At 33.1% G+C, this 72,089-nt stretch overlaps 2 protein-coding genes across 2 annotated transcripts; one reads left to right on the forward strand and one right to left on the reverse strand.

Annotated features, from left to right (window-relative positions):
• Window positions 1–20,338: 20,338 nt before the first annotated feature.
• LOC149415475 (uncharacterized) lies at window positions 20,339–22,292 on the forward strand. The gene is made up of 2 exons (XM_089642823.1): window positions 20,339–22,184; window positions 22,282–22,292. The coding sequence occupies exons 1-2, from the start codon at window positions 20,339–20,341 to the stop codon at window positions 22,290–22,292; spliced, it is 1,857 nt and encodes a 618-aa protein (XP_089498949.1).
• A 24,519-nt stretch (window positions 22,293–46,811) lies between these two features.
• On the reverse strand, window positions 46,812–47,604 carry LOC149415476 (uncharacterized). The gene is made up of 2 exons (XM_089642221.1): window positions 47,587–47,604; window positions 46,812–47,398 (listed from the first exon to the last, which is right to left on the reverse strand). The coding sequence occupies exons 1-2, from the start codon at window positions 47,602–47,604 to the stop codon at window positions 46,847–46,849; spliced, it is 570 nt and encodes a 189-aa protein (XP_089498347.1). The 3' UTR covers window positions 46,812–46,846.
• Between the last annotated feature and the right edge of the window lie 24,485 nt (window positions 47,605–72,089).

The following is a 72,089-nucleotide window of genomic DNA, read 5'->3' on the forward strand; positions in this document are numbered from 1 at the left end:
AAATTTATCAGGAAACCTATAAATTCATTCGTTGCAATCCCCTTCTTATCAGGATATAGAGTAATTTGAAGAGATTTTATTAATAAATTACCAAGTTTACTCGTTGTACTATCAAATCATAATACTGTTTCTCCGCAAGGGAAGGCAGATAGGATAGATTGCCACACAAGTCTGTCTCGGTACACACACACCTTACTTCATTTACGTTTACACTCTTCTTTTATTCTGACTCATAATAATATAAGAAAAAATTATTATTTAGCTAAATCTAGTTCTGAATGTCAGGAAAACTTGCTCGTACCAATCTTGACACCAAATACAGCTAACGCTTCAAGTATGAATAATACCAGGGTGATACTGAAATAATCATCATCGTCAACAATAAAGGTTCTATTTTGTGACTTGGAGAATAACTCTGGGAATATTTTGAACCTATTTGATTAAAAAAAAATTCTTCTGGTGCTCTCTCTTATCGAATGATGGCTATCATTAAGGCTACGTGCAACTTTCAAGCAGCTCTGAACATTCATTCTGATGAAATCATTGTCGGTTTCCGTAACAAAATAACCTGAACGCAGAAATAACCTTGACCGAGAGTCGGTCTCTCAATGAGCTAACCAAGTTCACGTAACATTTCCAACTAGGTACTGTTACGTTAAATTTATTCATTACATAAAAAACGGCCGCCTCCGCACGGCTGGGTTTACAGTTAGCTATTCGAAAATTGCTCCTAGCCACTAAATAGGTTAATAGGGGAAAAATGCGACAAGTGTTTTGTGTATTCACAACGGTAAACCATATTAGTGTTAATTTATCGACTTTTAATACGTTTAATTTCGTGCCTTATCGTCAGTGGGTCAACCGAGGAACTGAATGTGCAAATCTTTACGATGTTGAATTTTAATTTCACTCTTAACCGTGATTTTTTGCTTGGAATTAGCATTTACATTAGACTATTTGCCATTAATAAAAAATATTGATTTGATTTTGTAGGGCGTGTTACTTCTATCTTCTTAAACTACCGTATTTTTTACTGTTATGATATGATTTGATTTGATTTGCAAAATTTTTTAGAAAGTTTCTTTTTTGTGGCCAAAAAAATTTAAATAAAATATTATAAGAGCAGTATAATTTAACGTGGTTCGCTTAAAATGTTCTAATATAAAGTATATTTGCGGTACGTTCCGTTCGTCTTGGCGAAAGACCATAATTCAGCAACGAAATTTTACCTAAAGTGGCTTTTATCATGTGTGGTAATCAGATCTGAAAATCCAAGTACATACTTCTCAAACTTTCTCTGCCTCTTCCTCTTTCCCACCTCCTTACCCTCCCACTCTCATCAGCCTTACAACATACCCCATTTGGGAGTGCCATATTCCCACTGTCTTCGGTCAGCTAAACTCCTGTGTTGTATTCAAAAATGATATTTTTTTAAGTTTACAAATTTTCAAGTCTGTGTAAAGAAAAAAACGCGACTTTGAAGACAACTGAAGAAGACACGGTTTATAAATATCAATTATATCTCAACTAGGTAGCTCCATACTAATAAAATTTTACAGTAATTTACAAAAAACTCTGACTAATCAATGAATGAGTAATTTTTCTTCTGCTTCTTCACATTATAATTTTAACTATTTAAAACAGTAATTAAATTACAAAATAATATAATTTTTATGGAGTGTTTGCATTTATTTTAGTAAAATATTAATAGTACGTAGTGTATATCAAAAATGTTGCAAATTAATGATCTTCATGCGCTAGCGTCATTTTTAATTTAATCTACCGGAGAACTAAATGTGGGTCAAAGCCCTCTCAGAGTGACCTCGATAACTCGATCCCTTTTAAGGAATGCTGCTTTTGTCATAAACAAAAAAAAATACTCGACCAACGTGCGATGCACAGTGCATCCTCAATACAAAGCGTATCTTCGGGCATGGCTTTGGGCGAACAGTGACTCAGGGAAAAAATATTCATTTGACACATATTCAATGTTTTCTTTGAACTGTAAACATTGGAATAAAATATACTAGAGAATAGAACTACGACAAGAAAAACTTGACAGTTAAGAAAAAATCTCATTACAACATTCAGCATTACCATAGAAATCCAAATTAATAGACGAGCCAATCAGGGAAAAGGGAACAAACCATCTTGTACGGAGCACGAGAGGCTGCGTGACCGTCCCGATTTCAGTAATTTGTCGATAAATTAATCAGACAGTATACAGGCAACTTGCATTATAATATCAACATTCGGTCCTCGAAAATAAAATTTGATTACGAATCACTAGTCCTTTTTACAATAGCGCGCAAATTGCTGGCTGCGTAAAAAACTGAATTGCATATTCCAAATCGGGGAAACAAAATTTCTGGCTTGTATCCAAAATTTTATATTTTGTTACACACTAGTTAGACACTTTTACAAATGTGTTCCGATTTAGCCACATCGCTCAATTTTAACGTCGCTATGCCAGACGATTCGTTTGAGAACGAACATTCAGATCCTGCGCAGAAAAATCCCACAATGGATAGCTTAGCAAACCTTTGTCTTACTTTAACAAACTTTACTTTTCTGCGCAGGTTTGGTTATTTCAATGTGCGCTCTCCGGTGGTCAATGTACGACTGATGTCAAAGTTTATTCAAACCATTCTCGAACCCTCCTGGTTAATATTACCCTAATTGCCGTTAAATATATTTAAAAAAACAAACACGACTAATGGTCTGATGTTTTATTGGTGTTATAATACATTAAGACAACTTCGTAGATTCTAAAAACGAAATGGGTTTATTCCCGCCTCTGACAAACAACATTACAATTATATACGAAACGGGTTTATTTCCGCCTCTGACAAACAACACCACAATTATATACGAAACGGGTTTATTCCCGCCTCTGACAAACAATATCACAATTATATACGAAACGGGTTTATTTCCGCCTCTGACAAACAACACCACAATTATATACGAAACGGGTTTATTCCCGCCTCTGACAAACAACACCACAATTATATACGAAACGGGTTTATTCCCGCCTCTGACAAACAACACGACAATTATATTATTTATTTATATTGTGAGTGCCATCTCTTGTTGCTACTTTCATTTTTACCTGATTCTTGATTACTAGGATATCTCAATTTCCTGTTGCGACCACCGTATTGTCTAGAAATAAATATTATTATCATTGATGTTACATAGTAAAATCTTAACTGATGGTTAAGAAATGATAAGTATCATAAAACATAATTCCGCGAAGTAGATTTAATCAACCGGTAAATAACAGTTGTTAATATTCTTCGCAATAATATGTTAGGCATGTGTATTAGACGTAATACTTATTGTTTTTAAAGGTATTTCGATAAAATTATATAATTCATATATATTGACAAAATTGTTATTATTCTACCAGTTGGTAGATCAAGCTGGATTGTAAGAGCCACACGGAGGAAATTGATATGAAATAATGTAAATTTATTAAAAATCTGGTAACTTTTTTCGTTTTCCTGTTAAAAATGGGACTGCGGGCCTCTAACGAATGAATTTAAAGAGTTCCTAACAAAGTATCAGTCAAAAGCATTTTTTACGAGGACGGCGGAACACGTGTTTATACAAATAATGATATTGATTTTGCCATTAACGGGAAACTTTTCGAAAGCGTAGTAAACACTTTGATTTATTTGCGAAAAAAAATTGGAAACACCAACGCGCAGTCAGACAAGGAACTTCGCTGGTGTAAACAATATTGTTTATAATTTATTTTCTGTCCAATCACCTCGGAGCAATTTCATTATTTTCCTTTGATAAGTGGGTCACCTTACACACAAAATATAATACGTATATTGATAGCGTTACGGTATATTCAACGGAACTGACACCGTACATGTATTGAAGATGTCAATAATTTGATATCCTGCGACGTATATGTACGATGGTAGTTATAGATAGGACTTTTGGAATGCCATTCATTCGTTGAATTCCATAAAGGCACAGGCTAAGAACTACGATTAATAAGAATGGCATAGACATTGATGTTTCTAGTAGCCTCGCAAATTCATTATCAATGAGCCAAAGTGCTATTGTTTCTCAATATAAACAGGAATTTAGAAACTTGGTTTGGAAAATAATATTACATCTCAAGAACTAATAAATCACATTGAGATGGACAGGATTGCTTCCATGATGAAAAAAACTCTTCTGTCATCTTGATTTAAGCCTCGTTTTAGGTTTTTCTTTTATATATTAAAAAATATTATAATTCATAACAATTTATTTGTAATAACAGCTGAACATGTTTATAAATAAACTGTTTTTATAAATTGAAAAATATTTTATTGAATGTATAAAATCAAACCTAAAATTGAAACAAATTAAACTTGATAACAATTAATAACTCTTAACTCTTAATTTAGGAATCAGAATGATTCGTTCTTATGTTGTCTTTATTCTTTTTAAGATATTAAACCAAGGAAGAACACGGTGGCCTTTGAAATGTGGAAATATATTCAATTTATTGGAATAACTTTCAAAGATATACCCATTAATATAATATTTAATCACTGAAGAAGAAAATAATACTGCACATGAAATATAACAAAACACGGAAAATAAAAAGGTTACGATCGTAATTGGGGATTAATCGCCAAATTAGGTTTTGAACCCAGGATCTCTGTCTTCCTGGGATAACGTTTTTAACCAATAAGTTATTAAGATATGATTTTAATGAAAAATGACGGATAATAAGCACTTGAGACCACGCTACTATTGGAAATACCAATCTATTGGAAATCCCAATCTATTGGAAAAACCAATCTATTGGAAATACCAATCTATTGGAAATGACGGAAAATAATGAGCTATTCCGACAAATATATTGAAATCAAGCTATTGGAAATAACAAGCTATCGGAAATCCCGGAAAATATGAACTATTCAAACTAAGCTATTTAGACCAAGCTATTGGAAATTATGGTAAACTATTGAGACCAAGCTATAGAAAATATTAAGCTATTGGAAATGATGGAAAATAATAAGCTGCGAGAGATCATTATTACGTAAAATAATCTGTTAGGTGGCTCAGTGGTTAAAAGCTTTGTTCCGGTAAGACAGAAATCCTGGATTCGATCCCCGGTTGCGATCGTTATCTTTTTTTTCTGTGTCCTGTTTCATTTTTCGTTTATTAATAGTTTAGTAATATCTTCTTCTTAAATGATAGACATTTACGTTTATCCAAAAAAATTCCAACCACGATGAAACTTTTTGACTTTTTTTCTTTAGCTTCTTCGATATTTTAGGCGCAATATAATCACTACAAGTAAAATAATGATAAATAAAAAGACACATCACGAATTTTGCATGACACATTGTAACTTTTTTATCGGTTATATTTATTTACCGATTGGAATATTTAAAGCTGAAAATTCTGCTACAAAAAGTTATATTATCCACACTATAGTCAATTTTACAGTTTGAAAAACAGCCAAAAAAACATCAGTTCTTTGCCAGTATCTCAAAAGGTACTTTTTTGGAGGTGGCCATTTTTCGCGCACATCCATTTGAATTTCACTTTTGTTTTCAATAACGAATTAATTCAAATCTTTAATGCGGAAATTAACCCACTTCCTGAGATCCGATTGGGCTGAAACTCGGCAGATACACTCGTTGTCAATGACAATGCATTTTATCAATTTTTGGTATCAATCATACACACGCGGACATATCCTAGTACATATTTCTCTGAAATCAGACGATATTACAGCAGTCGATTTACGAAACAAATGTCGATCCTACACGATCGGCATCTGACAAGGTCGGTAGCTTGGTTGACCTCGGTCCCTAGAAAGGAAGGTTCAATCAAACCAAACCTTTTTTTAAATTTCAAAAGTCATTTTAAAATGGACGTATAGTAGCAAAAACCTTTTGGGTTGAATTTTTATTCTAGTCGTCACATAGTTGGAGCGTAGGCACTTACGTAAGGAAATTTACGTAATTTTATATTTAAACCTAGCTTTCTTTAAATCTAGGTACTTATAAGTACATCAGAACTAGTATATTATAGCCAAAATATTTGATTGATCCCTTAATATGTTATTTTTTTATTATCTAATTACCCACACAACATGGGGTGTCTTAGTGGGTTCTCATTACTTACTTTAAAAAAATATATATTTTATGTTTGCATTATTTTAAACACAAGTAAAGGGTAGAGCTGGATTAAAAGTTATCGGAACTAAAAATTAATTGAACCTCTCTCAAGCAGAATTGTATTTATCAGTTCACAATAAATTAATAATATGCAATGAGTTTAAAAAAAATCATCTGTTGTCTTTGTAACCATAGAGAAGAGTAGGAATTCAAAATAATTCAAACAAACAAAGAAAAAAATATTGTTCTAAAGGAGGTTAAATATTGTGGGCAGGTACAGATAAATCATTTTAAATAGATTCTTGCTTGTGTAGTGGTGTAGTAGTCAGATCAATAAATAATTTAATTTAATAATAATTTTGTCTTGTTAGGAAGCTGAATAATTTACAAAAAACACACACAAAACAACATCGTAGAAATAAATCACCGGTCTAAATTGCATTAAATTAAATATACACTGAGAAAAATGAGTACAGCTTTTTATCAAGATCCTGTTAAAAATGTCATAACATGACCATTTCCCAGTAAAATATTAGTCTTTTAAAATATAGCTGAACACGTGTTCACGCAGGTGGCCTTGTCCGAATAAATATATTGGACGAGATGCGAAAATGTTTTTATTTTTAAAAACACGTATCCCGACTTCCTCATAATATATTCGTGCTTTACAGATAGTTCCACTGCAGTACTGATAGTTAGATAGGCCTCCAGTCCCGTTTTTTACAGGAAAACGAATAATTTGACCAGTTTTTTAATAAATTAATATTATTTTATTTCAGCATTACTGAATCAGTATGTTTTCTCCTTGTGCGCCACCCAGTATTTGTGTGCATTTGCGGGGTTAGAGGGGACTGCGGGTGTGGTCCATACTAGTTGTAAAATCTTTTTTGAAACATTCGAAGCCATCGTTGTGCACAAAAACATTCAAAAGTGTCTTCTAACTTTAAAATGATTTGCATGCACTCATATAACAATTTCAAACAAGTCTCATGCAACTTGATTAGTTTTAGTTTATTTCGATGTTGATAATAGCGGTATTATAAATAGCATTGCAAATGAAAAAATGCAACTACGCTACTCAACAATGGATGAATCAGCAACCCACTTAGGGTACCTTCTGCTGTTGTCTCAAAATAAATACCGTAAGTTGATCTTTGATCTGAGTTAACCTAGTTGGATAGCACTGCGCAGGCGCATGTCAATAGCCAGAGGAAACCCAGCCAACGGTACATTTGTTTACAGCGAGACCACTGAACATATAAAACTATAGAAGTGTACTATGAGCGTGTCCGTGTGCCCGAAGAACATCGAACGCTTCCTTACTTCTGCTTAATTTGATCAAACATAAAAAAGATATATTTTGGACATAAAATAAATTTAATCGACCTGTCTGGGACCTAGGAGGTGAAAGTTTGTGAGTGATACCATATCTAATTACTATTACATGCTTATTATAATATCATCCAATTAATTTACTTAATTTATGTATGTACGTGTGATTATTTACTTATTATTATATTATACTTCATTTTCTTATATTTATTTACTCATTATTACTTACTTGTTAGTTTAATACCTATTTTTCTTTGTAATACTTATTTAGTTAGTAGAATGTTATTGGTGTCAACTTACTGTATTGCCCATCTGTAATTTTAGTTTTATAACTTTAGTTTTTATTTTTGTAATAATCGTTGGTTTTTTCCTCAATATTTAAAAAAAATCATGAAGAAAAGTCACACCAAATTCATGTTACAAATAACCTGACAACATTATGAAACTCCTACTCTACCTTCATTACACGCGGGAAATTATGCTTGTGCAATGATGGAGGACATAGCTAGCAGAATAAATGAATTCACGATGCCTAGATGGGAACCCAACGCATTTGTCAACTCAGTTACAAACTGGCTAAATTCATTTTCTTTCAATTGATTTCATGAAAACCTTGACAACCCATCGAGAAAATACCAAACTATTATTTAAATCAAATTGTGTGGTATAATTCTTCTAAATATGCCAGAGAGAGTTTTATTTTACATTTGGTTGAAAATTTTAAATACCTTCCACAAAAGACGCAGATTTTGAGAATATTTAGCAATAAATAGTTTTTGTTACTAAAGAAACTGAGATTGAAGATATTTTTGAAAAAATCATAATCCAGCCTGATGAAATGTGTAAAAAAATTGAAGACAGAACCTTTATCGATAATTTTTGCGATTAATTGCCCGATTAAAGATTTCCCATTTCTTTTACTAGCATTTTGGCAGCTGTTAAGCCCCCGCACTTCAAATTTCTACCGATTTATAACATAACTTCGCTTCAATATTTTAAGCTCTAAAAAAGGAATGTTTGAAGATAATATTTATACATTTTTAGAGCCAAAACGGTTATTATATGAAATTCCATCGATAGAAAAAAATTGCAAACTTATGCTCGGAAAATTATTAAAAAATAAGTATTTTTCTGTCATTTAATATGTTATAGGTTTGATTTTTTTTCAAATTTCTACCGATTTATAACATAACTTCTCTTCAACATTTTAAGCTCCAAAAAAGATATGTTTGAAGATAATTTTTATACATTTTTAGAGCCAAAACGGTTATTATATGAATTTCCATCGATAGAAAAAAATTGCAAACTTATGCTGGGAAAATTATTAAAAAATAAGTTTTTTTCTGTTATTTAATATGTTATAGGTTTGAAAAGAATCACAGTATAATATATTTAACTATCCCGCAAGTGGGGGAGTAGGTAGTACCCAAAATTACTATCCTCCATATATCACCTTAAGTACTTGTCATTTCATCTTAATATTTTACGGGTTCTTGCGCAAATACATAGGTTACCAAATAGTTGATTTAATAATTGGGATTTCTGTAGTTTAAGAGCTCATAAGACATATGGGGTCGTCGGAAGACCCACTTGGTAACAGATGTTTTGTTTGGCATCTTGACCTGTCAAGAGATATAACTCAGGCATTTGTCGAGAAATTTTTGCTCTATTTTAAACGAATCATGTTTTATTGAAAGTTTTCACAATCTTCGCTTAATTATTATCATTTTTTATTATTTGCGCGCTCCTCTAACATTTGTCTTTATATATCTCCCTTTCAAACATTTTCTTTTGAACGCTTACTATGTGGCCTTAAAGTGGCCTTAAACGAGCTTGTTATTTACTGTATGTAAAATGTACATTGCATATTTTGTACAAGCCAGTGCCCCATTAAAAAAGGTGTAAATTAACTCTGCAAACTTTTTATAATTGACAGTTAGTTAGTCATTAGCCAGCCAGCCAGTTAATAATATAGAGGTTTAGGTGTTACATATATGTATAGTCAAATGTAAGATCGTCATTAAATGGCCAATAAGCGCCATTTAGCTTTGTTGACATTTGAAAGGTTCACGTTAATGTAATTATAGGATCTTTTAAGCTTTTTTATCAAGTTTTGATCAGCTGAAAAGCATTTCAACATAACAGATGTACTTTTTGAATTATAGAAAAGCGTTCAAGAGTTGAAACAGGTAAAAACGGGCGCAATGGTTGCGCGGTCCTTTTAAAATACTTGACCGAACTGAATAATCCTTTTTTCAATCTTAATATTTAGCTAATATCTAGTAAGGATATGTGATATTATATTTATTTGTGTTTTAATTATGACAAATAGATCATTTAATAATTCAACATTGCACAAAATTATAATATTATATTCCATGTAAATATAAATGTAAATGTTCGTTTTTTCAAAATCTTAAATCTCCGAGAGTTCTTCATCAATTGCTTTGAAATTTTGATGCAACGTTGCATCCAAATACGCGTGTGCTTTTATATACCTGTATTATATAGATATCACCTATAACAGGTAAAAATTTGCTTCTTTAAAAAACAGCGCACTCTGTTGGACAAACATGCTTTTAAAAAAAAACAGCGCACTCTGTTGGACAAACATGCTTTTAAAAAAAAAACAGCGCACTCTGTTGGACAAACATGCTTTTTAAAAAAAACAGCGCACTCTGTTGGACAAACATGCTTTTAAAAAAAAACAGCGCACTCTGTTGGACAAACATGCTTTAAAAAAAAAACAGCGGCATCTGTATAGACAGACTGATTCACAGCAACTCGTGGCGGGGTACAGCTAGTTTTTAATAATTATCATTAACTTACAAATACTTCCCAAAGTTGCCTCTAAAATCATCCAAAATTATTATTTCAATATGCAAATAAATAAAATAGCATTTACATGTAGTAGATAATTGCTAAACCTTTTGATTAAAATAACAACTATTAAGTTAGATTGTGTAATTTGGCCTCTAATCAAAATGTAATTATTGTATGAAAAAGGCCGCGCAGCCGTTCCTGTAAAAGAAAAACAAAATGGCGCTGATTCGAAATTTGATGATATTGTCACATTTGAATTAAGATGACATCTATTGTATTAGCGGAGTATGATAAACTTTTTTCCTTTATTGAAATCCATGCTTTATAATTCACTCGCGTAAGATTTACCAGAATGCTTCCGTCACCGTGTCTTGATGTACGTGTGTCTGCCGATGTGTACTCGTATGTGTGCCTGTCGATGCGGTCACGGTCGAGAAGGTTATTGACCCTAATCTAGCGGCATTCATCCGTATTCAGGGCTGGCAACCATTAAAATAAATAATGAGTACCAAAGTACAGTCTTTCAATAAATTCTATTTTTTTTTCATTATAATGGCACTACCGAGAAACACCGATTTTAGAACAAATTATAGCAGATTCAAATGTAAAGTTATGTTTGGCTTACGAATTTGAAATAATTACATACAATTATGGACAGGAAATATAACGTAAATTCATTTTTCCAAACGTTTTCAAATTTATTAAAAGAGTGCGCGTTTTTTCAAATTTTTGATTTTACTTGAAATAAATGTAATCTATAGTATAATGTATGCACATAATACAAAAAAAATATATCTCGCTTAAATTAAGTTATAATAGTAATATTTAAATTTCCTTAGAATGTGAATAATCTCCTTTCAAGAAGATCCATTATTATCTGGACATCGTTTGATTTGGATAATAATAATGCTTTTATTAGTAAATAAAGTTTTGTTTAACCATCTAGCTATTTAAACAATATCAGCGCCCCCATTTCTGTCTACAATTTGTTGACCGACTTACGAAATATAAATTTAGAATAAATTTTACCGGGATGATTACATTTTATATAATTCGAAATTTAAGAATTTATAGAGAGGGAGCATAGATAGCTGTTAATGTTGCCAACATGACACATTATATAATATACGATAATGTGGCTAACTAATGAAATAATGTATATTAGGTAGGTACCTACTGTCTACATTATCTTTGAAATAAATATGTGAGGTAACAGTATTTTGTGTGACGTGCAGGAATTTTATTTTCATTTGAATGGGAGACGGGAGACAAAATTTTCCCGGAGCCAGTGGGGCTATATCATCCTCAATTGGGGCATGGTGTGTGGCTCAAGGGAGCGGGGAAGCAAATTAGATTGGAGAGAGTATTGTAGGAATTACTTATATGGCAATTAAAATCTGGTCATCAAACATGGCTGAAGTCATTTCAAGTATCACACTAAATATCAGGCCCCGGTGGAAATTATTTCCCTCATAGCTTCCTGTGTTGAGTTAAAAAAATTATTAAATAGCCACCTCTTGATTCAGAATGCTGCTTTTTCACTAGGGCGGTACTAAGAGTACATACCACTAGTGCCCCAAATACACTTAATATTATATAACATTACTTTTAAATGAAGTAACACATATCCATACATTAAAATTTAATACAAATGTACTCATGTGACCGCATGTATTATAAAAGTTTGCGTCAATTGTTTATTTGAAAACACTAAGTTTTATTTTACATATTTCAAATTATGCTTATTTTGATGCAGTTTGTATCAACCTTGATTACGCTAGTCAAATAAAATGTTAGGTACATTTTTAAAACCTATTAACTTCGGTAACTCCTATGTAATGAGACCCTACAATAATAATAATATTCATTAAAAAATTGTATCTTTAACTTCTCTTGGGAGGGAAGTATTGATATGCTCTTCTGGTGTAATTATTTTAAAACATATTTCTATATGACGTTTCCTCTTTTCTCAAATATAATAGATATACTTCTATAAGCAGTCTTGCTGTAAATATACCTTGTCGAAATCTGTTGTGAAGTCAACTGTAAATTATGTACACCCTTTTTTAAAGTTGTTTTCTTCCCTCATTTCAGGAGGCATTGAAGATGAAGGCGCTTCTGGCAGGTGGCGCTCTGTGCTTACTGGCTTTCGGATTGGTTCTGGTCTCGGCTGCGACCATCCCAGAACTCAACCCGTCTCCAGCTCCGACTACCCTGACATCTACAGTTAAACCTGTAGAATTAAACAATGACAGGTACTTTGATTATAAAAATAATCATCTGCCTAGCTATGATCAAAGTATTAAGAGGTTTACTAAACGTGAGTTTAGAGGTAGCTTTCGTACTAGGTATCATAATGTTTTTTCGCCTTATATGTTTAAGAATAGGATAAAATCTATTAAAACTATTGATAAAAATGACGCTAATGTAGACGGTAGGTACTTTGATGATAACAATACTAAACGTTCTAAATTACAGATTTTATTGAGCTCAAATAAATTACAATTTAAAAGAGACTATCCTACACTGTTACGCACATTAATTTTTATTAGGGAAAGAATAAATGACGTTAGAAAATTAAATCAAGGAATTCAGAGTCCCTCGTCGGATCGTTACGTAAATTATGATTACAGTTCAAGAAATACTGAACCGTTAAGCGCTAATCGTGCATCTGGGAGTGAACACGTATTTATATTATCGATTGCAGAATTGACTGCACATGCAAATAATACATCAATGGCCAGTGAACTGATGGGCATTGGAAAGAAAGCGGTTAAATGTAAAGTGAAAAAAAATCAAGTGGAACCGAAAAAACACTCTTTACTGCGACTATTTCTTCTTCCTGGTCGGTATAATAAAGGCGCAACAAGGAAATATGACAACAAATCACAGACATTAAATCACACTTTCAGGCATAAATCAAAAATAAAAATTGATCGTCACAATGAACCGGGAACAATTGCAAATGAAAAATCTAACGGCAAACATACAAGAAATTTTATTATCACACGCTCAAAAAGATCCCCTAAAAATTCGCTCGGTTCTGAGGTAGGCCAAAATACGCCATCGGTTTCCCACTATGCGTTAAGCACTAATCCAAATAACCCAAACATTCGTAAAATTATAACAAAATGGTCAGACAAAACAAATTACGATCAACTCAAAGCGCAATATGAACTAGATAGGAAAAATGAAACTTATGAAGACAGTGGTCAGATAATACTAAATAACTTTAAATCATCTAACAAAAACGATACTAAATACGAACGAATCACTGTTAATCCTCTTATTGGTATCTCAAGTTTCAAGAAAGAACACGTTAATGGTTTGCTAAAGAAAAATAAAACAAAAATATTTAACTCCTCCAAAATTCCCACAGTCTTTATAAATCTTAAGCCAAATTCATACAGTCCCTACATTCATGAAAATTTTGTAGAAATTAATCCAAACTCTTTAGCTGATGGTGGATTTAAAAGACCACTTAATAAATTTGACAAAACTTATCTTGAAAACACTTACCCATCACCATCACCAGATACTTCAGCGAACGAGCCTGAACAGCAGTTTTTTGTCCCAATTCAATCTTACCCAAATTCACACAACGTTGACGATCCTGATCCCGATCCTGATGAAGATGAAACCCCTGTGAATGAAGAACCTATAACTGATTACGACACTCCAACTTATGGAAAACCAGCCACAGCTAATGATGGTAATCCAACGTATGGAGAGCCTATTGCTGAAGAAGAAGCTCCAGTGTATGGAAAACCTATTGCTGATTATGACACTCCAACTTATGGAAAACCAGCAATATCTAATGGTGGTACTCCATCGTATGGTAAGCCAGTTGCTGAAGATGAATTTTCGGCGTATTTAGAACCAGATATTGGAAACCCCGAATATGAAAACGAAAAGCCTTTAACATTTAATTTCGAAGAAAATTGTCCGACGATTTACATAACTGTCAACAATACAGTGCAACCGGAGTCAAAGACAGCGAGGGACTGTGCGGATATTTATCTAAAAATTAACACCAAAATACAAACAAAAAATGAAGTGAACGGCGTCAAAAAACCCCAGTCAGACAATCAAGGGAAGTTTGGAGATCCAATTAATCCGGAAAATGTAATTCCACTTGCAGCTGCCGTTCCACTTGCTGGTGCAATTCCATTAGCTGATGCGGTTCCACTAGCTGCAGCGGCTCCACTAGCTAATGCAGCTTTTATTCCTCCCATCCCTGTTCCAGCGGCCTTACCTGCAGTTTCTGTCTATAGTGGTGGTGCTGGGGGTGATATAGGCGGAGGCGCTCTAGGCGGGGGCAGTCTCGGCGCAGGTGGTGTAGGTGGGGCCGGGATTGTGCCGGTGGGCGGAGTCTTTGGTGGGGGCAGCGGCTTAGGCGGAGCAGACGGTCCTGGAGGTGTAGAAGGTGGGAGCGGAGTAGGCCCAGCAGCAGCAGGTGATTCTGGCACTCATGGAGGTTCAGGAATTTCCGGGTGGATGAATTCCATTGCTGGGTACATCGGCATGATGGCAGCATTCAAATATATTCACTACGGCATATTCTTACTTTTATTGGGACCGATCGCAATATTTGTTACAGTTGTCCCGATGATGCTCGCAGCGCCCTGGCTCCTATCGGGGCTTTTTAAAAAAGACCCTGAAAAGGTAGTCTTTAAATATGTGGAACGAAAACCACTTTGGGACTGGGATAATTATTATAAAACCTGGCACAGACATAGTCCATACGATGATGGGCAGTGGAAACGGGAAGATGTGAACATTGAGGGTCGAAACAATAAACAGAATCATGCGAATACGTTAAAATATAAGATTGAGTTGGTTTTTCGATACCTTGCAAACCGAGGATTACGTTGGCTAATTGGATATCACACGAGCTTAACATCTCCACCTATATTAAATTTAACACAATATAATCCTAACAACGGTGATAATTGGAGAAAGGGTGTCAAGATTAGATAGAAAACACAAGATAATTGGTGATACACCTATGTAATTGTGATGTTGGATTGTAATAGATATTTTTAATGCAACCCAACAATGGTAATACTATCATCTGAATCACAAAATTATGTTATTAAGCGCTTTGCAAGTCTGATTCCCCTACCTAACTATTAATCGATGGATTGAAATCTTTTAGACACTCTCTGCGTGTTAGAAGGTTGTTTGTTCTACGATTATTTTAATGGAAGGTGATCCAGGGAAAAATCATCGATTGTATCTGACGGGGTTCATATTTATATTTCTGTATCGGTCGCAGCGCAAAAATATTTTACCAGAAACGTTTTTGTAATGTTTTACAGACGCTGCTAGTAAGAATGTGGATTGGTAAGTTTGACAGGCTACATAATGCAACATGCCTTAAATAGTTTGTTCAGTATCTTTTTTTAATGCCACAGCTTTTATCGTATAATGCTTTTTAATACCATCTCAATTGCATATTTATTTTTTAACTAACCCTTTTGGTCTCCAATTGTAAAATTACATAATTAAAATCGAGTAGGCACAATACATTTTTTAATTTATTTTCGGACTAAAACTGATATCACGAGGATCGTATAATCTTGCATATTCGTTTTCAAAATATGCTAAACAAATATGTTCTCAAAATATAATTTTCATTTTACAATAAAATGATCATTTTAACATTTTAGTTTTCTCAGTAGAAAAGTCTATTCAAATGATTTTTTAAAGCAATAATTGAAAATGACAAACATTTAAGAAGTCTATTGCTTAACAAAATGAATAATGGCTGACAAAACAATGATTAAAAATAATTAGTACTTATACAAAAAAAACTAAAAATATTCAAAAACTATCTGAAGGAACTCATTAATGTGAGAATATGATATATGCAGAGATGTGCAAAATGGGTACCCAAAACCATTTGAAATGCAAAATGGAAATGGGTCAAAACTTTTCCATTTGAAAATGCAAAATGATTTTTAGAAAAGCATTTCAAATGCAAAATGCAAAATACCTATTTTCAAAATGTATTGAAAATGCAAAATGGTTTCTCAGGTCAAACAATCAAAATAATTATAGAATTTTTAAACAATTTTGTCATTTAATAATGGACATCAATGTAGAACAAACATATTACATGATGGTAAATCCAAAAACACCACGACTACAGATTATGAAACCACAAAAAAATTGCGTGGGACTAATGTTGCCAACGTAAAAACATAGAAACTGCTATCTAACATATTACAGCGTCATGGCCCCATGTTCAGTATTTGAATCAGTATTTTTTGTAATGGTATCACTCAATTGCAAGGGCTCCTACCAGGGAGCAACTTGACAAATGTAAATTATCTCTCATAGCGAGGTTGAGGACCGACTGATATTTGGGGCTTATGAAAAAAAAAATGAGTGGAGATAATAGTAAGAATGTTGCAAAAAAGCATTTAAAATGGAAAATGCATTGAGAAAAGCATTTAAAATGCAAAATGCTAAATGGTTTTTAAAAAAGCATTTAAAATGCGAAATGGAAAATACCCATTTTGCATTTTGCATTTCCATTTGAAATGGATTTATTTGAAATAAAGTACATCTCTGGATATATGTTAGGACATCCTAGGAAGCCATGTAATAAATATGGGCATGTCTGTATACCAGAAGAGTATGTTAATCTCTCAGTCAGTTGGATATTAAAATTTGTTCACACAGGTGATCAGAAACTACGCTATGGCTATTGTATCTGTAATACAGTTAGTTTGTTTAATGCACCATAATTATATAGGTTATCTAATCCTCAGGATATCAATACCATCGTGTTAAAAGTATTTATAGACATAATTAATTTCTTTTATTTAAACGTTTTTAATTTAATTTACGGCCCTTGAAGCTACCGACCAAATTCGTTAAAAATTATTGCTCAATTCAATGGAAGATTTAAACTAGCCAAATTAGAAATCTATACACATAAATCGATAGGGAATGTACATAACATAGCATATTAGTGTAACAGATCTGAATTATCGATTTGTGAATACTATTACATCTTTATTTTTGATCCTTTACTGAATGTTAGATTTAATAATATTTTCGTAAGAATTTGGTCACTACTGTTGAGGGCCGGTAAACTATTTCGTGGGTTAGGTTAGTCAAGAAAGTACAAGTACTTCACGAATTAATCAGAAAGCTTGCATTTTGTGCCTCCCTCGCCTTTCAAATATTATATTTAAGGCATTCATCTATCTTCTATCTTTATAAATAAAAATGTACATGTTCGTTTGAGCAAAATCTTAAATCTCTGAAAATTCTACACAGATTAAATTGTTGAATTCGAATACGCGTGTGTTTTTACATACCTATATTATATAGGTGACATCTGTGACAGGTAAAAGTGTGTTTTTTTTTGCTGGACAAACGTGTTTTTTAAAAAACAGCGCCATCTGTTGGACGTAAAAACAATACGCGCTATTGTTTCTCTCTTTCTGCACAGACAGACTAAGCCACAGCAACGCATGGCGGGTAAAGCTAGTTAATTTAAAAATTAAATAAATTACATTACACAGTTTTATTATAAAGTGCCTTGAGGCAATATAAAAAATGTTAATCTATGCGCTTTCAGAGAAAAAATATTATTTTCTAATTTAGTGTTATTAGTTGCCTTTTTGAAAATAATAGATGTTATTAAGAACTCTTGCATCATATTATATATCTTACCAGATCCTGTGATTTTACATTTTAATTAAGTTATTTTATTGTACATACTTATAATTATTTTACTTATTTATTTGATGCAGCCTTATGCAATATGATTTCAATAAAAGTTTGTTTTTTATATGTGTTTTTATTATTTGTTAATATTTCTCTTGGCTATTCAACCCACTGAAGAGATACACCGATAGGAGTGGGCCTAAAGTAAGCTCAAATTTACCTCTCATCTTGAAAAAATAACCGGTATTATTTTAATTTTATTTGTTTTTACGCCCAGTCTGGCTTTTACATGCATTTTAAAAAAGAGAATATATGTAGTACAGAAAATTATACAAAAAAATTAAAGCTGATGAAAATTAAATAATATTAGTAAAATATGTAACAATAACATAAAAAATAAATAGAAACTTGAACAATACTACATATAAGACAAATCACTAAAACTACATTACCAACGCTACTCTAATTTGTAGGATTCAACAAAGTGCCGGTATAGATAAATGGAGTCAATAAATATATCAATAGTACCCCATATTTGTTGCTCAGATCATGCATCCTATTGGCCATTGAGTGTGTCTGATAGTTGGTTGTGTATGTATTGCAGAAGAATGTTATATTTTGTCTTGTATTCCTAGTCGGCACATGGAATTTAATAGTGGCAACGATGGCAGGACTGTCAATTAAATTGTTAATGACTCTGTAACACAATTAGGTCTGACATAATTATCATGTTAGATATAATTGATTCATCAAACTGACATAATTAATGTAATCAATTGGAATTCTGAGCTTAAAATTTACGTACCTTAGAAATTTGTGCTGAACTCTTTCTACATTGTATTGCATTGTACATTGTTATTGACCTAGCTTGAGCTGAGGCTTGAGAGTAGAAAGGTCTTATGTAAATTGGCGTTAACCGTTTTCTTTCAAATCGTTATCGGTTACACTTTAAGGGGCAATCTTTTCAGTAATTTAATTCAACAAACCTTTATAAGTGACCAAAAATATATATTTTTCCAATAAAAAAAAGATATACTTACTAAGCACTACCTACATTTGAGAAAATATTAAAATTAATTAATAATACATACTTCAATCTCTTTATTGTATTGTATCATATTCCTCCTTAATATTACTTACAATATTTATTTTAAGAGTTCTCTATAAATTATCTGGTACCACGTTACTCTAGTACTACCAAATACGTAATTTTAGCACAAACAACATCTTGGACACGAAAGCTGCCAACAAATGACTTATTTAGTATCCGCATTTCGCTCTAGATGGCGCTAGAGCAGTCATGTTTGTATTATTACTATTGAAAACAATAGTGCAACATTATTTAATGTGTTATAAATTGAGCATTTCGGTACATGACAGCTGTTTCGCCTTTGCCGCACTGGCTTGTCTGGTTTTTAATAAATCCGTTTTATTATCTCCCATTAGTTATTAGGATAGGTACCTAGCAGAAAAGTACACAAAAAATGTACAACAAAAATATGTTTTGGATGAATCACTATGCAATACTTTCAGAAGATTATTCAGAATTCATTATTATACTTCTTAGATAGTTTCCGCAGAGAAAAGAGAAGGCAAAGGATCAATATTAATTCATGTAATAATCACTTCAAAGGTTGTTTCTACGTAGGTTCATACCGTAGGAGATGTATGTATAAGGAGCAAATGCTCTTCAGGATAAAATGAACTATTATAAAGAATGTGTCAAAATAGGTTTATGCATCAGGGAGGGGGAGAGGAACAAACCTTCTTAATAAATAGCCAAAATAATGCTTAAATATTCTCAGTACCTTACCATTAATTGTATTATTACAGGTGAGATTTCTTATGGCTGGATTCATGTTGCTTATGATGAGCTAGCCTTTTCGAAACAACTCCTTGAGTCTCATTATATTCATTGAATACAAGTTGCCTGACGGCGATTTTTACAAAAAAACTAGAGTTTTAATACATTTTTTTCGCTGTTGTAGTGTAAATAAAAGAAATCTGTAGTAGGGGAGGATAGGGAAAAAGCAACTTTTAATAGAAAGGTTGCATTTTGATGATGGGAGCTAGCAATTCTTTTAATTTTAAGAAACTTGGGTATATCCTGGTAAAATAACGTATACAGATTACTGTGTGGGAATATTATAAATTTAATTCCGTTTATTTCACTGGATCCATTTGAGAGAGCACCCGAACCAAGTTACCCAACCTTATCTAAATGTCATTAATCTTATGGTTTTAAAATGTAAGAATCTATATGCGTTATTTAATAATTAAATAATTTGATTTGTTTCAGGTCAACTGCAGAAAATTTGGTCAGCAATAGCACGACCAGCAATGGGAATATGGAAATGCGGAGTGAAAAGGCGACGAACAATTCTCCAGCAATCGGAGAATCTATCAAAATGGTGGCGAACCAATTATTACAAGGAAGCAAAACACCCCCACCCACCACCGGTATGGGTGGGATTGTGGCTGATGTTCGAACTCCTCCAAGGATGAAAACCCAACAAACTAACAAGAATAAAGTGGCTAAACCCATAAGTGACCCAATTGAGAAAATAGAAAATTCCCATGCCGGAGTCGCTATACCGATGAACCCCGATGATGTGGAAAAAACAGCTACGGTGTCTGATAAACCCGCCAAAGGCAAGGACGAAGAAACCTCCACGTCAAATGGAGGTTTATCTACCTGGATTCTACTAAGTGGAAACCCAACAACACCTGGCTCAAAAGTAATAGCCAAAAAAACAGAAGCTTCATCGACTACCAGCAAACCAAACATCGAAGTAACCACAGAAAAGGAAAACAAAAAACCACAAGTTAATAAGAATAAAACAAAAACACCGACAAAACCTACTAGGTCTCCTTCAGTCATCACTATGAAACCGGCGTTTGTAAGAAAACCAGTGGCCATTGGGAGTTCTAATAAATCAGATCTAATTGCGAGCGGATCAGCGGTAAATGAAAACACCATGAATAGAATTAAAGCTTCAGTTTTGGCTAGTGTGCAGAAGAATAAGAATGATGAAATGATGAAGAACGCAGCATCTGCAAGTAAAACCAGCACTACGTCTACTAGTACTACAAGTAATACTACCGCAAAACCGACTCCAAAACCAACTCCAAAACCAACTCCAAAATCAACTCCAAGACCAACATCAACTACTACTATCAAAATCCAAAAAATGGAAGTCACTACTGAAAAACGTACATCACCTACAAAACCATCTACAACTATAGCCCCAGCGATTATCGTGAAAAGCGAAATTAAAAGACTAACAAAACGACCGGAAGTAAAGATTCAAGCGGAAATAATTAGCAAAAATACTGACACATTCGATTTGAATGTGGATAATAACGATCTTGGAATTGAATCTAAGCACGCTGAAATTGAACTAGAAGTAAGCACCCCTCCTCCAACAACCAAAAAGCCCAAACGAACATCCAATAAGCGAAAGAAGAACAAAAACAGAAATCGCCAGCCAACTTCCACAACATCTAAACCCGAAGAAAATTTACCAGAATCAAAAGTTCAAGCTATCAAAACAAAAGCACCGACAAAAACACCCACAAAGGATAAACCCATAACGACCCAAATTTACAACTATCTCTCTAGAGAAGTGATGCCTACTGTCGGAGTTGGACTAATGAGCCTGGCTGGAATTGTCGGAATAGCGAGTTACTTGTTCTATCCATTCGGTGGTGTGGTTCGTAGGGCTTACGATGTCAACGACAGGAAAGATGACTTATACAATCAAAATGGCGAACTGTATGCTGATGATGGTGGTCAAAGAGAAGAAGAAATCTTGCATTCTCTTTTCCCCGACACCACAGGAAAACCAAGTCAAAATAATAATAATGTTCAGTCCGGAAAACCATACGCGGGACCAACACCATTCACTTACCCTCAAGCAACACCAGAACAGAACATTCGATACAGAAATGTCGCCTATGGCTCAGACTCAAACAGCTTTGTTTCAAGTGACCGTGTAGGACAGCAGAACTCTGAACCAATTCATGGCTCGGCCTACTCAGAAAACATTCATTACGATACTCATTCACATGATCAAAACGATAGATTCTCTCCTTATCATCAACAACTACAGCCTGTTTACCAGTCACCTGATAAGCAAACAGAAAATCCTGGCTTCTTAGCGGAAGCTCTAGTGCAGCCATATCACAGCAATCAACACGGTAATCAAAACGACAATCAACATAACGGAAATCAACCCGGAAATCAACACGGTGGTCCCGATTCTGTTTATGACTATGGTCAGGCTATGCGTTACAGCCAAGAAATAATTACTGACACGACGAGTGCTCCAGTGCAAGAAACCCTTCTTCACCTCGGCGTAGAGGATATGATTGAGCATCAAAAGGAAACAGGGTATACTGTTGATGGTATGGGACTTGATGAAAATAAACAAACCCAATTCGTCGTTGGAAATATCCCAAAAGAGCTTATTGAGGCGACACCGGTATCTGTCCCAGAACATGGCCCACGAAGCCTTAGCAGAAGGAAAAGAAATCTATCCGTCATTCTTCAAGAAGTCGGAATTAAAAGTGCAGCGGATTCTTTAAAGGAAATTTTGAAAACAGCTCATAATGAAGAACTAATAAAAAATAATTATAATGCTTACGAAGATCAATACTTCTTGCCTCAAAATGATTTTTACTCTGATATACAAGCTAAATCAAAATCTGGGAAGTATAACTTCGATGACGAGAAGCGTAAGAACTATTATAAAAAACAGCCTTTCTTTGGAAACACTGACGAAGAGAAAATTAAAATAAAACTCATGACAAAAAAAACAAAACGACATATATCGGAGGAAAATGTCAATGCTACTGAAAGTATCAATGCTGGAAATGCTACCGAAAAACTGCAAACAGATTCAGCCCGAGTTATGACTAAGGCAGATGATTTTGTAGATGACTCTGAAAATTCTATTTCTGGTAATTTTGAAGACCGAATCCCTACTATAATTTACCCAGTGAAAGAGCATGCTATTTTTTCTCCTGAAAACAACAAAGATAAGGTCGACGTCAATAATGTTTCACTAGTGAATAAAAAAGCCAATGTTGATATAGTAAAACCGGAAGCCAATACAACAAAGTCATCAGCTCAAGTAACGTTTATTGATCTGAATCAGGAACAAGATGATGTTTTCTTAAAGTCAAATGAAACCCAACCAATTGCTCCAAAAGCCACCACCACAACTGAATCATCCATTGTAGTTTCAATTGAACCACATCCAGGAACCTATTCATTCTTTGATTTTATCAAAGGTTTGATTGATTTTAAACTTAGATTGGGCATTGGTATTCTGCAGACAACATCTGACACTGTTGCCAAATATTTGAGAAATGTCGAGCACTCGTTTAATTATAATTCATCCATCCCAGTAAAATCGAGATTCCAAACTTACCATAAAAAATAATTCCTGGAATGTACTCTCTTATTTAAAAATAGGAAATTTCAAGACTCAAAGATTACATATTAAGACTTCTGGAATTTGAAAGCATGATTTCAATTTTATAAGAAACGATAAATAAAGTTTGTTTATTTAAATACACATCGACACGATTACATAGTTATTTTGTGTATCATTAGTTAAAGCAAATAAAAAACGCTTTTTAGCGTGCATTTTTTTTGCATGTTTTAGAAAAAAAAGTACATTTAATTTAGTTGGAGCAAAAATAATATTACTTTTAACGGTTTTTAATAAGGGTCAAAAATATATTATATTTAGAATGTTTGTTCGCTTACACTTCCAGGATGATTTTCTCTAAGATCCGAAATCTTCAGAGAAAAACCTCCTGAATTTGTATAAACATTGCAAACATTTGTGACATTTTAATTGTTCCGTTTGTAAAGAAATTTATCGCATAAATTAATTATGACAATTAATATGATTTGTAAATATTATAATGAGTATGTAGATGAATGTTTGTGTAATAAATGATATAAAATTAAAAATTGGTTCTGTTTATTTAAAAATCTAATAAAACATCATTATTTTGCCTTGGATCCTTTGAATATTTGACAGAATTTTATTAACCAGGTAATTATATGTTAAAGGTAAAATGTGCTGTAAAGTTAAAAAAAGATGGATATAACATACAATTGTTGTCATTATACAAAAAAGATATGTATAACATGAAATTGTTGTCATTATACAAACAAATATGTGTAGTGCCTTCGATTGATTATTTAACTGAGATTTTTTTAATAAACACATCGTTACCTTTGTTGAACAAGGTTCTAACTGACATTTTCTTCAAAAATTGATGTTTGAGTGCAAAAACATTTCTTTTGCTCATTTCTATAACCAAAGTAACTTTCAGAGCCATATGTATTGTACTTTTGTAGATACTTATATGACGCAGTTTTAACCTCAAGTTTTTAAAGCTTCAATTTATTTTACAAGATTCTAACATCACCTTGAACCTCTTGCAATTGCTATTTTGTTTGTGTTATTCGCGTTCTGAGGTGTCACAGTTTGAAAGACAATGTATCACAATCTATTTAACATTTTCTGATTTTAAGGTTTCTTTATTGGGTAAAGTATTATATTTTATGATATTTTTAAGGAAACTATTTAATTAGAACATTGCCCTCTCTTGGAATGGCATTAGAGAAATTTAGTTGTATGCAAGTGTATGCAATAAATTATTATGCCCTATCTGGATGGGTTTTTTTATGGATGGTTAGGTATGTTCTAAAATGGTAAATATACGTCCTATTTAAACATTATCCTTAAAAATATGTTAAATTAAAATACTTTTACAAGATTCAACCCCAAAATCGGAAATCGGTAAATAGATTCTGAGAAATCGTTTTTGCAAACTTTGACACCTCATATGTCAGAACAAGGTAAACTGGAGTTAGAACCCTGTCCAACTAAGGTAACGAAATTATTTTATATTGATAAATTAAATAAATCTAATAAAAAGTTGATTAAAAAATACGCCGTTAACAATTATTTTAAGTTTTATTGTTATCAATTCCCTTTAATGCTCATCGTGATAAAATCGCAATCTGTGTTTTAGTTCGTTTTAATGTATTTTTTTTTAAATTCCTTAACTTTCATAACAAAATGAATATTCCAAACTACCTTTTTTGTAAATATGTTTTAGATATCTTTTAAAATGGATGTTTTCCAGATTTCAAAAAAATATTATGGGGGTAACTTACATCTACAATAAATATTTAAATGTATTAAATAAATAATCAGTACATACATAATTTAAACTTCGCTATGCTTAATTTAAAATACTACATTGGTACAGATTTGTGGGCTTGTTAGTTCCTTGATTGGCCGCCTGCAAAGTATTTAAGTTTTTAAATCTGTATTTACTACATGTATTTATGGTGGCTAACGCATGTGTAGTAAATTATTTTACTAAAATTAATATTATTTTACAAGCTAAAGAGTTCTTTGGAGTGTTGATTCAAAATCGAAATGTGGATGCTGTGTGACATTTTGAAATTGCGGGAAATGCACAAACTTTGGATTAAAGAGGCTGCGTTTCTTCCTTCCAAGTACCATGGGCATTATCATGGCAACAGTAGCAGGCACCAAGCCAGCACCAACCGCAGCCATCACGGCCGCGCTGTCTGGTGTTGCATTCGTTGCCAGGACCCTCCTCTTCTTATTTGGTTTCATCGTAGTAGTGTTAATCCTTTGTTGTCTTTCATAGAGTATTCTGGATTCGTCAACGGAGTGGAATGACGGCTCCACTTCCAGCAATCCTCCGTGAGACAGTGTCATGTTTTCTTTTGAACCTGTCACAGCAGGTAATACTGTCAATCTGACAGTTCTGTGTGATGTGAGAGCGTCCGGAGTAATTGAAAGAGAACGCTGACGATTTTTCGGGAATTTGTATCCTTTCGTTGTTGACAGTAGAATCCATTGACCATTTCCTTTAGAAGGATATGATAGTGGATGTTCAGGCTTTTGTTCTTCTGTGTATGATACTTCCGTGGGTCTAGCGTACTGCATATCCTTTTTCTTGTATGAAGAATAACCGCTTGAAGGAAATCCTCCAGGCTTCCCATCTGTTATGATTCCACCTTGCTCGTAATGGTGACTCGGTACTTTTCGGCTGTCTTCATAAGGAACAGCTTGGTGATGATGATCATGATCACAATCTGGTTGTGGTTGAGGTCTTCTTTCTGGCTCCGGTTCATATTGGTAGGGCCTATTCTGCGATGGCTTTTCCCATGACGGTTTGGATGGTACTTCTGGTGGCCAATCGTTGTCTTCTTGGGAGGTTTCGTATTGTGGTCTTTCGTTGTTCATTGCTGGTTTCGGAAAATTATAATACGAGCTTATTGGTTTTGCTTCGTAGCTATTGTATTCCGATTCAAGGTTTCCATAATTGGAGGAAAACCGATCAGTATTTTGAGCAGGATCTCTATCACCTCCGTAAGAATTGAAATTGTTATTACTAGGTGGCTTGCTGATCTTATATGTATTTGCTTGCCATTTTGAGATCTTGCTCCTTGTCCAAGGTACTGCTTCTAACGCGACCCAGCCTTCAGGATCTTCATAAGGATGTTTATGTTTTTTTGCGTCAATTTCATCCCACTGTGACAACCTCCTGTTATTCCCGTCTTGTTGTATCTTAAAGTTAAGTTTGTCTGTAACATGATTTTTATCGTATATTTTATCAGATTTTATATCATCGATATCACTGTTCTGCGACATAATCTCCATTTGTTTCAACCTGTCTTTAATTTTCTGATCAGCGTTTTTTATTTTCTCCGCGTACTCCTTAAGAAATTTGTTTATAAGTTCTGGTGAGAAAACAGTTTTTTTGTTTCCTTCAAAATGATCACACGATGAACCGAAACATCTGGCAGCATCGTTTTCTTTAGCAGACTGCGTTAGATCCTTTTCATGGGTTGATCCTGGTACAACATAATCTTTAATCCTCCTGTCACTATAATTTCTTGCGGGGCTGTCTCTTGACATTGACCTATCTTGTCGCGAATCATCATCTTTCCACGGTTCAGCTTCGACGATCGTGATGGGGCTTGATCCTGGAACATCCAACTGGTAAGTCCTTAACTCTCTCCCCCCATGCTGGGCGTTAGAAGACCTCTCTAACTGGGATTGGGAGTTGGTGAAATGCACTGTCTCTCCAAATACCACACCACTTAACAGAACAACTAAATAAACAGTCTTAAAATTCAAGCACTCGCGTAACTTCATCATTTTAGTATAAAAATTTAACAAAAACAATCGAATTTAATATTTATTATCGATGCATAATTTGATTGTTGTCAATAGTTTTAGTAAAAGTATGTTTTAATCAGTTCAGTTTGATTGATTGTTTGTTTGGTTTGTGAACGTCTTGTTTTCACCAACTCGTCGTGAGTCATTCCGTTTATCTCGGTCAGGTGTTGGCGAACAACTGAGGCGCGTCTCCCGCGTCCCACTGATATACTCCAGTTCCAGAGGGCTATGAGAAAGCACGGATAATACAATCATAATTATAATGAGTACCCCTTCCTCGCACTTCTCTCGTCCCCTTTCCGTTCTCGCACTTTCCGCTCTTCCTTCGCTGCTCCGAGAGGCGAGACCAATCTTCTTACATTCTAATAGCGGTGATAGCCCGTTTGTGTTTATAATTCCATGTTGCAAGGTCATTGAATGGATGGCAACATTTTCGGTCTTTTATTAGTTATGTTATAAGCAGAGATGTGCAAAATAGGTACCCAAAACCATTTGAAATACAAAATGGAAATGGGTCAAAACTTTTCCATTTGAAAATGCAAAATGCAAAATGGTTTTTAGAAAAGCATTTCAAATGCAAAATGCAAAATACCTATTTTCAAAATGCATTGAAAATGCAAAATGGTTTCTGAGGTCAAACAATTAAAATAATTATAGAATTTTTAAACAATTTTGTCATTTAATAATGGACATCAATGTAGAACAAATATATTACATGATGGTAAATCCAAAAACACCACGACTACAGATTATGAGACAACAAAAAATTTGCGCGGGACTAATGTTGCCAACGTAAAAACATAGAAACTTAGCAGTTAATATTACAGCGTCATGGCCCCATGTTCAGTATTTGAATCAGTATTTTTTGTAATGGTATCACTCAATTGCCAGGGCTCCTACCAGGGAGCAACTTGACAAATGGAAATTATCTCTCATGGCGAGGTTAAGGACCGACTGATATTTGGGGCTTTTGAAAAAAAGATGAGTGGAGATAGTACGAAGAATGTTGCAAAAAAGCATTTAAAATGGAAAATGCATTGAGAAAATTATTTATAATTATTTCCATTATAATTCATTCTAATATAATCTTTCATACTTTAAACATGTATAAATATTTAATTCATATGTTAACACTAGACCTCACATACTAACTATATACCATTAGTCGCCACGAGACAGTCAGTCGCCTAGTGTGGTGATTTAATGTATCACATGTAAGAAAATGTATTATTATATTATCATGTATTCTATAAATAAATAAAATAAATAAAAGCATTTAAAATGCAAAATGGAAAATACCCATTTTGCATTTTGCATTTCCATTTGAAATGGATTTAATTGAAATAAAGCACATCTCTGGTTATAAGGACTAAAGAACAATTAATTCAGGGTGTGTAATGATTGGATTTATGTTCATCGTGCCAGCCCGGAAATAAGGTTTTAACTTTAATATTTATGGAATATCTTTCTAACTCTTATCGATGTGTTTGACGACCTCCGTGGTTAAATGGTAAGGCTTTCGACTACACATCTGGAGGTCGCGGGTAATCCTTGCGTGCGCAAGTAAATATTGTTTAATTATTTGTGTTCTTTAACAATTAATTCATTAAAAATAGGCTGTAGTATATTTACGGCAAGTTCCAAAGTAGAAGATACTCTCAGCATCACCCTAGTGAACAACCATCATTCAGAAGTGAAACTTTAATTCAACAGCTCGGCTGTGGTTTATTTTTCTGGCTACTGTGTTTCCTCCCTCCTACAACATGGATCTATTCCTGACCTATGTCACTCCTTCCTCTCCTTAAAAAAAATCCGCCACATAGCATCCGCAGAGAAACTATTATCCTGAAGGCTTCTTGAGAAATGTTAATGTAAATAAAACTCCTTCACATCCCCACTACCCTCCGATTCACAACATACCACAATGGGGCTGCCATAGTGTCACAAGATCCAGATGGTAGACTCTCATGCAGTATCACATAAAAATAAAAATCTCGTCTCATCTGCTTCCCCATGTGCTATTTTACAACTCAACCGTCGTTTTGACAAGATGCTTCCAGTGTTTATAATAATTAAAATTATGTGGGGTAAAAGGTGATAATAAAACGTTAAGAAATGTATAACAATACCTACTTTAGGACTATGTAGAAAATTTATTAAAAAAGGCCACCGACGAGTAAGAATGAACAATACCTATCGGCATGTAACCTGATAAATCTTTCTATTGTAGTCATATAAGTCACAGCATTGTGAAGGAAAATATCACATTTGAGGTATAATAATACGCACATTACATTCCTACAGTTTTTTAAAAGTAGGATATATTTCAGTGGTGTTGAATCTATCCGCCAGGGAAATAAAAAAATAAAATGTTGAAAAAAGTATATCACTCACAGTCAACTCATTTAAAAGACCACAAGTGATTGTATTTGTGCCCACCGATAGTATGGAAAGATTTTGAAAAGTTTTACGAACTGTTTTTTTTTTATTCATAAAAGTATCTTCTTATCTAATTTATTTGCACGGTAGTATAGGTCGCGCAATTAGAGTTGAATCGAGCTACATATAATGCAGTGTGTATAAGTGTATTTGAATTAAACGTTTTCAGCGTCGACATCCTGAAGCGTTAATGAGTAACAACTTTTTGTCTTGCTTAAGACTAGCTACATATTATTAGTATGAGCAAAAAGAGACAGCAAGTGTATTATATGCGATCATTGAACTTGAATATTCGAAAAAATTTTATATTTACCCGAAAGCTTTTACAGTGTGTTCTTTTTATTTTATATATATTTTTTTAGAAAAAAAAATTGGAATTCATTTTCGTCTTGTTCTTTTTTGTCACTGTCTATTCTAACAGTGAAATAAAATGCGAAACCACGAAAACGAAATGGCTATTGGACGGAAACGTTTTATTCTTACGAAAAATTACCGCTCATCTGTGATGACAGCCATAATTAATTTCGCATTTTAAATAATGTATACTTTAATAACCTTATTTTTATTATTCTGTGTATCGCTCTCAGAAGCATAAGGTATTGTATCTTAACAACCTACACATATAAAATAAGGTTCAGGTTTCTAACGGAGTGAAAATGAATTCAAATTAAATAAATAACTTTTTTTATATTACTATTTTGGCAGTTCACAATACGTTCATATTTACATACCTACTAAGAATATCATAATATGACTTTAATAAAAAGTTGTTAGTTTGAGAGATATTGTCACTTTTATGAAATTCGAGAAACAGCTACATAATTTCGTATCTAAGTACGGGTTGTTTCATAGAATTTTAACAATTCATCAAATTTCAAAGATGATTTTCAAGTTTTTTCAAGGTTCTATTTAATTTCAGTTTATGAAACAAATGGCCAGTAATGATATAATAACAGAACTTGAATGGAATCTTCACAGAAATTGAAAATCACATTTGAAATTCGATGAATTGTTCAAATTTTGTGAAACAACCCGTCCTAAGATTCTATTTTTTATAACGCAACCCGAAATAAAATGTTTTACCCAATTTATGATTTAATTTTTGTATATTTTGAAAGACGTGCCTTTGGTCACAAGCAGGCCAAAGTGGCTTCAAAACGATGGTTGCATTATGCCCGAGGAGTTAGAAATTATTTGAACGAAGGCCACAGAGATGGGTACAATTTTCTGGTCCGTCATGAGTTGGCCTCCGAAGGATATCAGTAGTTTTGGGACACTTTGTAACTTTAAAAATATTAAAATCAAATTTCATTGTCTTAATCTTAATTTCGTTTATCTTTTTTACCACGATCTCCGTAGGCGAGTGGTCAACCTCCCCAACTAAGAATCAATAGGTCGTAGGCTCAAATCCCATACGCAAACGAATTTGTGTTATTCCGTTCCAGGGTGGAAGATACTCTCAGTATATTATAACCCAGGTGAAACCTTCAGAATTGAAACGATGCTTGAAATGGATATATCCATGTTTGGTGACCAGATCTGAATTGAATAGAGGTACTTCCCCACCTAACTATTTCTATCTTCTTCTCATCCCCACAACCTTAATCCATCACTACATGCCCTAGTTGGGGATTCCATGTTCCTACTGGATCCAGAAGAATGGGAGCAGTTGGGTCTCTTTTGTGATATTCACATTTAAAAAAAATTAAAAAAGTCTGTTTCTTAATCACCGATATGAAAATCTCATTCTCCAACCACCATTGTGGGTTCAATAATTCTACAGCGAATTACAGTTTAACACACCGGTCTGTGAAAAAGAATTGTCACATTTACTCAGGTTTTAAAATGACAAACATTTATAATCGAGTTCATGCATTGTTTGCTAAATTTTTCACAGAGATTATTTAACATATGAACCCAAATTTGGATAAATTTTGTAACTGTATCTCGTCGTTAAGAAATGAAACTCGACGGCACTATTTAACAGTGCACTTATTATTCATATTAAAAGCCTTTTTTATATAAATTGAGCTCAAACAATAATGTCAGTAATATAATCAGCTGGAATCCAAAATGACTCCTATGGCTATTTTTTTAAATGATAAACTAATGTTTATAAGACAAAGTTTTATGCATAGCATAAAGGATAACAAATAATTATAAGCAATAATTAGTCGCCTGAAATATCAATACAAATTGAAAATATCTCTCGAGTAAAAATAAATGCCTCCAACGGAAATTGAACCCGTACCTTTTGATGTCCGGTTAGGTGCTCTGAAACCACTGAGCTACGTCGGCTTATTTCCAACCTGCCTAATAATTCAATATGTACTAGTACCTCAATCAACAATTACTGCTTATTATATTTTTCCACCTGTAAACAACTAACTTAATTTTTGTACGAAAGGTTTTTTTAGTGCTAAATTTCTCACTAGATGGCGTCGAGACATATTATATCTTCATTTATTGGTGAAATAGTTTTGACTTATCAAATATTATTATTATTTTTTTAATGATAAACCGATGTTTATCAGACAAGGTTTTATGTATACCGTAAAATAAAGGATAGCAAATAAGCAATAACTAGTTGCCTGAAATATCGGAATTGAAAAATATAATCACAAATTGAAAATATCTCCCGAGTAAAAATAAATGCCGCCAACTAATGATACTATACTCATTAATGAAGATGTCATACAACGTTCAATGACATATACTGGTGGACAGCAGCTGGTCCAGTTTCTTCACCACCTAGGATTCTTGCTGCAGAGTATCCATCTTCTATCTTCATTTCACCTGTTCCTGTTTTTCATTTTTACTTAACTTCACTTTATTTTGGTAATATTTATATTTTTTGTAATACCTGCATCAACTGTAAAGCGCCCCTGAGGTAATAACTTACAAAAGCGGCGCTATAAATATTGTCCAATATTATAATAATTATTATATAATCCAAACGTTTTTATTGCCTACTAGAGGAACATACATTGCAAGACTTTCCCTGCGCAAATAAGAGAATGGCTGATGTTAGTATTAACTAAATACCCAAGACTTGAAGCTAGAAATTCCAAAATAATATGTATGTAAAGAAATTTAATGTATCATTGTATTAAAGGCAACATTCTTCCGGAGAAATTGATCATACTCTCAGATAGCTATTGTGTTGCAGGTCTTTTTGTACTAATTAAACGATAATGTTTTCTGGACCAGTGCCTCACGCGCATCAAACAAATTGCTAGTCTATTATAGATTTTCATTGTCACCGTTCACATGGACGAATACGAATGCTGAACACTTGTAGCTCTGGTGAGAGTCTTACATTATATTTATATGAGTTCCTTTTCTCTATTCTTTGGCATGACATGACATGCATAGTAAACATTTGCACGATTTTCTTTTCCGACGAGCTGTGCGCACATTCTGTTTAAATTTAGAGCCGAACCCCTAATAAATAATACCGAAAAGCTATTGTAAAAACATTTCACCAAGTTCGATTTTATTCACCTTGGCAAACATTTCTGCGGTCTTTGATGTGCGTTATTACTGAAATTGAAAATTTTCACATTAGCTTCGAATTTAAGTGTCATTTTCAAATTTGGAACGGATTGTGTGAAGAATAATTCAGACAAGCGATAAAGTAGGTAGGTACCTACTTATTTTATGTCCGGGTTAAATCTTCCCCATAGGAAAAACTAAACCCTTCCACACACTTTTCCACAAATGATCATCTAGTCAATCAACATTATGCAACTGCATTATATAAACAAAATAAATGTAGAACAATACAAGAACAACACGTCAACTCACAAGAGATCAAATGGGAAAATAATTCACCGACTCCAGATATTTTCATATCAGAGGGTTCGGCTCGGTAGAACTCCTAACAAGGCCTATAAATCCTACTGATCCCTCAACATAAATATTTAAAAAATCATTATCCTACATGTATTTAAAATGACTGATTTTTGCATTTTTATATATAAATTTTTTGATAGATCTAATACCCCTAAGTTTTTAATGAGAGAGCTAGGTATAATGCCAGTAGCCGAAATAACGAATGGTAATATTTTTATAGTCTGAGAATGCCAAATTCTTTAAATTGACAATTATTTTAATTGCCGAACATAAATAATTATTAATCTTTCTTTATAAATAAAATTGTAAAATTGTTCAAAATCCTAAATCTCCGAAAGTTCTTCACCAAGGCGGTGTTCCGAGAGTGTCCGTCTCGTGATCTGGCGTGCCACGCAGTTAATGGGTAGACGGTAGAACCCGAGTACCCCTGCTAAGTCACCAAAAGTAGCGAACCATTTGGTGTGTCCTATGGCTGAGGTGATGGTTATCCAATAAATGATTGCTGGGGCGGCGGTTACCATATTCGAAGGTTAATTACGATCAATTTAACTCAGTCATCCGGACAAATTGGCCTTTACTTTGTTACGATTAAATTACGGAGGCAATTGAAATCTAAAGAAAACAATATGACGGGCCTAAGCTTAGTAGTTCTTTGTATCCGGTATTTGATGGCTGCACCAAAACAAAACGCTGAAAATCACATTAATTTACCTAATTATTGTACTGAAATATCGGCCATAAGACGACTGATTCACTTGATGACGGACGCTGTAACGCAATCCGTAACGTTGGATAAAAAAGGGGAAGCGAGACATGGCATTATAACCCAAAAATAAATCACGCTAGGTACCTACTTATGTTCATCCATAGTTGTTATCATGATGGTTTTCTCATTCTCATTTCACCGCAAGGTAGTGGCTACCTTTACCTGCCAATCTGATGATAAAAACAGGTCAAATCGGGTAATTTCCCACTCTTCTACACACAACTAAATACAACTACATACAACTACATTCAACTACATACAACTACATACAACGACATACAACTACATACAACTACATACAACTACATACAACTACATACAACTACAAACAAATACATACAACTACATGCAACTACATACAACTACATACAACTACGTACAACTACATAAAACTACGTACAACTACATACAACTACATACAACTTCATACAACTACACTGCTCAAATACTACAGGTACACTATAACAATAACAGTTTACTGTAAAGCCCTCAGGAGCAAGCCATTACATTTTTCAGAACCAGAAGGTGTTTTTTTGCAAAATATAACAAATAAATCACTTTCGTCGAAAATACATCACCACGACGGATTTTTCTTTTTATGTGGATCCAGCACAATCCCAACTGGTGGATAGGAGATGGTAAGAGGAAAGTGGAGATGTATGTACCTGGCTATTCAGATCTGGTCTTCGAACACTGCATTTTACTGCAAGTCATTTCTAGCAACCTTTCATTCCTGAAAGGTGGTCAATCATCAGGGCGATACTGAGAGTACATATACCAAGTTAGTTTTTTGTACATTATAGAGAGTAGGTAGGTATATACTATCTACCGTTAATCATCACCCCTTTCAAATACCTATTGTTTGGGATAAACTCAATTTGTTGTTGTTCTTGTTATTGTTAGTGCTGTCGTTGTTAATGTTGTTATTTGATTACCTATAGACCGAATGAGTGAGCTGCCATAAATCGCTATAAATGCGTTGTGGCGCCACCAAACGACGCCGAGTAAAGGACCCTCCATAGAGCTATCGTACAGTATTGGTATACGCACTTGTGGCGGCACATGGGTGTTCCGGTGAAATAGGACCTTAATTGTAAATACCCATTGGTAGGTACTGCCTACTTTCTATTTTGTTACTTAGAATGTAGAGAAATTCGTGACACGCAACAAAATTAGAGAAAATTGAACAAACTAAATAGCAAAACATTTGTCACCAATAATGCTGCAAAGAAACCACGCGAAGACATACGAATATTTCATGCTTCCATGACTTTAATATTCTTCATGGCATTATTTTCTTTAATTGAGTATAATGGCTGTTATTTTCTGTGAAATTAAAGCAACACATTGTTTATCTTTTCTGCTGACGAGACAAGAACTTGTTTGTTTTCGTCTGAACCTTTCGCAGCAGCTAAATAAAGGTAAAAAGTATTAATGTTTTAATATTAAATATTACTAACTTATAGTGATGTTTTACCATAATGTATGTAGGAAATTTTAGAATTATAAAACTAAATTAATTTTTTATTACAATATTGATGGAAAGCAATAATTATTGATCACAACTGGCGAAAACGATTTAGTTGAGAACAGCGGGGTAAAATATAAAATTCACCGAATAGAGATAACCTAAAATAATGTGCACTGTGGTTGTGTTCATGGGCCAAAGTTAGCTCATTTTTCCTCACTTATTTGGAAATAGATCAAACATATTGAAATTATTTTTCGAAATAGATTAACAGATTGGCATGTCTGCAAACTAGTTATCGAATTTGTTATGTTGATCTTTACTTGTAAAAGTTATCATACAGATTAGATTTACAACCTCACATGACAAGCAAAGTATTTTTTTTTTAAATTTATAATAATATGTGAATAATTGATAAACCTCATTCAAATTAGTAGTGTTTTCTCGATTTGGTGGCAGATTATTTCTTCGGATGAAAATATGATCGGTCACGTACAAAGTATGAAAGTTGAAATGTCTTAGGTAGTCACTATCACTACAAACTACTCGTTCTAGCACTTTTCTTCCGGATCGCCTTCTCAGTTGTTTCACCAGCTAAGTGGGTCGCAGAGCATTGGTTTTGTAAATTAAAAGGAATGCTGGGTAAATGAAGTCACAATAAATATGTTTTTTGTTTAATTGTCCTTTTCCATAGAATTTAGAATGATTTATTTAAAAAAAAAATTCGTTTAAAATATTGTTGTCTAAAATTTACGCACTTTGTTGTGTTCAAAAATACACATTAATTTACCAATTCAAATTTGCTGACAAAAATTCATTCTAACTCCTTTTCATAATAGATAGATACTATTCCCCAATATTAGGAATGTAATAACGTTTCTGTTATATTCATAAACAAAACTAAGGAATTGGCTCATATACATATATGGGATATGATTTATTGTAAAAAAATTATCCAACAGTTTTTAAATATTGAGTATTTAAGTTTATCTATAAAATCAGAAAAACTGTTTCTTTCCGAAGGAAACTTTTCCAAACAAATTGTTTTCGCGTTAACAAATTGCCACTATTTTCTGTCCATAATTTGTATTATTGTTTCAACTAAATTTTTCATTTTCATTATGAACGTTTGAAAATTTTCAATATTTATCCTCCAAAAATTTAGAAGGCATGTTGTTGTTCATTCCATAAACGAGAAGGAATAGTTTGATCTCCTTATTTACAAACGCGGTGTGAAAATTACGCGGCGCGTAAAGACAAAACTATGAAAAACTTGACTTATTACCGTAGCGTTTGCTTGGTTAAACCAGGCTCAAGGCCGGCTTAACTACACCAACATTTAATCAGTGTGTAAAAATCTAATTAGTAAGACGATAAATGTGTAATAATAAAAAAATATATCAAAAAGGTACCGTGACCGCGATATCGTGATTTGTTTGGCCTGTTTTGTTTCTTTCAAGCATCTGTAGAGTGAGAAGTATATGCTGTTATTCATTTAGAATAACAGTTTTAATACTGGTTATAGGTAGGTACAACAAATATTTAACATAATGTTAAACATACCTTTAATTTTAGAAAAAAACTTGTGGTGTCCCCTGAGAATAAGCGGTCTTTAATAATGATTTGATGATTTGTGAAGCGTAGTTTTGAATCAAATCACGAAAACTGATTTAATTCACAAGATTAATCCTAAAAAATTAAACAAACAATATTCACATTTCAAATATAGAATAAAAATATTTTTCTAATGAAAAAATCTTATATTCCAGAAGGTTTGGGTAAGCACCATATCGCTTGTGTGAATTATGGACTTTACCAGTTCGAATTAAAAAAATATATAATATATAAAATAAAATAAAATAAAATAAATAATCAATAAAAAAAAATTCCTATTAAAATAATATTACCATAAGTAGAAACTTTATAATTTGTCTGACTTCTTCACACAATCAGTTCCAATTTTGAAAACGTGAACCAGAGTTACAATCACAGACACACAACCGAAACAGTTATTTTTTAATGAGTCCAGTTATTTATTTGAATCTCGACTTACCCGAGCGTTTGTTCTGTCTCAATTGCCCCACAAAGGTGTTGGTTTATTCCCCGCTGGCGCATGACGCCCCATATTCCGCCGTCAAGATCAAGGCGAGTTAATTAACTAATAATTTCCTTTGCAATGGAAATAATTGGAATCTGAGATGGCCATCAATCGGTGCCATTTTACCCCACTTTCCATTTTTGATTATATTTCAATAATTTAATCATTTCCATTTACCAACCTGTTCGAATATTCACTTAAAAAATACTCATTGCGTCCTGCGTAAATCTTGTTAAATGAACTAAAATCTTTTTCAAAATTAGAACTGATTGTGTGCAAAATTTAGACCACCTAAAAAGTACCTACCCATAATATAATAATTATTTATATGAAAATTATTTTCAAAATTGTGTTTTTATCAAAAAATCAGATAAGCGATAAAATATGTTTATTTTTTGAAACCAGAAAATTATTTTATTAGAAAATTAAAATGTTGCTTTCTTTTTTAAATCTCTTAGGATTAATATTAAAAAGTAAGGTTAGGTTTCGTGAATTTTCAAGGGTCCACGTGCAATTAACAATCTTACAATTTATAATATCCCGTGATTTGAAACTGACATTTCGATGAGCTTAAATTTAAATCGTAAATGACTGATTTACATTGGAACACAAATGTATGGTATATAAATCAAATTTTCTACCCAAAAAGGTATTTTTGCGGTGTTTTATTTTACATCATATAAGCATAGAAGACTGGGTAAAATTATTTTTGAAAACTTACAAAAAGGCGAAATTTGCTTCCAAAATAACAGAAAATTGAATTCATTAAGGTATATCGACCAGTCATATTAACTAATGCATGTATACCATAAGTTGAAGCTCAGTAAATAAAATAACTCGTATCCGTACTAGATATTTGCTATAACTTTTGTTCAAAGGATAATTTAGTTCAGAATGGATATTTTCGCCAAAATTAAATTAATTAAATCCAAATTTAAGTTCCTGTAAAGCGGAACAGCTGCGCGGCCTTTTTAATACAACACTTAATTTTAAATTTGAGGACAAAATACCCAAACAAACTGAACAATATTTTTTTAATCAAAAAATTTACCAAACATCTAGTACAGATATGTAAAGATACTTTATTTATTTGTGTTTTAATTTATAAAATATTTGAGGCCAAAATACCCAACCAAACTGATTGATTTAAAATCAAATAACTGGTACTGTTCAGAAATATTTATATTTTAATCATTTTTTTAATATATCTACAATATGGGACATAAATAAATAAATTTTTTAAACTTATTTTAGAGGCAATATACCTGAGAATTTAATAAGAATGTCGAAGGATTCCATTGCAATGATGTTGTTAAGGCGAATCTTAATGCCAAATCACTATTTTGATCAAATTTTATACCGAATTGGTGTACATTATGAATACCAAAAAATATGATTTAGATAAATTAAAGATTTTCCTATCGTTTCGCTTGAGTAGAATACAAATAAAAATAAAAATTACTCAAAAAAAATATAAATGCAAACTACTAAAAAATATATTTTTTAATAAAAATGTATGAACGCATAAAGGAAACAACATTAAAAAAATACAGTATTATAGCTAAGATTATCTGTGACAGTTTCACTTGATAAACTTTTTTGCTTTCCAATAAAATAAACACTTAACTTAGCAATTTACACTTTGACAAAATATTACTCAGGTATTGACACTGAATTATACAAGTATTGCAAAATTCTCTCACGTGAATTTGGCCTCCAGTAAAGTGCATTTAAACTTCTCTCAATGATGATGGCCATTCCATTGTTAAAAACCGATCTGCACTCGAGTGAAAGTGTTATTTTTAGGCTATTAAATGATTCGGGAGAAAGTAAATTACTTCTTAAGTACTGTAACTGTGTAAATTATGTATACAGTTACTTTTCGGTTCACACGAAGAACGTCGTCTACATTTTCTTACGATAATCGGGGAAAACTGTTCCCTCACTCTTAGGTATTGTTCTTAAACATCTAATTTTCTATGGTATCTTGTCATATCGTTTGGGGGTTTGAAGAAACTTATGAAGCGGGTAAGAAAGAAGTGGACTTTTTGAAATTAAATATATTTTATTAATACGCTTTAATTTCTTGTGCCTTTTGGGGGGGAATAGTTTTTGGTCAAAATTAGCGCACATACAGCGCTGTGTGAGCACGAGAGTTGTCGTAGTCGAATAACCAGTCTTCCGACTGCCACAAATCGCCGCAAACTATTACGAAATATTTGCAAAACTTTCAGGTTGAAAGCCTGGTCAACTGCAGATAGTTCAGAATCCTTCGGAATAAGCCCTGAATGGACGACTCCTCTCACATCGAAAAAATAAATCAGCATTGTCTTTAGATGCTTGTTCTCACCTGACGAGGTTTTTTGAAGCGATACAAATTTGGTGTCTTCAATTGACTTGATTATTGCTTTGGGTAGTATATGTGTGCGTGTATGCATGTGTTTGAGTAGTGTTACTGGACGTGTGTATGTGTGAGCGAGACGGTGGTAAAGACATCGCTAATCTGGGGTTACGAGTGACAGGTCGGGTGTGTGTCGTAAGTTAAATTAAGCCTTTAACGGAACTTGAATACAATCTTAACATAACTTTAAAATGAACCGATACAAATCCTCGTCATTTCTTAACAAATACCTCAATAACGCCTAAAAACAATTTTATCAAGTATTTTCTATGTCTATTATAATTATTATGTATACACAGTTAGCGTTGTCTGCGCTGGTTAAAAATAACATATGAATAGTATATTTTGTGGCACGTTCCAGAGTGGAAGATACTCTCAGTATCGCCCTGTTGTGAGACCATCATTCAGAATTGAAAGTTGCTTGAAATGGCTTTAGCCGTATTTGGTGACTAGATAGTCACGCACTTTCCCACTTTCCTCTTCCCCAACTCTTTCCCCTCCCTTCCCTTTAGCCTAATAACCTACCCCAATTGGGGATGCCATTGTCTCCCTGGCTCCAGGCGGTTGTGAATAGTTACGACTCTTTAGCGGTATTCAGATAAAAATTTTGGTTTCCATTAAAAATAAGCAATTTTGTGTTCGGAAAACTTTGGGAACCGTTGATATGCAAATTTTTCTTCGAATTTACCACAAAATATTTTATTTTTTAGAAATTAAAATTCACTTTTTCGAAAATGGCTTCACAGATTACCGATGGACTTGAGCCACATAAGTTTTAGTTTTTCATTTATTTATTTGCATTTGCGATTCTTCCACGTAGTTTATAATTCGATATCAAATTTATAATGTTGAAAAAAAGCTTTAAAAATATATTTCCATCTAGCGGCAGACCTAACTAATAAAAGCTATTCACTTTGTTACGAGTTCTGGTACCCGGCGAGGAAGCCCGACTCCAAGAGTGCAATGAAAGTTTGGTCGCAATAACAACATATTAATTATATTGTTGGGGAACAGATGGCGCTAATATGTAAACAGTATTTTATATGGGTACAGTATAATATTATTGAAAAAGAGAAAGGGTTCCAGTATGTGAAAAGAAGTGTGTGGTTTGTTTTGTCCACAAGTTTAGAGTAGTATTTTAATCATGGGCCTCGGTAGTGGGAGCGGGGTGCCCGGCCAGGATTCGTTTTTTTTATATATTAACTGCACACATGAGGCCCCGATGAGAAATAAGTACCTCAAATCATAAATTTTAATCTTTGGGGATGCTGTGAAAAAGTACATATTGAGGACACAGGACTCAGAAAATAAAAAAATCATATTTTTCATAGGGTTCTAATGTCGGAGGTGGCTCGGCTAGGTTCCAAAATGATACACATTGAGGACACAGAACTCGAAAAAAAAAATTTCATCCTTTTGAGTAAGTGGAAAATGTTGATTGTGAAATGATGGATGACTTAGCTGGCAGTGGTTTGAAGTCGAGACGCCTAGATGGGAATTCGCCGCATGTGTCCATTTGTTGTTTTAAATTATAATTGTTTCCAGAGTGTTCGTCTAAATATTATTGGGATACTGAATCTCAGAAAAATAATAATTGAAGGGATTTATTAGTTACTTTTTCTGTTTTCGTTCCCTGTAAGCTCTATAAATAATTTAAGCTGCCCCCCCTAGCTAGGAAGCTCGTGACGCTCCTGATTATAATAAAAGTAATATTTGTATAACTTGTACACCGCTGTTTTTGCGAAAAATCAACTTAAGGTCGCCGTAAACAGTATTACGAATTCCCTGTCTCTATAATATTTTATTTTTTACAAACAGATTCAGAAAAGCATACTTATAATTTACAAACAGATACCGAAAAACATATTTACCTGGCTGGTCACACTATTGTAAAATCACTTTAATTGATTTTACATTTGCTATTTTACCCTCCATTGCTATTGATATTTTTACTATAAAATTATATTATTTATTATTTTTGTATTAAGATTACTTATTAAAAGATTCGAGGCTAAAGTAGGGTGAATATTTCTTTAAAAAAACTGGCGAATTTAGGACTCTTTAACTGCACAAACTGCATAATTAAGTACACTTTTCTTTTCACTAATTTGTAACTAAATTCAAACTATGTAATATGATGATGCACTTTAACTGCTGCTAACCTAATATGTATACAATACTGCCTGTATGGGTAGAACCACTTTATCCTCCTATCTCAAAAACGATGTCGTGTTTTTACTTATGACGTCATAATAACACCTAAATCATGTGAACACCTCAGCATAAACATACTCATTTACATACCTATACTGATTATTAAGATTGTTTGTGTATCTGGTAATTATCATGTAAACATAAGGGAATATAAATGAAAATATAATATAATGTACCTAACTACAAATTTTCATAACTTTTCAATTATTTGATTTTTATTTGCCGTTTAAGCACAAATTTTTGTAATATTTGCAATAGCAATAATAATATTTCTACATAGAAATCATCCATCAAGCACATCTCTTGAAACACCTCCTGGAAATGGGAGCTTTCGTCCACAACCTGAAACAGATCCACCCTAAAACCAAAAGTCAGCATTATTACGGTCTGTAGTTTTTGTGGTAATTCTTTTGCATATTTTCTTAGTGCTTTTAGGTTCTATATATAGCCCAAGAAATCGATGATGGTTTCCAGTGCTTACACCACATAGTGGTAGACCAAGGAAAAGTATGCGGAAATTGATGATTCGAGACAGGGCCGGATTATCTATAAGACAGAGTAGGCAATTACTTATAAGCCCGCTTCATTTAGAGAACGAAAAAAAAACAAACTGAAATAATTTTTGCCTAAAATACATAATAATAATTAGTCGAATAATTCTAGCCGCCAAAAAGTAAATCGTGGGAATTTTTCATATATTTTATCATATCTACATATGTAATAGGTATAAAATCAAGGCAGTTCAGGGTGAAATGTACCGATACCTACTCTAAATTCATCCAGGAATAGGACCCACGGATAGTAGTACTACTATCCTATAATACTACTGTAGTATAGTACTACTATCCTATAATACTACTCTAGTATAGTACTAATATACTATAATACTACTGGAGTACTACTATAATACTACTATACTATAATAACACGATTTGAAAAGGTAGCCATTAGGTTTTAATATATATTTAAGTTTTTAGACATGAAAGAGGACAACGTATGTTGTACGCTTTTCATAATACATTTTTTATGTAATCACCGCGCCCGGAGTCAGAGCTATGACTTCTTCGATTTTGGTATGTTATGAGGCTAAAGAGAGTTGGGATAGGAAGGAGATGAGGTAGAGGAAAGTTGGTAAGTACCTACCTGGCTATTCAGATCGGGTCACCAAACACGGCTAATGCCATTTTAAGCAACGTTTCGATTCCGAATTTTGGCTTTTCACCGGGGCAATTTCGAGAGAATCAACGACTCTATGGTTATTACCAAATAAAATCAGAATTCAGAAAAGGAGATAGTTTTGGAAGGGAGGAACTTTGACAGCCTTGAGGCATCCATGGGGCTTAATTCGACACTGATAGCTGAACTAGATTTGTCTTCAATACGAAATTGTTATAAGTTGATTTTGATAGTTCTGACCGCAACACACGACCTACGGAGTTTTTAATGAGGCTATTTTTTGAGCGATGTATCAAGTAAAATACAGGTTCGTTATCTAAGACATTTTTCTTATTTAATTTGTTGTTGAAGTCACGCGATTATATCATTTCATATTTCGACACCTTGCCTTATCGGTCTGTGCGTAATACAGTTTCGTTATTGTACAAATTTGACATGCGAATTTATAGGGTACAATGGAAGTAATTGAGTTATACGCTTTTAAAAGATACATCTACGAGAATTATTCGATCTATAAATTATTTAACTATAAGTTGATAAAAATAGGTTTAAATATTACAAAAGTAAAATCAAAACATCGTGACAATATATAACTATCAACTTTTAGTTACAATAGTTGTGCGATGAAGAAACCACCTGTATTATGTTTAAGCACTCGCTTTCCCATTTTCTACCGATTTATAACAAGTTTCTCTTTAACTGCTTAAGTTTTTAAGTTTCAAAATAATATATTTTATTTTTAAAATAATATCTATACATTTTTTATGCCGAAACGTTAATGAAATGAAATATGAACGATAGAAAAAAAATCGCAAAGTAAGCTCCGAAAATTATTAAAAACAAGTTTTTTTCTCTTATTTAATATGATATAGGCATGAAAAAATTCACAGTGTATCTTTAAATGCAACTAAAGAATTTATCGAGATATTTTTGATCAATTTTAAACGAGTCGTGTTTTATAAAATATTTTCACAATTTTCGCTTAATTATTATCGTTTTTTTTATATTAGAGTGCTCCGTCTAACATTAGTATTTACATATCTCCCTTTAAAACCATCTTTGAACGCTTACTACGGGGCCTTAAATATATAACCAATATGAAGACAAACAATGAAAATATTTATCACTTCCATCGTCGTTTCTAGCTTATGCTGTGTGCAATTGAGAACATATAAAACATAATGATATTACTCAACAGGTTTAAGTCATACCTACTAATAGTTTTGTGAACAGTGAACTTCGTGTCCAAAACAGTTTGTTTCTAATTTCCCATGAAATCATAAGATTTGTAAGAAGGTATTTAAATACCCACCAACGTAATTATAAACTATAAATAATGTATGTAACATTTTTATTTTATTTCAAATAAAATAAAATAAATCAGGCCGGTAGGTACCACAATATTGATTATTCCAGTTTGACAGCTCGTAGCAGGAGCCACGATCACACGAAACGTAAAAAACAAATGAACAGACAGATGAAATAATGCCAAATGCTCAAGTTAAAACAGAAGTTCATTACGCTCAGTCGAAAAAGTATTGTTTATGAAAGTTCAATACTTCTAACCTCCCGGTGTTGCGTAAGTACTAAAATATTCCATATAGATGTGGGTGTAAGTAAGTGCATATAGAAAAGAAATCGCAAAGCAAGCTCCGAAAATTATTATAAACAAGTTTTTTTCTGTTATTTAATATGACAAAGGCATGAAAATAAAAAAAAATAAAAATAAAAAAAAATAAAAAAATAAAATAAAAACTATAGCAGACTTAAGGTCATGCGATGACCAGTGTTTTTTGATATAGTGTCCTCTGCGTGCAGTTTTATCTTTTATAAGCATAAACTTTTTAATATAAGTGTGTTTGTCGGAAGTGACTTGCCAGGTAAGTATGTTTTGGTATCTTTTCTAAATAACAAATGTAGATCCTAGGAAATAAATTCTACAGCGCCCTTGAGGTGATTTTTCACAAAAACGGCGCTCTACAAATTATCCAATTATTATTATTATTATTATTATTATTAACAGCAATTTATATAAACGTATTTTTAATTTTAAACCACACAAGAGTCTCAACTGCTCCCAATCGTCTGTAGCCAATGAGACTATGGCATCCCCAATTGGGGTACGTTGTGAGACTGAATGTAGTAGTGAGGGGAAAGAGATGAGAAAGCGGAAGGTAGGGAAGTACCTGGCTGTTCAGATTTGGTCATTAAACATCGCCAGAGCTATTTCAAGCAACGTTTCAGTTCTCAATGGTGGTATTACACGAGGGCGATACTGAGAGTATCTTCCATTATATGTATTATTTTAAATAAACAAATTAATCAACTAAAATTGACTACACTTCAATTGACTGACGCACGCTGGGATTTGAACCCGCGACCCTAGGCTTGTTAGTATTACCCCTCGACCACGAGGCCGTCAAAATGATGGTTTCAATAGACCTTCAAACCCGTTTTGGAAAAATAACCATTCATTTTCTTAATTTCAGTAATTTGAGGCAACATTCTGCCACTCTATTGTTCTAAATTCGTTATTTACACGGGTAACTCTTCGGAAATACACTTGTATACTATAAAAATGAAGATTATTTTGGTAGTTCTTAGTCAAAGTATGATAGGATTAAATATGACCGAAGTGGATAGGGTTGGATTAGCTCAGTGTTAGAGCAAAACCCCGGCAAGGCTGAGGTCCTGGGTTCAATTCCTAGATGTGAGCGAATCTTTTTCTGATTTGCTGTTTCAAGTTTTCTTTTGAGAGTCGCTAACATTGTCTTCAATTCAGTTTACTTCTTTTCATGGCTAGTACAAATTCATTGTTCTTGGCCATTCCATGAAGAACTTCTGAATAATTGTTAAGTAAGGTTTTAGTTTTAGTTGAACCAGTAAAATTGAAATAAAACACATAATTTTAAAGAAACATTTTAGTACGCCTGCTATTTCTGACGAAAGCGAGCATGTTAAAGCAAATATAACAAAAAAAGCAATAATAAAGATAAAACAGTCGAGATCATGTTGGGGATCAACATGGGTTCCTAATATTAAATAATATTAATAATACATAGTGGCAGCTACAGTCAACGTACCCCTCACAACTCCGCTATAACCTTTTTTTTCTTAGAGATGCATTTGACACGAACAGAGGTTTCAATGGAGGTGTAAGCAGCAGGACTATTATTTGAGCGGCTTAATTAAAGTTAGTAACTCTGTTCATGGCCAGATTTCTGCTCGCTTGGAACGTATTGGTAATGTTCTTCCTGAAAGCCTTTGGTTTCGTAAACTGGAGCGGATTCTTCAGCATGGCTCCATCCTTCAGATTCTCCCTGATATTCTGCTTCTCCACCTTCTCCTTCTGAAGCCTGTTGTAGTCCTCCAGAATGCTGCTCCTGAGCATGGTCATCAGACCTTCCGTGAATCCCATGGTCATACCCGTGGTTTTCGAGCACTAATCCGTAGGAGTGTTGTTGCTCGGTTTTGGGGTGCACCTGTTTCAGCTTGTGAGCGGAAGCTCCCTTCTCCAGGGGGTGTTTCAGGAGATGCTGGTGCTCTTTCTTTACGTAAACTGGTACGGGGTGGAAGTGGTGGAACTTGATGGTCTGGTGGGACTTGGCATGTTCGTGCTCCACCTCATGGTGGTAACCTGAGGATCCCTCTTCTCCAGCTTTCTCTTCTGCTTCTTCTTGTTGGATGATTCCTCTTCTGAACCTTGCGGGGGTGGCTGCCGCCAATGCTATTAACGCCAAACAGATCTGAAACACAAATAGAAATTAATTTCAGAAAATGATCTTAACTTCATTTTCTTGTCTCGCTTTCTCCCATCGAATCTTGGCTACCTAGGAAATCTTCACAGTGTGTTTATCTAAACCGGTGGTTTCCAATTAGTTTTCCAGGGGTATGTGACGTTGCTTGAAGGCGTTCGCGAACGCACTGTACTGACACTGTGCGGTACGGACATTTTGTCTACAAGGTGTACCCGAGTTTGGGATCTTTCTCAAAAGGTGGTCAAGAAAAACTAATTGGGATCCACTGATCTAAATCAAAAAGCAGAGAATCTAGGTGCTTGAAGTGGCCAGAAGAATCTGATCTTCTTATACTTGATACCATTATCTGTCCTGTTTTAGATGCGTAAATAGTAACTATCTTAGCACAACATATGATTTCCGCCGTGAATAATACTAACAGGCTTTGAAAAGTGCCTTCAAATTATTTCATAAAAATATAAGGAAACGCAGTCGAAGCCAAATCAATTATGCAAAGTTTTATCAAAGTAATGTGTCTGACAATTTTTTAATCGATAGCATGTTTAGGCCGTATTACTATAATAGTCCATAACGCGTTTGTTATTCATACTTCATATACTTTCTTACACCTTCCGCAAGTTGTACGAAAACAGATCATGATTCAATCCCGGTAGCGATATTATTCCACTATCTCGGAAACAACTGGTAAGAAATTACTTCCATATCCACTATATTTAACAACCGTGAATCTTATAATTTATAAAGATTAAGTTCAATCTAATTTATTGGAATTTGAATATTGACGTTATAAAACTCAACCGTGTAACGTTATAAAATTTAATTGACTACCTATTATTCAACTTCCTCATAAATAATCTGGTAAAGGAAATGTCTTCATAACACTGATTTCGACTGTGCATCTGTCTGTAACTCTGGTTCAATGAACTGTAAAACTCGGATTTTTTATGAATTTATGTGCCGATAGGTGTTAAGTGATAAATTATATATCAGATCTATTATGTATTTTTTTTTACAGATTTATTTTGTATAAATTTTTGATGTGAAACATCTTTTGCCGTGCCTAGGTTGTAAAACCGACTCCGACATAGCAAGCGTTGCAAGACGGGACGACGCTCTTGCACGGAACGACGCTTTATTCGGCCAGCCTCGTGACTTGACGATTCTTTCCGCCCGGCCGCCAAAACTCTGTGCGTTACGTTTGCTTATTTCTCACTGAAATTGGCCAAATGATGATATTTGTGTATATTTAAATGTACATATATTTTAATCCAAAAAATTATTATTAAAAAGTAAAGACTTGTTTACTTTCATATTCGCTTCCTTAAAGAAAACAATTGAGATGTTTCACATCTGCCAAGCATCTCATGACGGCTATTTTTTAGTCCTCAAAATACGTACCTATAGTATTAAAATATTTTTTTTATAATAATTTTTACCTCTGAAATTTGTATTTCTTTTGTTTAAATTTCTTACGATTAATTTTGACAAACAAAATCAGATATCGTGATTTTTCAAGATTTTTCGTAATTTTAAAGAAAGATTTAATTACTAATTGACTAGATTTACTAATATTACGAATAAATATGTAGCCAATTAGTAACATTTATGTTCGGACCAATTGACTGGCTATTAGATACCGATGTTGTAAATCAGAATAGTAGAATAATCTGAAGAGATTAACAGGTAGGTAATGTAAGACGTAATTTCACTGCTGATATCTCTTTGTTGATCTCACCCTGCCCGTAGCTAGATTGGAATATAAACCCGATAGAAAGTGAACGGTCGACTATTACGTCTCACTTGAGACACAATTCCAACTCAAGCAAATTCGAACTGTTGGTATTGCAGGAATAAATTCACTTATTAAAAGTTATTGTTCGTTCAAAACAGGTCTGAATTGAAATTTTAATGTTAATTATTGTGTTCGATAACTATCAAAATACATAATCACTTTGATTTAAAATTTAAATGAATAATTATTTATTTATTAAATAGGCGTTTGCCTGACAATTACTTTAAAACGTTTTTATCATTACTGGTTTATCCAACCCAGTAACAAAATTTTCACTTTTTTTGTTACTGGGTTGGTTGTTTTTTGGCTGGGTTTCTTTTGATTTTTAAATTCAAACGTAATTTTCAATTTTTATTTGCTTTTATTTTTCGGAAGAACTTTATTGAGTAAAACCTCAAATTGTAATATTTAAATATTGAAGACAATATTAGTGATTTCTAAACGAAAATCTGAAACAGAAAAATCAGGTTAAGGTTCGAGTCCCAGATGTGACCGTTTCCTTTTCTGATTTTTCTGTTTTTTTATTTGCTTATTCATTTATCAACTAAATATAATATTATTTTATCAAAATCGTTTTAGTAAGTAAATTTAGAATAAATAAATACGGTAGCAAATAACACATTGTACCTTTACATGTTTATTTTTTTAAAATACAATTTATTAATTCACTGTAGTGATAATTTTATAAATATGTCATGCATGATGCGAATGATGTCTGAGTTGTAACCTAATTATATATATTTAATGTTTATCACTCTATTAATATTCCAAATAAAATAAATTAAAAAAATAAATATATGGTTTTACAAAATAAACACGATTTAAAATAAAATTACCAAACATTGTTCCCTAAATTGTTTTTACTATACCTTATTGCGATTGATTACAACTAGAAAATTTAATTTAATGTAAGTGTAAAATGAAATATTTTAAAAATATAATATAAAAAATGAACGCCATTCCCACAAACCATGTAAGTAAGCAATTTGTTATTCAGATAGTCAGAAAGAATAAGTTTAACTTTAAGGCGAAGCTTAATGCCAAATCACTATTTTGATTAATCTATATAACGAATTGGTGTACATTATGAAAGTAAAATTAAAGGTTTTCCTATAGCTTCGTTTGAGTAGAATACAAATAAAAAATAAATTACCCAATAAAAAATATAAATGCAAATTACTACAATTTTTTTTTCTAATTTTTAGAAATGTATGAACTCGTTATGGAAACAAATTGAAAAAATACAGTTTTATAACTAAGATTATCTGTGACAGTTTCACTTGATTAACTTTTTTACTTTCTTATAAAATTATTTACAAATTAAGTAAAAACCAGTTTTTACTCCGTTTGTAAAGCGATTTTAATGCCTATTACCTACAATATAAGGTATACCAAGAATATAAACATTTTTTGCTTAAAGCTTCCTCTTAAATATATTACGTCCAATTTGGTTATCTTTTTAGTTAAATATGAATTCAGTTTAATGTTTTATAGTTTTTATAGATTTTAGATTAAAAAAGGTTATATCACAATTTTTTAATTGATACTAGCTTCTATTATGTTTGTGTTACGGTTAGAAAAGGTCAAGTATAAATATTAATAAGGTTAACGTGTCAACATCTTTTGATATCAGCCAAGTCATAAATCAAATAAAATGTATTGAATAAGTTATTGTCCACTTACAATAATCCTCATGTTCACTTTGGTAACTGTCAGAGATAGGAGCGTGCGAGCGGGTAGAAAGCAAACCGACTTGTGATAATATTGTAAACACATATGGACGTTTTATACTCTGATTTCACTCCGCTCGACTGCATTTTGTGGAGTTTGTTCTCATGGAAGAAAATAATCGAAGGAGAAGTGGTGTTACATTTTCCAGGCGGGTTTCTGCGCCGATTTTTTTTATTTTTAATTTTCCCCATTAGGTCCGAATTGTACTACGCAACTGAGCCGCTCCTATTTTATCAAATAAATAATTTAGTCAGCAAAACACAAAGAAACGTTAATTTCGGGCTTGATTTATTGTTTTATTTAATCTGCTTTTCCAAAGATTTCCCAAAAGAATATATTTTAATAATTACCGAGTTGCTGTACACGTGAACACCTCAGCACACTCCTGGTGAGGTGCTAGAGAAACGCTAATATTTTTAAACTCATTTTCAGTAGGTACATCATCAATCTATATTTTTTTGTTTTTCTTTTGGGTCGATTTACGAAGTTAATTCAATTTATCGAAATTATCTGAAAGGCGAAAAATATTTGATCTTCTTTTATTATATAAAATTATTATTTCAAGGATTGACTACCCTGGCGCTACAAATTTATTGTCAGTAACTCCAAAGCATACTAGATGGAACATATTATTTCACAACAATAACTTCGTGTTCAATTCTGTCATGGAGAGAATTCATCGACTTGGCAATGAATTAATCGATATCGCTGATATTACCGTTTTAAATTTTGACACATTTAGAACCAAATTAATTTAGCACTTTTTAATTTAAGCATATGTTTAAGTGGCTTAAGTATACACAATATACTTTTAATTTTATTTCAAGGCTTCTTATGTTGTATAATTGTGTTTCATGGTTTATTTTTAAAATATTTTATCTTCATGTGTTACTGGTATTTTTAAGAATTTTAAGGATTTTAGAATTTTTAATCTTATGCACAAGCCCAACGGGGCGCTAATAAATAATAATAAAAAAATATATTTAAAAAAATTTAAGATTTACAAAATTCTTTAACATAATAATTAATCACAATATTGCCTAAAAATACTCGTGAACACCCCAGCACAAGGTTCTCCTAAATAATATAATATTTAAATGAGTTACAGTACCTACACAACATTGTTAATATAACATGTATATTTATAATCTATATACACAAAAAAATGTTTATATTATTATGATTATTGAAATAATTAGATAAGAAAATAAATTAAAGTTAAAGTGAATGGTGTATTAAGGCCCTCCCATGAAAGGTTCACCTTTCGATGGCATCGCTGTTTCGTATATTGTTATTATTATTTGCGTTTGGAAACTAGTGAGTATTGAGATTGGATAAAGTATTTTTGTTTATACGTTTGCGGCAAAGGGTCAAAGGAATGTATGGTGTGATTTGTGACCGATAGTATATTCTTTTTGCTTTTCTTATAAATGCGCAAGTTATTGTTTGGCGCAAGGAATAATTTATATTATGAACGCAGCCAGCGTTTACGAACATAAATACTATTAATAATAATATCATTATATGAATTGTGTGATGCTGTCAAAAGGGCTTATTATTTATATTTGTTGAATTATTGAAAAAAAATCTTTTTTCATCAATTATTTACGCATCACACATTTTAAAAATCACACTTATATGTAAATCTGTTTTAATTTTCCTTCCATTTCATAATATTTTAAAGCAACAGTTCCTGCCTACTTGTCACATACTTGGCAATAAGATTTTTTCGTTTTTTTTAATAAAGTCGAATATTTTTTTTTTAGTACTGCCTATTATGATTTTTCATATCCTTAAAGAAATTCCCTACGTTTGTATAAAGAAAACACCACTTACATGGAAAAAACTTGATGACGTAAAATTTACGACAGCGCCCGCTCAAGGTAAATTTCTCAACGCGCCCGCTGGAAGGTTAACTTGGGGTTAGGCGGGCCTTAGTCGATAGGTACTGATAGCAGATAACCGAATCAGCCCCTTCTCAAGAATTTCTAGCGAATGATAAATCATGGTCCCTGTTATATAAATCTCAGAGGTTTCGGCTTATTGGCTATGCTTTAATTTTTAATTACTTTTTCATGGTATCGGCGCAGTGGCCGTTATGTCACCGACATTTACCCGAGATCGCACTCATATATTCAAATGTCCAATATGAGTCGATCGGCCAGTGTGAACAGAGTTTATCGATCCGTTGAATAACTAGGTAGGTATTTGATTTGCATGACGAATTCGCGTGCCATACTCGTAGTTATAGTAAACCACCGAGGAGTTAGAAAGATAAAATGTGTTGTGGGCGTGTCAGTGAACCTGAAGTAAAAATAATTTAATATGAATTAACCAAAGCATTTAAATATTCTTTCTTTATCATTAACCAATTTCGGTGGCCTTTCTGAAGCCTAGCCTTTCTTTCACATCGGTATATATCACACTTCTAATTCTGTTCAGTGTTCGTATATCACCCGATAATACTTCTAGAACACTAGTCAATCCAGTTCTTCTGTGGAGATGAGTCAGTGATACAATGAATACGTGCGGTAATGTTCTGACTGAGAATTGGCCAAAAGAAAATGTTCAATGGATTTCTCGGTGGCGTACTTTTTTTCTTATTCTGTTTGTTTTTTATATTTTTTAATATTAGATACGTATTTGTTGTTTTATTATTTTATTTAATTTATTTAAAAAAATCCTGGTATGTTACTTCTGTTCTCTGTCAGCAGGATCATTGTCGTAATTAAAAAAAATTTATAAGTTCAAAGGGTATAAAAATAGGTATTATTATTAAAATTACAATTTTCGGTTGTGTGTCTACCGTCTAAGCGCAGACCCGGCTCCAAAAGTGTTTTTTTAACCCTTTAATTACAGAAAAACATCGAAACAGTAAAAAATCTAAATGCTCAGTATTTTTGAGTTCTCTATGTCATGTAGCTACATTATTGTACTATAAGTTTCCGGACACCATGTATAGGTGGTTTAGTGGAAGTTTATTAGTTTTATTACTTTTGGAAAGCTAAAAAAGCAGTAAATTTATTCGCAGAAAGGAATATAAAAATAACTACGCTCGTAACAGCTAATTTCTTTTTAATTCTTCCGTTTTAGAGACTGCCATAAATCACTGATTACTTATGCAAATTGTTGAGTCGTGAAAGCGTTTTGATACAAGAGAATAATTTTTCTCTTTTAATGTTTTCAAATGAACGAAATATTGCATCAACGAAATGCATTTTATTATTAATTATTTTTTGGTTTTATTTGATTCGACGTGATCATATAAGTCGAAATTGTTTCAAAAATTCACTTTAATTAGATCAAGACAGGAAAATCTCTAATTCGCTTTGGTAAGCTTTGGTAAACACTGTCATCTTTTACTCGTCAATAAATCAACCAGTCAAAACACCAGATTTTTAAACCAGTTAAATCCAGATCGTGGGAAAGGTTCTTACAATGCCACAAGGTTCGCTCATAAGGGCACGACTCGGGAAATAAAACGCATCGGGTTGTTCATACGTTCGTGACGTAAGTCGGAGTCCCACAACGAAAGATAACTCGACAGCGGTGATACCCTATTTCAATGCAAAAAATATTTTTTTATTGAAAAGTAAGAAAAAACAGCACCTTAATAAATTATATATTATTCATTAAAAACAATCGTTTTATGATATAACTAACTAACTTACCATCACGCCGTTTCCCCGCAGGGGTAGGCAGAGAGGACGGATCGCCAAAAAATTCTGTCTTGGCACACACTTCTTGCCTCATTCACATTCATACACCATCTCATACATACTCTTCTATTATTCTGACTCTTGACAAGCCCGACTCGAGTATCTGATTCATTTGATCGTACCATGTTTTCCTCGGGCGTCCCCGACTTCTGCTACCATTCACTCCTTTCTTCGCTCGTTTGCTCTACATGCCCAAACCATCTAAGCGTCCCTATCGTAATTTTACTCATTACATTTACACCAGCCTTGCAATCTTTTCGGATCTCCATATTTCTCACACGATCATACATGTTTTTACCACACATACGCCTCAGGGATCTCATTTCAACAGCATTCATTCTACTTTCATCCTTTCTCTGCCAGAGCCATGCATCACTTCCATACATCAGGATAGGTACCAGCACTCCATTGTGGACTGCGAACTTCTCTTCTTTGGACAATTTTTCGTTCAGTCGGAGTTACCTCTTAAATATGTATTTTTTTAAATTAAGATTACTGTAAGTTTTTGTAAAGAAAAAAGATACAAGATAAAGAGACATTGTGGACCTGCCCTGATCCTCACTCAACAGTTAATATATTTGGAGACCGGTTAAAAACGATATCGTTTTAGACATGTGTTTTTTAAAACTTAGAGGTATAAATGACACAAAACCGTAAAAACAATGTAAAAAAAACTGCATCTCGCAGCTCTGCTTGAGAGTTGGCCATTGCTTATCACGCCTGATAATAATCAAAAACTTTCCATCTATATCTATATATATATAAAGATTTTTTTTTCAGTACAATTAAATAATTTTTTCACATTTATTTACTTACGTATTTATTCCTTAGAACAGTGGTTTTCAAAGTTGGGATCGTGTGTCGTCAATCTATCTTCTATAGGTATATCTATATAAATAAAAATTAGTGTTTGTTTATTCAAAATTTTAAATCTCCGAAAGTTTTTCACCGATTGCTTTGAAATTTTGACACAACTTTTCATTCAAATATCTGTGTGTTTTTATTTCTATATATATGTCATCTGTGACAGATAAAAAACATTTTTTTTAAAAAAAACAGCGCTATCTGTGGGGCGTAAAAGCAACAAGCGCTATTGTTTATCTATCTGCACAGACATAATGAGCCAGCAACGCGTGTCGGGGTACAGCTAGTAAATAAAATAAATTAAATATGTTTTTTTACTTCATTGTAACAAGCAAACATACAGAAGAGGTCACTAACAGAAATGAAAATTGTGCAAAAATAATAATAATTAATGCAACGGGCGCGCTTTTCAACAAATTTCTATAATCTGTGTTCGGGACACAGAGTATGACGTTGTCTTCCAATTTTAGCTTGTTTTTATATTTAATTTTAATCTTAACCCTGGAAGAAAAGTGCGCTTGTGCAAAGTCGGATATTTATGAAAAGTGCACATCATTAAATAAGCTAGAGAGTCGCGATATGGTGATTTTGTTTATTACTAAAAGGGGGTCGCACCTTGGCTGAGTTGGCATCGCGCTTGCGTCCCACCCATGCGAAGTGTGTTCAATTCCTTTGCTAGTGAAGTCCGCCATCACAACACAAGCAACAGTTTCCGCTTACGGTGGTGGTAGTAGGAGATTTTCAAATATTGCCAGGTTATTCGTAACTCGTAAATGTTTGTCATTCTTTTGAAATAAATTAAATTAACTCTTCTTATATTTATGAATAGAACTTTTAACACAGCAAAACTGTCTAGTTAATTATTCTATTACTTATACGTAGACCTTTTAACACAGCAGACCTATCTAGTTAATTATTCTAGTACTTATGGGTAGACATTTTAACACAGCAAAACGGTCTAGTTAATTATTCTAGTACTTATGGGTAGACATTTTAACACAGCAAAACGGTGTAGTTAATTATTCTAGTACTTATCCATACACCTTTTAACACAGCAGGACTGTCTAGTTAATTATTCTAGTATCACGCAAAAATGACTTTTCCATATTCAGTATTTGAATAGGTTAATTATTTTTCATGCACGTAAATAATAGAGTTACGCCGAAGCACGAACAACATGTGTTAACGAAGGTATGACCCAAGTATTATGGTACCCATTGTGGGGAAGAAAAGGCAATTTAATCTATAAATGAGATTAAGTGTTATTTGATAATCTGTTGTGCAACTTAAATATTTCCGGGTAGATAGAACAAAGCCGAGAAAGTTTCCGGTTGGAGAAATTACCACCGTATTTACACAGTTTTAAGCGGTTAAGAAATAATGTAAATTATAATCGATAAATATAATTTTTACAGTGTGTGGTGGATTTAATGTTTTGTGTTGGAAGTGTGGTTACGAAAAAAGAAAATATTTCTCTACTTAACGAGTAAAAACCGCGTAAAAAGAGGGGTATTTTCCGTCTTACTTCCATATTCATGCACGATTTTTTTAGACTGGCACCACTTTGTTCCAATCCTCAAAATTTCATTTCTCGCATTTCGCGTTTAGTTGCTAACTTAACGTTTCTTCAGATGACATTTGCGATGTCATTGACCCGATTTGCTTTTAATTGCTTTGAAATTTGGGTATTTTGATTACGATATCGATTTAAAATATTCCTCTGATAGTGCTGCCAATGTGTATCAGTACTTTTTTACATTTGATTGGGCGACCGATCGATATTTGTCAAATAAAACAAAGTCAGTTTTCCTCACCCCCTAATCCTGGGAGTGAGGAAAAAAAAGTCAGACATTAATACAACGATATTACGCCCGGTATACGCAGTACGAATGCGTGTGATTATGCGTAACGTTTTCTACTAACCTGTTCTTATCCCTCCGTATTATCTATTATGATTAAGACGGATTGTGTTAAAATGTTTTTTTTTTACTAACATTCCTCACTGGTTACCAAATGCAAACTACAGATCTATGATAAAAATAGATTTTAAAAAAACATAATTTTTTGGAATTGACCAAAAACTAATAGCCATGTATTGTCACTGCCAGGGACAACCTGTTTTTGTTTTTGAAATTACAATTCATTGTCCTTAGATCATTCCTATTTTGATATATAAATAGTGGACCTACTTGCTAGTTATATGAACTCGAATTTTCGAACGTACTACCTATTGAGAGTTCAATTGCCGGTTAAAAATATAATTTATAAAATATAATCACAGAATTTTTGGTAATCAGATGTATACAGTAATCTTCCTCTTATTTTAAACGACAAGTGTGCAAAATTTCATCAAGAAGCATCAACTGCGTGATTTGAGGGGTGGGAAAAGGGGATGTCGGTGGTGTTTAGAAATATCATCATATCTCTTGTTTTGAAGGTCAAGTGTGCAAAATTTCATCAATCTCGCATTTAAGCTGTAGATTTAAAAAAAAATCAAATCCACGCCACCCGCCCGCCACAGAAACTCTTCTTCATGTAGATTTGTGAATCGATATTGCAACATCTTTTTTATACATAAAATAGCCGCCTCTCTATCTGACCAAGCGCAGCGCTATGTCCAGTTAGCATTTATTTGTGCTGTTCACACGTTATTATCTGATATTATGTAACGCGGGAGCATTTACTCACGAACGAACACAAATTATAAGATATAGGACCATTTAGAGATAAACGAACAAAAATTTCAAAATAAGAATCCCCATCTCCGTCAACTGCCCCTTTCCTCCAGCTTCACAACATGCGTATGTTGTGAAACTTGCGGTGATGCCATAGTTTCACTGTCTCCGGAAATTTAGGAGCAATTGGGACTCCTCTGATAATAATGATAACCGAAATATATTAATGACACCGCCTGATCTTATACTAGATATCCTTAAAAAAATCTTACCATTCATAAATCTTAACTTCTTTTCAAAATTTTAAAATAAGCCATATTCTAAAACTTCCGGTAGGTAATTGTTTGGTTTCGGTTGCCTCCTTATTGTACCTTTTTAAAATGTCTGCTCAGAAGATTCTCATTTCTGAGCACAAACTGCCTCCTGTTTTATATTTTTTTTAGTTTGAATGTTTTTGTTTTGTCCTGTTCTGCTGTTATTGTTATTCTAAGTTTTGTTAACACATTATATAAACAGTATATTTAGTGTTATAATATTAGATCTGTATCGGGTAAGGCGCACTGTAGGAATAATTTTAAGAACATGACCACTAATACTAAATTACCGTTTTTAAGTTTGTCATAGTAAAGCGCACTTGAAGTGAATTGACACTAAACTGCGCTGTATAAATGCGATGTTATTATTATGATTATCTTGTTTGTATGACGGGAACTGAGTGTCAGTAAATGAACAGCATTATAAGTTCATTTGCGTGAAAGAAAGTAGTTGCCCGGTGAATATAAAGCAGATATTAAATAGTTTGGAATGTTGCCAGGGATTAATTTAGAAAAGCGGATGTTAGAGGAAACGGCAAGCATGCTTCCTGGCTGCTTCAAATTGTTCTAGTTTTGGATAGCATTGTTTTAAATTAATACTCATTTTTCAATCAATCGTTTAAGATATTGTGTTTGTTTAAGATACCTAAACAATCAATCATATTCATAAACAAAAACAAAATAAAATGAATGAAATCTTCATACAAAAATCCTTTTGTAAAACTGCCCCGCGTCACTATACCTACAAAAAGTGGTGTTTTTCACGTAAGCGACTGATATTATCGTAAAAATTAATTCACGAACAGTCGTGCGATATTTTCTACGGGCAGGGCAAAGATTCATAATCGTTTTTTATAAAAATATCATCGTGTTACAAAAAAACGAACTATGTGAGTCTCACCTTTATCATAATATTAATTAGACCTACATATTTTTTATTAAAAAATCCAAGGTGTTCAAGTATTGAAATTTTTATTAAAAAAAATAAGGTAACTACATATACAATGGGATTAACATCAGGGTTTTAAATATGATATTTTAATACTACTCTTTCATTGAAATACTAGCCTGTTTCAACACAGGACATCCCTTGTGGGACAGGCGCAGTAAAAATATCTGTATACCTTACTTATATAGGTCCGCCTAATAAATTAAAATTTGATTTTGTGATTAATGTTTCTAATTTCTTGTAGATTGAAATAAAGTTTTTATAGTATTTAAAGAAATTTTAGTTAAGAATTGAATTTGTCTTTTTCTATTAAAATATGAAAAATGAAATTTTTGATGTCCAGATCTTTAAATGAAGGTACCTACTTGAATATTTTTGAATAAGTCTTCTATTGGGTAGTTAGAAGGTTTTTGTTACGATTTTAATGATTATTCTCTGTACAACTCCTATTGGGAGAGCATTACTTATATATATATAGTATGATGGAATATTATAATTGTTTATTATTATGACAACCTAGTTATTTAAACATTACAAAATTACTAACGAATCAAAAATATGTAATAATATCATGCATGTACTATCGCAAAACTCATATAAGACTCAACAGAAAGTGTTCCCAAAATTAATAACGAAACGTTATTATTATTTTTTTGGTAAACTAATGTTTAAGACAAAAATTTTTATGCATAGCACAAAGGGTAACAATTATTTTACAAGCAATAATTATTAGCCTGAAACACTCATCCACATTGAAAAATTTTCTGATAAAAGATACATGACGCCAACGGGACATGAACGGCGTCATGTATCTTTTATCAGAAAATTTTTCAATGTGGATGAGTGTTTCAGGCTAATAATTATTGCTTGTAAAATAATTGAAACGTTTATCTTCTTCTAGGCTTACAAAAATATAATTACCCTTAAATGCATACTGTTGCAAAACTGCAACATACCGTTCAAACCACCTTTAACTCTTTGGTGTATACTTAATGCATGCCGTTTTAGAATTATTAAGTTCACGGTAATATATTTTGTCGAGTGGCATCACCTTTTTTTTCTTTCGCGAATGTCAAATGTCACTTTTTCTTTAACAAAGTGAAGATTCTCGAAAATTGGTTGGAGGTTAGAATTACAGTTTGGTTTTGCTGTTATTATTTTGATTTTCTTATGTAAGTAGATACAATAATACAATACTTATATGTAATAACTAGTATTTTTCCGGTACACTTATTAGTTTTGAGAATTTTTTTTAGGTTTTTTATTTTTTTTTCACTCGTAAATTGTTCATATTATTTTTTATTCAATACATGGTGTTGTAAGTCTGCAACAATTTTTTTTTTATCAAATATCATTAAAAATTACAAAAAAACAAATTCTTTATATTTCCTTGCATATGCATGTAAATATCTACAAAATATATATTTTCCAGAAAAATTAATAAATCATGCATTTAAGGGTTAAAAGCCTTGAGTACTTTCATCACTTTTGTTCAGTTTGCAATGTTTTCTGATTATTTCTAACGTCAGAAAAAAAGTATTTCCGCGTGATAGAAAAAAAGATAAAAATAGTTTTACAAAATATGGACGCCCGGTCATATATGATCCTAAAACGCTGGAGGGGTAAATAGTGATTTCTTAGCGTCTGTTCGCAAACGATCATTTAAAATAAGGATTGATTTCATCTGTGCTGAAAATACCGGAACAATATCTTTTCTGTAAGACTTCAAAGGTAATTGTGGAATTATTAGACAAACTGGAATCAAATATCAATATTGTTTTGGAATTGCATTTTACGGGAGTTGCTATATTTTGACAGTAATAGTTGAAAGATATCTAGTATATAGTTATGTATAGGAGAATAGTAAATATGAAGGTGGGAGAATTCATAGGCATATCGATTCATAAGATCAAAGGATCCATCGGTTTTCAAAGAGGCGCTAATTCCATTGTAGTAATTCATACATTTTCTTAAAGTCACCACGCCAACCTTGGTGTCTTCTTGCTCGAAATTCTCAAGGAAAGTATTCAAGATAAGGTCCTAACTTTCTTCTCCGCTATTGGATTAGTTTTGAAATCATGTAAAGTGACTTGAATTAAATAAAATTCCAATAAATATTATAAAACACTTGTCATATGGTCAGCATGAATTACTGGTCAATTTTCTCTACAGGCTGAGAATAGGTAAAAACATTCAACGGACTCAGTAAAATTATCATAGACAACGAAGAAATAGAGGAAGTAGAGGAAATCATTATAATAGACAATCGACTCAAATTTAATTCTAACTTTGAATTATTAGCTAAGAAAATCGCAAAAAGGTATTTTTGCTAAGAATTATTCAAAGGATTAAATTAGATGTAAATGCAAGTAAATTAATTTATAATAGTATAATAGCATCTCATTGATTACTGCTCTAGTGTCATTTTCTTTTGCAACCAAATACAGATAAAAAATTGCAAATAAATCATAATAGAGGTTAAGAGGTATTGAATTGTAGTAGGTTGAATTGTAATTGACGGCCGGCATAGTCCAGTGGTAACGCATTGGACTGCCATTCCGAAGGTCGCGGGTTCGAACCCGGCGTGCGCAAACAAATTTTATTTGATTAATTTGTGTTATTTCACAATTAATTAATTTAAATAATATATAGTATATTTGCGGCACGTTCCAGAGTGGAAGATACTACCAGTATCGCCCTGGTGTAAGACCACCATTCAGAATTGAAACGTTGCTCCAAATGGCTTTAGCCGTGTTTAGTGACTAGATCTGAATAGCCAGGTACTTCCCCACCTTCCTCTTTCCCTTCCCCACTTACCTTCAGCCTCACAACATCCCCCAATTGGGGATGCCATAGTCTCACTGGCTCCAGACGGGAGCAGTTGGGACTCTTGTGAGGTATTCACTATAAAAAAAAAAAAAAAAAAAAAGGTATTGTAAGATAATTATTATGCAGAAAAAACTAGGAATGTTAAGTGTGAAACGGTGAATAATTTACAATACATTTATATTAACATTTGAACTAAAACATAAGATGCTCCCGAAATACATGTTTAAGAATGTAAATTTTAATTTCACAATAAATGACTACCACACAAGAAACTGTGGAGATTTTGGACTTCAACTTTAAGGGATTTAAGATTTTCAATGTACTACCGACAGATGTTAAAGAAGCTAAAGCTTTTGCTGCTTTTTGTGGGTTATGCCTAAATACTATAAAGAATGAGTGTATAGAAAAGTGTCCTTAATGTCATAGAAATAAGTTGTTAAAATGTTAATTACTAAATAAAAACATATAAAAAAACAAAAAATCGCATGAAAAATGTGAAAATTCGCGTTATTCGCACAAACATTTTGAATTCCGCGCTATTCTTGTGAAATTCACGTTATCACGAACGTTAAATTTTCTGGTCTCTACTAATCACTCAAAATGAAAGTATTATTTAATGTCATGTAAATTAACCACGTTTAAAAATATGACAGATAACACGAAAGAAATTTGGTGTTGCAAAACTGCGACTCCACTGTATTAGTTGATGTTAGAAGTTGCTGCTGAAATTAGCCCTATGCAACACACCCGAAGGACCAGTTCCTGAACCATGTTAATTGCAATTGCGTTATTGGGACAATCTATTTTCATGCATCCGCTAAACTTGATGAACCCATAATTGATTGCCAAATGTTTAAACCTGGAACATAAGATAAGCCCAGATTGGAGTACAGAAAAAAAGAACTCACCCGTTCCAGTTGGGGCCACAAAGTCTGCCAGATTCTTGATGCTTCACTCGAAATATTTATGTTAAAATATAAATTCACAATAATGTATTCCGTGGTTGTGGTTATATTATACATCAATCCGCCCTTTCTGATGTATAAATTTAAATTCAAGTAATAATCCACGGACTCTAGTATTTCAAACATCCGTCCGTTCCGTCCGTGGTATTGTTTTACACAATTCGCGGTCTACAGTAATTCAAACACCCGTCCGAGTTGTCAATTTACGCCTTCCGAGCACTGTGCATACTGTCACTTTTGACATTTTGCAACACTTTTATCGGTCACTAGCTGACGTGTACCTAGCGTTGCTGGGGTTTATCTTTGGGTTTATCTCATAAGGTTTAAACAGCGTTAGCAATGTTGTGCCAGAAAATATATTTTTGCGACTTTATTATAAAACCTCTACTTTCTATAAATATAAAATGCACGTATTATATCAGTAAGCCTTCCGGAAGAAATTCTCTAAATTATAAAAGCCTACAAACAGACAGATGCAGATAGCGACTATATTGTATACTATTTAGAGATGGTGATATTTTGGGATGAGTACATTGTGTAGGTAGGACAATTGCAGGATTTGATATTGAGATTTCCCAAGTCTGCTAATGCATACATACCAATCCCATTCATATTGCGTGAACAGACTTGTTAAAGTCGGTTACTACCGCAATAATTATGGTAAAAATACCATTTAGGGACAGACCGCGTGCTGAACTATATTATATAACGAACCAACAACAACAAAAATCATTTCAAATGAGTTGAATGTGATACGTACCTAATTATTTTTTTAGTGCAGTGTTAAATTATTTACCTAACTGTTTATTAGTTTCATGTCTACCAAGCTAACCGGAGTTTTGACGTCAATAAGCAAGCAACCATCTTAAAAAATGTAAGCGAAGCTGTCAGCCTTATCTAGTTTATTTTAATTAGGGTTGCATATAGATACGTGCTATACTTTAAGTTAGTATAGATGGCTAGGTGAGGGGAATATGAGAAAAACATTTTATCCTTTTCAAAAGAAAAGCTATAACTAATATACAGGGTGTCCGAGGTTTAAGTGCGCTAACTTAGGGAGGTGCTTGCATATGATAGTAGAAGCAAAAAAGATAAATAACTCCAAATTCCAACTTTTTTTTCAATTCAAAAATATTTTTCCATAGTTGAATATGAATTTTCCCATACGAACAATTCTGCTTGTTAACCTAAAAACTACTTTACAACGTTGGAGATTCGAAAAAAGATTTTTTGTACTTGTAGTTCCATGTAGCATCACCCCCGAACTTAGCGCACTTTACCCCAGATATAAATGCCATAACGAAATTTACTTAGATTTACCTTTCGGACTCCAAGCTACGTCACGAGTCTCCGAGCTGCCCGATGCAGTGCCTGTAGGAGCCGACCTTGTTAAATACATTTTATACGAACCTTGGTTGTTGGGAATAATATTATAATTATTGTATCAAGATTTTTGCTATGAGTTTGGATTTGAATTGTCCATAGATAATTATGTGTTGTATCTTCTGTGGTTGTAAGTAAGTAGGTATATTAAATCGGTAACATTGAGTTTGGGTAAGTGAGCAAAAACCCTCCTACACATCCAATTTTTTTACATTTCGTTTGAAAATTTTAACGGAATCACTTCATATTTTCTAAAATAATGTTAAAAATTCTTATCGAAATGTACCTACCTAAAACTCCGTTGACCAAAAATACTAGCTATAGATTAAAAGTGTTTGGAGTAAGTATTTGTCGATGTTTCGAGTAATTCTAGTGTGAATAAGATTTTTAAAACTACAAATTTATTAAAAATGTCTTTCTCTAAGGGTATCAGAGATTTTCGATTTTACGCGATTAAATGTTACGCAAAATCTGAAATGTCGAGGTCACTTTTTTAATGTTGGTTTACATGGAGGGCTGTTAACATTGCAAATCTATGTGTCACTGTTCCAAGTGGATGTCAATGTTAAATGATTATTCCTCACTGAGCAGAGTACTGAATCAAATATGGATATATCTGGTGTCAACTACACTTTCTTTCTAATTCTACTTCTTCCGGCCCTCGCTTATTCCGAGTGTACAATTAATAATACCAATTACTCTCATCCATAAAAGGATGACCAGACACCCCATCAATATACACAACAAAATCTTTGGAGCTATGCTTGAAGATGGATAGTACAGAATTATAATAAACCACAATCTCGAAAACATTATAGAGCATTACATCTATCCTTGTCAAAGATATTAGAAGAACGAGATATGCTATGTTGGCCGCCGGACCGTAGCCGAAGTACTACCTAATTAGGGTACTTTGAACGGTATCGGGACGTGTACGCACAGAAATCTGTTCTATGTATTAGTGCGGATACCTCAGCGCAAGCGAAGGTGTGCAGTAGTATTGGTGAACAAAACCGGCGACACTCGGCAAAACAATTCCACTCAGTACGAACTGCGCATAGCACATCTCGTTCTTCTAATATCTTTGATCCTTGTTGTACCGTGTTCTATTACATGGAATGGACTGTAAACCAAATCAACAAGGATGCGAAAATATACAGCACATTCAATTGGGTTTGAAAAATCACGGGAAATGTGGAATGATGGAAACAGCCTACCTTGAATTCCCATGAATCCCTGCAGTATTTCTCTAGACGAACTGGCACTGTACACAGGGTGAAAATTTCCTCCAAAACGAGATGATATTTTGCAAACAGAGCACAAAGCATGTGAATATACGACTCCAATTCACGACGACACAACAATTGCAACTGCTTGCGACGACGACACGGATGCAAATAATACTGACTTGCGACAATTTACAGTGCAACAAAAATCTTCTTCTTCTTTCCAATGTGGGTAAGGGTGTTTCAAAGGAGGGAAATGGATTTTAGGTACGATAGTATATGATAGGAGGTATTATCCCAAACTGTTTCTATACTAAACACTTGTAAAACTCCAAACGCCACTTTTTTCTCTTTAAAAATCATGATCGTGTTCAGTAATCCCATACTCGAAATCTTTTCGGGTTGAATATATATTTTTTAACAATTATTTTTTTTAAAAAATTAAACAGTAACTTTGTAAACATCACTTATGGGTAAATACTTAATGCCGACCGGGTTTCGCTACAACCGTAGCCTCATCAGGGCAGTATAATGATGAGGCTACGATTGTAGCGAAACCCGGTCGGCATTAAGTATTTACCCATAAGTGATGTTTACAAAGTTACTGTTTAATTTTAAATTATAATGTCACATCACAAAGTAACCGCTTCATATGAAGAAATTATTTTTTTTTAAATTTTAACCTAACTTAATCTAACCCAACAAAGGAGGCCCTGAAGAAAATAATTTCCCTCATTGATGTAGATACCTACATAGTAATCAATATAGGCATGCATTAATCTTGAATACTAACAGGTATGTTATGTGTTTTATAACGTCGTGTAAATTCAGGACCGAGGTCATTTCAATTTTGTAGATGGGTTTGGGTACCTCCGCCCCAGAATCATTTATTTTAGTGGAAAAAAACATTATCACGTGAAATATAGATGGCGTGATATACTAGGAATGAATCGCAGAACACGACACAAACATTATCGCCAGAAAACATAATAACTAAAAATCCATTTCAAAATTTTAAGTGCAGATTGTTTTTAAATTTCTAAATTCTGTATCCTAAAATTAACAAATGAGTTATCTAAGGATATTTCTTAGCTGGATATTGCGCCCTAGAGCTTCTGAGAATCATCCATTTACTGATGAACTCTGGCAATGTGTATGTTATTTTTGGTAATATCAACGTTTCTGAAATAAATAATTGTTTCAATTTATTATTAACAAAGAAACGTAATGACGTTTACAAATTTACAATTTTTTTACAATTTACAATTTTTACAAATATGTAAAAAAAATATTATGTTAGGCTTTTGTGAAATGAGTTTCAAAAATATTATTTAAAAATTATGTAATTTTTTCTTAGTCATCTAGTGAAAGGTGAAAATTTGATAATACCAAGCTGTTCAAATAGAAGACTTTAATAATATATTGAAAAGCGAAAGGTTTCAAAACGACTTTATTGTTTGTATAATTCCATTATAATGGGGCCCCATTTCAATAATTTAATCGCAAATATTTGTGTCAAGCTGCAGGTACCTACATGTATAGAATAATAGAATAGTAATACTGAGCAGTAAGACCAAAGAAATTTAAGAAATAAGATAATAGTAAGACTGAGTACAAATAAAACTAATTTAACACTTTATTCCACTCACAGACCGGTTTCATTCAATCACGTTCATCTTCAGACTGGTGTCTGTGACTGGTGTCTTCAGACTGTGTCCGTGTGCCAAAAGTGAGCTTATTTTTTGCTTACTTGTGCAGAAACATTTTCAGTTATCTTTCAACCCAGTGTTAATCACATTTTTTTGGAGATTATCTGTTCACTGGAAACAAATATAACTGTGATAAAAACAGACAAATAAATATAACAGACAAATTTGTTACTATTTTATTTTGGTACTTACGAAATATTATCAGTTCAAAGTATTACACTTAAAAGAAAAATGAGTTATTGTTATTAAATCAGAACCATTGTTGTGTGAACAGATCCAATGTAGCGGAAATCATTAGTGTGTACACCTGAATAAACTCACACGCATTAGAGTGAAATACACTGAATAGGTATTTGAAATACACACCAGAAATGCCTTCCACGTAAATTTGAATGAAAATCAATGAGGCCACTCACTTACCTATTCAGCGTACCTTATGCCTTAGAACCTTTAGGTTCTAGCTCATTTAGCAAACGCTCTGTCCTTACTCTTGCCTGACATTAGGGCCGGCCCTGAGAAAAACGGCGTCTCGCGCGAGTAAAATTTTGGCGCCCATTGTCAAATCTAGACGCCTAGGTAAGTGATCACTGTAATGAATAATATTTGGTTTTGTATTTTTGTGTAGTGCGGTTTATATGACAAATATCTAATAAGGTTAGGTATTATTAGCGCTTTGGCGCCTTGGAAATTTGTAGCCTGTAATTATTTGAAGTAAAAAACGTAGATGTTATTTTCCTGTCCGATAATATTTTATTTTATTTAAAAACAACAAAAGAGTACGTATCACGTGACTCGCTTTGCTGAAACTACTCAGTTGCGAAGTGTGATTTAAAATAATATGTATAATTTTTGTTTTTTATAAAAAAAATAGTGAATCCCCCACAATGCTTTGCTATTGCTAATATCTTTGTGGGGCGCCTCCGACTTCTTCCACCATTCACTACTGCTTACAAAAATGTTGCTGTTAAAAAAACTAAATTACATCGACTAATTCGGCTCCGTATCTAACTACGGTGCAGAGATATTGCGTTAAGTATTCCTCGGGCGTCCCCGACTACTTTATTTCATTTAAACATCTCTAAACACTTCTGGCACTAATAAAAACAAACTTTAAAATTTTCAGCGATATCGGTCGACTACTTTTCGAGTTTTGCGAGCAGGCTGAATTTTTTTAATAAATTAATATAAGAAACCAATTAGAATTTAACTCAACCATTTGGAATGCATTATATAATAAAATACGTTGTCCTGCCACAGACTGCCTTCTATGTAGGGAAGTTTGTAGTTGTATGTATTTTTATATGAAAAATAGAAAAATCTCTAAAGGAAAAAAAATGTTGACATTTTTTTATTTTTGTTACAAAAAAATCATATATCTCAAGTTGGAACCAACCATACACATTCACATAATTTCATTGAATTTCATTGAATGGTTGGGCGGTTTGGAAGATTATCGTGTACGAACACAGTTACACTTGATTTTTATATATTAAGATAGCGCCGGACAGCATAATGATTTTGACACATTTTTACTCAAAATATGCTCAGGAATCACTTCTTAAAATCTCATTTGACAGAAATGAAAATTACAGAATGAAGATGAAACACAGTTGTGTATTTTAAGTTTAAGCAAATAATGGTCCAACTTGTGGATCCTGAAAAACAACCACATCGCATTTCTAGTATTCTTCTTCATTCTGTGGCGAATTACACAATGCACATTTGTTGTTTATTTTTCATTCTATTTTCTTGATTTTTTTTTTAGATACGACTTACCTGACAATGTTAATTATTAGTTAGTTGTTAATCTTTGGGTAGCACAGTTGGTAGATGTGTTACTCCCAGATAGAGTTACAAGAGGTCCAGAGTTCGTGTCTCGGTCGCAACCTAATCTTTTAATTTCCTATTTTTTCTATTCATATTCTTGGAAAATTATAAAGTTTACGTAGCTAATTAAGTTTGAACTCTGTTATAGCATTCTTATTTGCCTTAAGGAACCAAATCAAGAAAATAATTAGATTTATCATTTATTTATTGCGTTCAATTAAGTGCTTACACTATGGTAGCTTATTACAAGCGTCTGGGAAAAGTTGGAGAAAGTAAATTAATTCATATATTTGTAACAAATAAATATCTAATGTATATATAAATGTGCATGTTTGTTCAATTATTACGCATTATCTCGTACTGGGATGAAATACTGGTTTGAATTAAAGTCAATATAACGTATTCATGTAGTTTTTTAACATTAACAGTATGGTGTACTTTGAATTGACCTCCAAGAAGATGTAAAAATTACATTAAAAAACAGAAACGTACTGGAAACAAAAATGAAACACAATCTTAACACATTCAAATTTTTAGCTCCGTGTTATGATTTTCTTCATCTGTCCCGATGCTCTTTTGTTTTGTTCTACGATTTACGTTCCAAACTGTCGTCTATGGTTAAATTTTCTTCAAAATATTTTTTTAAGACATTTTAATTGCGTATTTTCTTAAAACCGATTAATAACAACCCCTCAGGTTAATTTAGGAACAGCTCACATAGGTCTCATAGAAATCATTCTGGTGAGAAATATGATCTAACCGGTGTTAGAAAGAGAATACACCACGCTTTATATTCAAATCTACAAGTTTACCTCAGAGGTGTTAAAATGTACAGCTCTATGAAAACAGATTTTCCGACCGCAATTTTTTACTAATTATTTTTACATGAAACGACAAATAATCGGAATGACTACAACATTTATAATATATTTGTCTAATAAACGTGTGTTGGTTTTTTTATAGTCATCTGTAATTTGTAAAAAACGTAATGTGAATTCACAATTTGAAAATTTAAAAAAATTACAAGTGTTTATTTCTAATTATTAAACTTTAAAGCTTATTTTACAATCTAACAGTATTTTTTCGGATAGGTACGTTAAAAAATATTTATTTTATTTGGTATTATTGCAAAGCGGAAATTTTATATTTGGGAAATATGGTTCCGAGAGACGGAAAGGCTGACGAGTTATGGATGACTGAACGCCATCGAAGCTAGTAAAATAAAAATAAAATATCTAAAGATGCGAAGAGATATCAGTTCGTAATGGAGTACTCATCCAACCCTGATAGTTAGCAGTATGGCATGTGAATTCCGGCGTTTTTCCTTAGATCTGCTGCGTCGTCACTGTGTGTGCCGCTTACCATAATATTCAATAAATGTCTGAGTGATGGGGTTTTCCCTGGCAGGTGGAAGCTGGCCTACATCATACCGGTCCACAAGGGTGATTCGCGTCAACGAGTGGAAAACTACAGGCCAATATCCATTCTCTCAGCGATCCCTAAACTGTTGGAAAGACTTGTCCATACTAATATATATCCTCAGCTTGCTGCCAAAATTACAGACCAACAACACGGGTTTGTCAAAGGCAAATCTACCGTGAGTAATCTACTTATTTACTCTAATTTTTTGTTTACTAGCATGGATCGAGGCCATCAGGTAGATGCAATTTACTGCGATTTCAAAAAGGCTTTTGACAAGGTTGATCACCTTATTCTTATCAAAAAAATTATGTATAACGGAATTAGGGGAAACTTATTACGTTGGTTCATCTCATATTTAACAAAAAGACAGCAAGCTGTATCGTTACGAGGACATACTTCCGTATGGGAACCAGTTACTTCTGGCGTACCACAGGGATCAATCCTAGGACCGCTTTTATTTATACTTTTTATTAATACAGTTTCTGAATGTTTCATGCATTGTTTATTTCTCTTGTACGCCGATGACATAAAAATATTTGCTATTGTTAGAAATTTAAATGATTGTCTGCTCATCCAACGAGACTTAGTAAGGTTCGAAGCGTTTTGTAATGAAAACAAAATTTACCTAAGTTACAATAAATGTAAACAAATAAGCTTCACTAAAAATCATAACGCTATTATACACAATTATTATATAGGCAACTATTCACTAGATCGTGTATACTGTATAAGGGATCTTGGCGTACTTTTTGATTCCTAACTTCATTTCGATGCGCACATTAAAAACATTGTGAATAAAGCTTACTGCATGCTAGGCTTTGTTATCAGAAACAGCCGCGTATTTCGAAAGCCTGAAACCTACCTTCTGCTTTACTATACGCTGGTCCGTTCTCAACTTGAATACTGCACCTCCATATGGACTCCACTTTACGATATCTATAAAGAAAATATTGAAAGTATCCAGAAGAAATTTCTGCGTTACCTCAACCACAGAATGAGCGCACCTAAACGGGGATACACAAATATGCTCTCGAAATATAACGTCTCCACTCTTACTAACCGGCGAACTTACCTTGACCTAATGACCTTGTTCAAAATCTGTAACAACTTTATCGACTGTCCTGGCTTACTCAATCTAATAAACTTTAAAATACCACTCAGAACGACGAGGCTTAACGACTTATTCCATATTAGCCGGACGCGCACAAATGCTGGTGTCAGAGATCCAATCAGAAGAATGTGCGAATTGTATAATAAAAACCAAAACCTGAAGG

This window comes from Hesperophylax consimilis, chromosome 18 (assembly GCF_061612785.1).
Source record: "Hesperophylax consimilis isolate HC1 chromosome 18, BYU_Hcon_1.0, whole genome shotgun sequence".
In the NCBI taxonomy this organism is placed as follows: Eukaryota; Metazoa; Arthropoda; class Insecta; order Trichoptera; family Limnephilidae; genus Hesperophylax; species Hesperophylax consimilis.

Excerpts from the sequence above, each read along its gene's own strand:
- LOC149415475 (XM_089642823.1), top strand. The coding sequence starts at position 20,339 with ATGCGGAGTGAAAAGGCGACGAACAATTCTCCAGCAATCGGAGAATCT.